Source organism: Apium graveolens, chromosome 3 (assembly GCF_009905375.1).
Source record: "Apium graveolens cultivar Ventura chromosome 3, ASM990537v1, whole genome shotgun sequence".
Lineage (NCBI taxonomy): Eukaryota > Viridiplantae > Streptophyta > Magnoliopsida > Apiales > Apiaceae > Apium > Apium graveolens.
The window spans coordinates 290,132,969-290,205,057 of NC_133649.1; positions in this window are offsets into that span (position 1 = coordinate 290,132,969).

A 72,089-nucleotide genomic window follows, 5' to 3' on the forward strand; every position below is an offset into this window, starting at 1 on the left:
CTCGAAGATATCCTTGATGAAGGGATGAAGGGGAGAGGATATTCCTAGCCTTAGAAGGAAGGTAGACTAGACCATGTGAGGCACCCTGCCTCCATTCTCCGGATGATTAAATCTGTAGCATCTCATGTGAGGCAGGGGCAAGACAACATGGCCCTCAAGCTGGAATTGCTCAATATGCTCGGCCAGATGTTTCTAATTAAGCGAGGTGGGTAGATCGCGGCAAGCGAGCACCTTAACCTCCTCGGTTACAGTTGAGCCTTCCTCCCCATCAGGAATGATCTGCTTTCTAATAATTATTACACCCTCGAGCTCAGGCTGGGCAAGATGCACATAGGGTTCAGGAGAAGCCGCGGGGACGTAGTTGTAGTTACAAATATTAAATTGACTTGTAACATCTGCCACCTCCTCGCTGTGAGGGAATCATAGGACGAATGCGAGCCGTCATCTTCACCCTCGAGCCCCAAAATGGGGTACTCTGCGGGAACATGATCCTTCCCTTTTTTCATATCGTAATATGCACTCCCCAGATCGCTGTCAATAGACTCTGAGTCAACATGAATGGGGTCGAGGTTGTTGGTTGCAGCTTGCCTCAGGTGGGCCGCCCTCTATTCAACCATCTCCCTTAAAATCTCCTTGGCCCGTTCTTTGTCCAAAGAAGCGGGCTCGCGGTTTAACAACTCTTCCACTCTGAGGGAGGCTAGTATCTTGGAGAGGTCCACAAGTCTATTTCTCCAATCATAAATGTTCTTCTCCCTGGTGTAATCCTCAGGGTTTGGGTCGAGGTGGATATTAAGCAAGCTGGAGCCTCCTGCTAGCATCGAGTTCTCGACTCTGGTAATGTCCAGGGCCCCTTGCGGGGTGATATCAGAGCCACGGGAATGGGTTGGCTGAGACGGCCAGAGAGAGAGGTCAGCTCGTGTTGGAAGTCTTTTGAGCCTCGTTGCTCATGAGGATATTGGTTTAATGGAGATGGAGTAGCTGAAGAGCGAGCCGGGCTGGCAGAGGAATGAGATGGGCTCGAGGAGGAGCGAGATGATCCGTAAGAGCGGGCTGAAGACGCACTCGACATTTATAAAAGATGGTGAAAATTAGTGTGTGTGTGTCCCTAAAAGAAAGAAAAAACAAGTATGGGGTCGCACTTAAGTGTCCTTATATCTCACACGGAATCGCACCTAGGTATCTAAGTGACGGGCTCGCATCGCATGTCGTGATTGTGTGTGGGATCGCATCGATTACATGATTGTGTATGGGATCGCATCGAATTACATAATTGTGTGTGGGCTCGCATCGCATGCTGTGACTGTGTGTGGGCTCGCATCGAACAGGTGGTGTGTGCTCACATGATGCATATGAACAAACATGTATAAATGTGAATGAGTAGGGATCGAAGGGGTACTTGTAGGTGAAGTGTAAGATGATCCTGATGCAACTGTTCCCGGAGAATATCGCCGCCGGTAGATGGGTCTTGTGGAGATGATGATTCTTGCTGTGGTAGATCCTTGAGCAAATTGGGCAGAGTTTTGTTAAGTGTTCTTGAGATAGTGAAGAAATGAATTGAAATCCCACACATTTATAGGGGATAGGAGAGAGAAAGGGTTAGGGGCACGTGTCACCATCTCAGAGGATGGCACAAATCCCCATGCCAGCTGTCCAACGGCTGTCATGTGTTCAAAATGCGTGATATTTGAAAGGCATGTGAGGCGAGGCACGCGGGGCGGCTTGGTGTGGCCTCGTGGGCTCACACCTTCGAGGCCATAAAAAAGATAATGTTGGAAAATTCCTAGCCTCAAGATGCGACCAGGAATTTTAGGGGGTAGTTGTTATGCCCGCTTTTGGTCATGGGCCCTAAACAGGTCCCCATAAGTATATTGAAGAGCTGAGGATCCATGTGATTTGAGCTAGTACATGCGAGCTGGGCTCGTGATGTGTGAGCTAGGCTCATGATATGCAAGCTAGGCTCATACCTACAATTTGGGTTCTCTCATATGAGCTAGGGTCTTGGATTGAGGTGACTTGGGCCAGCGCATGCGAGCTGGACTCAAGATGTGTGAGCTGGGCTCACAAGTGTAATATGGGCTCACACTAGTCATTTGGATGCCCACATGTGGGCTGGGTTCTGGTGCCCACACGCGGGCTGGGCTCAGGTGCCTACATTCGGGCTGGGCCCATGAGCCCATATCTTATGAAAATAAAAGGTAACATTGTATTTATTAATTAAAAAGAAAGGCGGTGCGGGCTGAGGTGACCAGGCCGGCCCGCATTAAAGGACTTTATGTGCAAGATGGAAAGTAACTCATAGATGACTGAGGTGCCCGTAAATTTCGGGGCCGACACGGGCTATTCCTATAATTACGGGAAGAAATACGGAGATGTCATGAGATTATAGGAAGTGTGTGGAGCCGGTCGAGATTTACGTGATTAATTGGCTGAAGGCCTGACTTTATCATGGGTTGGGATGAAGAGTCCTAACCCTAGCCTATGTGACTTGTTCCCCAAGAACTACGTGAGGCTTGATCCCTATAAATAGGGTACGTAGGCACTTGTATGAGACATGAGTCGACACTTGATAGAGCATAATAAAACCCTATCCTTTCTTGAGGAGTCAACATACAAGCTCAGCCACCGCCACAAAACAACCTTCCTCCACCTCCAAACACCATCTTCGATCTTTATTCCACCCATCAACCTCCACAACACTGTTATACGAAATTCTCTTTATAACAATTAGTAACAATGAATGGCCCGAACCATTCATATTTGAGCTTTCCAGGAAGAGTCGAAGCCTCAAATTAAATAACAAAACTTTGTCACCAACTTGAAAGTCTCGTCGCTGGATCACCTTGTCATACATTCTTTTTGTTCTTTCCTTGTACAGCCGAGAATTTTCATAAGCATCAAAATGAAGCTCATCTAACTCATTAATACGAAGAAGTCTTACTTCACCCATAGCCTTCAAATCCATGTTGAGCTCTTTGATAGCCCAAAAAGCACGATGTTCAAGCTTAACTGGCAAGTGACAAGCCTTTCCATAAATAAGTCGATACAGAGTAGTACAATTAGGGGTCGTATAAGTTTTCCTGTAAGCCAGTTATGCATCATCTAACTTCAAATACCAATCCTTTAGAGACTTGGTAACCACCTTCTCTAGGATGCTTTTGATTTGATGATTTGATACCTCAACTTGGCCACTTGTCTGAGGATGATAGACTAGGCCAACCTTATGAGTAACACCATACTTCTTGAGAAGAGTTTCAAATTGTTAATGGTGAAAATGAGAACCACCATCACTTATCACTGTTCTTGGAACTCCAAAGCATGGGAAAATAAAAATTTTAAAGAGTTTCATCATAACTTTTGAATCATTAGTTGGTGATCCAATAGCTTCAACCCACTTGGTTACATAGTCAACAACAACCAAGATGTACTTCATCCCGCAGGAAGTGGGGAAAGGTCCCATAAAATCAATACCCTATACATAAAAAATTTCAACTTCTAGAATACAAGTTTGTGGCACCTAATGGCGTTTAAAAATATTACCCGTTCTTTGACATGCATCACAGGACAGACAGAAAACACGAGCATCCTTAAATAAAGAAGGAAAAAAAACCAAATTAGAGTACCTTAGCAGCGGTCTTAGATGGACCATGGTGTCCTCCACATGCTAGATAATGACAATGCCTAAGAATGTCATTTACTTCAAACTCGGGAATGCATTTACGAAAGATACCATCAGCGCACTTTTAATACAAGAAAGGGTCATCCCAAAAATATTGTTTAGCATCATGATATAACCGTTTTTGTTGTTGGTAGGTCAATTCTGGAAGATGAGTTCCACTAACACAAAAATTTGGAAAATCTGCATACCAAGGACTTTGAGTAGCAACCATAAATAAGTGATCATCTGGAAAAGAATCGTCAATAGGAGTGTCTGATTCAATATCTGATTTGAAACGCAAGCGTGAGAGATAATCTACAACTACGTTCTCAACACCTTTCTTGTCCTTAATTTCCAAGTCAAATTTTTGGAGTAACAGAATCCATCGAATAAGCCTCGGTTTTGCTTCCTTCTTGGCCAACAGGTATTTAAGAGCAGAATGATTTGTATGAACAATGATTTTGGGACCAATGAGATATGTTTGAAACTTGTGAAAAGCATGGACAACAGCTAGAAGCTCCTTTTCTGTAGTAGCATAGTCGACCTGAGTTTCATCCAATGTTTTACTTGCATAATGGATTGTGTGCAAGACCTTGTCTTTCCTCTGACCCAGAACTACTCCAACAACATAATAACTTACATCACATATGATTTCGAATGGAAGATTCCAATCTGGAGGTTGTATGATCGGTGAACTTATCAAAGATTCCTTAATCTTGTAAAAGGACTCCAAACAAGCATCAGTAAAGACAAAAGTGGCATTCTTAAGCAACAATTGAGTGAGGGGTCTTACAGTTTTTGAAAAATATTTGATAAAAAGACGATAAAACCCCGCATGACCTAGAAACTCCTAACTCCCTTGACATTAATAGGAGGAGGAAGTTTTTCAATCACCTCAAATTTTGCTTTATCAACTTGGATGCCATATTCAGAAATAAGATGACCAAGTACCACTCCTTGATTGACCATGAAGTGGCACTTTTCCCAATTCAAAACCAAGTTAACCTCTTCACTCCTTTTAAGCACTTTAGAAAGATTATGCAGACATAAGTTAGGACAAAAACATGCGCTAATAATACACGCAAGTATACACGTTCGCAAGTAATATATAATTCTTTCTAGTTCGTTCCCACAGAGACTCTTTTAGTTAACTTAAGATTTATGCGCTTATGCAACAATGATATGGGTATTATTCAATGTTAAGACGAATAACAAATTGGTTTTGTTTATAACTAAAATATTATCTAACATGCCATTAACTAAGATAATAAAGGTTGATTTATTATATGAGAAAATATGAGATTCTAACTTCATTAAATACTTCATTCAAAGTCATTGTTCTTAACTTTAGCATGCAATGGTGATGACAACTAATCAGATAACACGAAACTGATAAATGCCAACTTTTATTGCATGAATACCATACTACTAGACATCCACAAAAGAGATAGAAGCTGAATAGACACCAAGTATGTTGAGACCCTATATGTCTATAGAATTTGACAACATAAAGGTTTTAAGCGCAAGTTATCTATCATGATTACATAGGGCAAGTAAGATGGTTAAAATTACCTATGAATCATGCATAACAAGTACATGAACCTATGTTAGCATGGCAAGTTCTAAACCTCTAAATTCACTGTCGCTTCATTAGAGATTAACACACTATCTTATATGTTCGTGACACACATAAGAAGAATAAGCACAACCAATACTCGGATATCATACATGTTATTGCCTAACAATACAACAAGAATTACAGAAGGGGGTTGAATGTAATTTTGGCTACTTTTTCAAATTTAACTATGTTCTAACTTGATAAAATATGACAGTAATAAAAACACAAGCTTTTAAAACTTTCTGGTGGATTTGAAAGTATCCACCAGATATATATATATATATGCTCACAGCTGCTTTACAAGTTGAACAAACAAACTATAAGGAAATGCTTACAGAATACAGCTTGATATGTTTCTCTAAAAATAGGCTTGCTTAGTTAATTGTTCTACTTGCTACACTTGGTTTATATATTACCAAGTTACATGACCAATAAGACAAGACAATAAAACAAAGTTTATCTAGTCTAAAATCATGCTGCTTCATTACTCTTTCCAATATCATTGACTATCTTCACAATTGCATGGAAATGGTAATGCTTCTTTGTTCTTTAACACCTGCAATTAGGCTTCCACATTCCATTTGCAAACACCCAACACATGTGATTGTGTTGTCACTATCAACAGCTATTTGAATTAGAACATCCGTCGGGATATTGTTGATCATCTGTCGGGTCCTATTGTTGACCATCCGTCGGGAGCCTTTGTGAACCATCCGTCGGGAGCCTTTTATGTCACTTGACACCATTTCATTTATACAGAATTACAAGACATCTTATATTTACAATTAGTCACCCTATTCTGTACATCAACTAGTAGTCAACATGACTTAAATACTCCTACATGATCTACACATTGTTGTTTGCAGAAATGTGCTGCAATTCTTATTATTACATAAGCTACACTCTCGATGGATGTTCAGTTACCATCCGTCGGGACTATAAAGATCATTCGTCGGGATAGTAATGAAGTATCAGTCGATAGCTACAAATACACTAAGTCAAATCTATTAAGGTGTTTTATTAATTTAATCATCAAGTACACAACATATTCCTAACAATCTCCCCCAATTTATGTCTACTAGAATTGTAGCCATAAATTAAGAGAAACTTTATGATAACAAAACACCTTAAATGTACAATATGAGATATAGTAGATAAAACTAACAAGTGCTACAATATTTATTTGAAAATTGAACAAAGTAAAGTGTAGAAAGAATTCTCACAATCATTTTCAAGGTGCTCTGTGGCGCCCTCTAAACTCGGGTCAGAAGTTTGGGGTCCATAACATAAACATAACATATAAACCTGTATATAAGATATTATTTGTAATGACCCTTCTTTACATAACCACGGATCGCAACAGGTTAAAGTATAAAAACAAGCCACAACCTTAACTTTTATTACATCGTACCAAATTCCGACTAATTTAAATTACAACTAATAATAAAATTATTCTTACAATCTTACTATCTCACTACCGTAATAAGCTCGTGCTAGCTCGATCCACCTCAATTTGGAATCCTAGCTCGTACATTGAACTGGGAAACCTCGCTATCAACCATATCCTTCTTAACTGTAGAATACAATAAATGATTCGCAAGAGTGAGCTAACTAGCTCAGCAAGTCACAATGACAATCATTGAGATTAATCAATGATCAAACGAGATGATTCAGAGAAATCAAGTTTATTGCTAAACAATCATTAGAATTGGATATTCATTTAAAGTTTTTAAAACCAAGGTTAGGCGGCTGATCAGTCACGCACTAACCCCGAGCAAAGCACACAGCACTGCTCTAACTACTGGATCCAAGGCACACATTGGCCTAAATTGACCATAGATATGGTCTGACCATGAATCTGGTCCACATATATATAAAAACTATCCAATTCTAAAGTAGTTCAATATGATAAACAAAATAATTCGACAAACAAGATCATAATCAATGATGGTTAAACACTTGAATAAAAACATAAAGAAACTCATGGATATCTCAAGTTTATATCAAGGTATGTATAAGAAACGGTTTTCAGTCTGTAAAATGATCAGGTATTGGACGAATACTGATTTTTCAAGGTATAGTTCTTTGATGTTATAAAGAATGGTTGGAGTATAAAAGTTTCTGTGTTTTCAAACAATTTTTGCTCCAGTGTTTGGTAGTTATACATTTAGGGAATGGTATCGTATTGGTGTGATTTGGTATCTGAGGATCAACAAAGGATGGTTTACAAGGAACAAGGCTTACGGCTCAAGATCAAGAAAAATCAGGGTTCAAGGGTAAATAGTTTAAAGCACTTGCAATATAAACAAGAGTTATTTTGAATAAGAGCGACATGTTATGAAACAGTTTGAAAATAATTGCGATATATCTTGAAGAAATGTTCGGAAGTACTTGCCTCACAGGGCTTTACAACCATTACTGACCGACTCTGAGCCGACTCAGCCGCTCAGGCTTTATCGTCCCATCACTAGTCCATATTAGATTCGACTTCGACACTCAGTTTTTTCTGTTGAAATTCTACTGAGCTCGTCGACTGACTACTAGGTAATCTCTAGTCCATCGTCCACTTTCAGGTTCTCGATTATAACCTACAGGGTCGAAATGCCCTACATTAGATGTATAGGTATGCTTGACATATCCTCGATACCAATTCTACCCAACAATATTCAAACCCGACTCGTAATTATGTATATTATAATAACACACGCAACAATTAGGGTTCACAATCTCAAAAATTGGTTTGGTGTTCGTTTTTAAAAAAAATATGTATACTCGTTATTGTACGAAATCAGGGTTATTGGATTTTAACAGAACATTCACCACAACCGACAATTAAGTATATATATATATATATATTCCTTCGACGTCCCGATGATTACTGGATACACTCCCGTGTTTCCGTAATTCGATTTCCCGGAAATCGGACAGCACTTCCTTTATTTATCGGACTAACCCGTCAAATACTCTCGACGTCAATCACAACAATCAACCCGTCAAACCAGCAATCAATCCAATAATCAATCCCATAATTACAATTCATCAACCAAATTATGTGCTCGACATTGATATATAATAATTAATTTTTGTACCGAATTTTTTTTTACGTACTAATTATTATTTACATCATTTTAGGACTCAGAATGATTCATCACGGTCCACCGTCCGCTCGTAAAAATTCATCGCGGACGGCGGCAAAATTTGTGGGTACCCGATGAAATCCCGGGTTTCCAACGCAAAACTCCACCGATTATTTTAAAAATTTCCGCTCGCAATTATTCATATCACGAAATTTATTCAAAATAATTTCTTGCAGAAATAATAATAAACTTAAATCAGAAAGTAACTGAACCAATACAGGAAGCAACATCACAGGAAACAACGTCACAGGAAACAACAACACAAACACGCGGCCACGCGCCGCCTCGCACACCAGCATACACAAACTCACGCACACACAGTACATACACAAACGAATCACACACACAATACACGGACATATACATACGGGCACATTTATATACACGCACCAACGACAGAAACAAACCGGAGAAAATACCGGAAACGGAACCGCGACGGCAAAGCTTGGAACAGGGTAGAAAAGGGACGGAGGAAAAGGGAAATAGCGGGGGAAATTGAAAGAGAAAAGAAAGAGAGTGATTGAGAGGGAGAGAGAATCGAGACAGAGAGATTGAGAGAGTTCTGGAGAGATTAAGTCAAAGAGAGACCGATGGTAGAGGCTGAACACAGGCTCCATTGAGGGTCTGTGTTTGTGCTTTGCTTTTATTTTATTCCCAGCAACAAATTAACAATAGCCACGTATCAATTGAAGTGCTAAATACCTGACACGTGTAGTGCTTCTCTGTATATCCCCATTTTCGTAACGATTTATTTGATATAACGAAATAAAGTGTGATTTAATAGTAACCAATACAATTTCAAATTAATTTTAAAATGATAGAAATATACCGAAGTTAATAAAAATGTAAATTTCATAATTTTTAAATAAATTTTGAAATGCAACTTATACCCGCATTTAAAGTTAACGAACCGAGCTGCATTTAAAATAAATTCAGAAAATCACGGAAACATTCTTAAAATGTTAGAAATATCCCGAAATTTATAAAAACGTAATTTTCAAAATTTTAAAACAATTCCTAAAACGTACTTTATACCCGCTTTTATCAATTAAACGAATCAATGCGCAGGTGAAACTAACTCCGAAAAATCCCGAAATAATTTTAAAATTCTCGGAATATTTCAAACTTAAATAAATATGATTTTCATAATTTTAAAGAATTCTAGAATTAAATACAGATTTTTACAAATAAATACAATCAGAAAGTCATAAAGGGCTAAATAATTAATGAAATATTGATTTCTAAATTTTATAAAATCCCAAAAATAATTATTGTAATTATGAAACCATAAAAACAATTTTAGAGACATTCCAAATATTTATGCAAATAAATTTGCACTAAATTCACTTTTAAAAGTGAAAACGATTCGATACAACTCAATAGTTAATTACACAAACAACCCGGTACACCTTTATTCACATAGGGATCATAATGAAACAACACATAGCGATCGGAACCAATACACATATTTTATTTAACTATTTATTTATTAATTACACTTTTAAATAATATAAAAGTATACGAGTCGTTATATCCTTCCCCCCTTAAAAAGATTCTGTCCTCAGAATCTGGTTTAACTAAATAAGTGAGGATATTTGTCAAGCATATCTGACTTTAGTTTCCAGGTAGACTATTCTACTCGAGGATTTCAAACGTACTTATTATTGATATATCCTCATTTTCAAGGATTTGCCCTTAACGATCAAAAATTTGGATCGATCACTATATGCTTTACAGACATGGACCAGAGCCCATTGGCTCCTGATCAATCACTTGGTTCGAATCAGACACTTATCACTTTAACATTGACACGCAGAACACACTATATGTACACACTGTTGTGACAGTCACATCAACCCATGGTTCACTAATTTTAGGATTTATAATATTCATCAACACCTCAAATGGTTCACTAATTTTAGGATTTAACCTGTCCCTTTTTACTCAAACTTATCCAGTCTCTTTCAAGAAGAAACTTGTGCTAGCACTACTGGTCCTATTTCTATACTCATATTCTCTCTCGATAAAATCTCGCCTTCTTTCTTTGTCTACTCCGAGCTGCTTCCATTAGTATTACTACGCTGTTGGTGTGCTGAATTAACTTACAATTTGACAACTTCGTTTCTCCCACTTTATTCCAATAACAATGGGGACCTACACTTGCGTTCTCATGAAGCTTGGTAAAGTGGCATTCCAAAGCTGACGTCGCTGTTAAATGATCATTCAGGTGTTTCCTTAAAACTCAACCTCTTCACATATCTTGTTTTTCCTAAATCGCTTCCTCACTTTGACTCTTCGCTTAAGGATGGTGAGCAGTGCGCATTTTCAAATTGGTTTCCAAATATTTACACATTTCCTATTTATTTTCATCAGTTAAGGCTAAAAAGTAATCTCATATATATAAACTTTAGATTCCACTATTTCCAATTCGTTTATTAACACCTCAGTGATCTTAATTACAGCCAATCCCTTCCTTCTGTACAGGGCATCTGTTACCATTCGGCTTTATTTAGGTAGTTGTTAATGGATCAATCAAAATCTTTTGTTAAACTCGGTCAAAATTTATACTTGAGAGCTCAATGTATAGTTGCTCTCCTTCTCATATTTGGGGAAAAATCTTTGGGCATTCCACACAAACTTTCTTATTCTTTTAATAGCTGAGGATGTTATCAATAAATACAATTTTCTTATCCAAGTAATCCTTATACACCATGTCCCTTAATTCCTTATAGACAATTAATATACTTGTTATTTCACATAATATCGCCAGAGTTTGCAATGCTCTTAACTCACTTTAATCGTAATTTCTGATATGTTCTCAGGTTGGATCTTAAGTTAATCCTCGAGACATAACACACTTCTTGGATTAGGTTTCATAGGTAATCAATCTTTATAGGGGTCACTTATTCTTATTCATTGTTTTATTGAACTCCAGATAATCAGTACATAATCTCATAATTTCATTCCTTTTCTCTAACAACATCATTGATATACTTTACGATTCGCTTCTTGTAAAACCACTCTTTGGTCTGCCTTGTTCACTAGGCCTCCGATACTTCACCTTAATTCTTTGACATGTCCAACACTTCCCAATCTATTTTGAAATTTCCTTCTTATACCTGGTTATCACTATTTTTCTTTAAATTTCCGTATATCTTGGAATTTCTTCAATAAATTTAATACTTTATATTGTGAATTTCCCGTGGAATCTCATTTCTTATTCCTTCTACCTATAGCATCCAGGTGCTGGAAGAAAACCTAGGAATATCGTGATCATTCTCCTGGGCACATAAATTTCCTTTTTCTAACCGCTAACATCGCGATCCATTATCTTCTCTTGACATCTTCTTATCTCTCCCTTAACAACTTCGTCTGAAAGGTCATACTATCTATCTTTGCTCCTTTTTGGATTATAAACTCTGACTCCCAATTCCAACTTCTAAAATTCCATAGAAAATTCTTCTGGTACAGTTTCTATGTTCGTTTTCTCCTTTTTGCTTATCGCTTTCCTCTATCTTTGTTTTTCCTCGTGAATACATACTTCAACCTCTTATAGTCCGTATAGATCTTACACCTTTCTCCATACATCTCATGTTTCCCAATCTTTCAAAGAAAATATTATTACTGTTAATCTCACATTATGAGTAGGATACATCTGCTCACAAGGTTTTGGTTGTCCGAATGCATATACAATAGCTTTATTGTGTTGCATCAACACACATCCTATTTCCTAATAAAAAGCATCACTATAAACTACCAAACCTCCTTGCTACTTTTAAATTGATAAAATAGGTGCTGTAACCATTCTTTCATTTAACTTCACAAAATTTTCCTTCAACCTTCTCCATTTCACAAAACTTCTTGCTTTTCTATCATCAAAACTTTTACCTTGCAAGCTTTATATACAACTTATTTCATCTCCGACTCCTCAGTTGTCATTAAATGCTTCACGAGGTCCTCCATTGACTTTAAGTAACATAATTACAACTCATCCAGATATTCCTTAAAAATTATGTCCATAGGTTCAATCTCCAATTGGTAACGCCCAAATCTTAAATCAATTTTAGAAAATACTTTGCTTCTTCTGTTTAATCATCAAATCAGTAGTTCGAGGTAACATATACTTACTCTTGATAGTAAATTTGTTGAGCTTTCTTTAGTCGACGCATAATCTCATACTTCCATTTTCTTATTAACAATTAGTACCGGTGCACCTCATGGGATCCATTGGGTTTAATCGCTACTCCTTCTAGCATCTCTTGCATCTGCTTTGCTAACTCCCTTATTCTAACTGGTGCCATTTTATGTAAGACCTTGGTTACTGGCTTCGTCTCAGGTGCTAAGTCAATCACGAACTTCATTTTCTCTATCTGGAGGAATATCGATAACTCATCTGGAAAGATATCTTGAAACTCCTTAATTGCTATAAAATCTTCAAGTTTTCTTTGCTTCTGACTTTTATTTATCTCATAATCATCATAATGCTCATATCTTGATCACTGTAATCATCATTAACAAATTATTTACCTTCTTTCATCTTCTGAACCTCATCATCTTCTCATTTGGCGTCCTCAGAATTATCTTTTCATCATGACGGTTTGCCTGGACATCACGCTTTAAAAGTTAATCCATTCCCTAGAATAATGTCAAATCCTCTTATCTTCCATGATATCAATTCTTCACAACTTATTGCCAGAAATCTCAATTCCACTATTTGTACTCACTTATTTAACAACTATACGTTCTTGACTTACTAGTCCTTTAATCACAATCTTATCAATTCAACAGGGTAATTCATCTTAACAAAACCTTGGGAGCTAAACAATTAAGTTGCTCTTACATCTTTCAATACTTTAACGTATAAAGTAACCACGATAATCATCCACATCACCACATCCGTACTCTGAATAACATATTTTACAGGAAAATCGCAATTTCTCGTTCTTGGAGACGTATTCCTCATTGGAGTAGATTCCCTTGACTCTTAGTGCATCCTTGACTGGGACTAGTGATTTGCAATACTCTTCATATGTCCTTGTTTGCTTTCCATGCGTGAGAAGTAGATGGAACATTTCCCGCTTGGTCCATAATACGTTAATTCTTGTTGAAAAACTCTTGCAAAGAACGACAGTATAACGAAACAACTAGAAGGATTCACAATTCAACAAAAATTAGAGTTGAAAAGAAAGAAGAAGTAAGGATTTGAATATGAATGAGACAACCACATTGGTACTTAAGATGGCCAGTCTTTCATACCATATGGCATACAGCATATGATTAGGTGGCGTCCCACCCGACTCTTCTTCATTCCGACAAAGTGTCTTACCATAACACTGTTTGTCCCAATCAGAAAGCAAAACTTGAGGGAAACAATTAAATTTGAAAGGAATGCAATACCCTCCTTTTTGATATCCTAGCAAAGAGTTTATTTAAGAAAAGAGGTTTATACTTATTTAAGAATCAAAAAGGAATATACGGTGTAATATTGAAGACAAGAACGATACCATTGGTCACCATCCACGTTCCACTTGTGTTCATCATTCAAGCTTGTTCAATCATATCCCAATTGTGTCATATAACAACTTCAGAGGGTACGCTAAAATACCTTCGCTCATTAAGCATTATGATAGATTCTTACTTGTTAAGTCTTGCGTCTCTAACATCGCACCTACACGTATAATACTTTAATAATTCGATCATAATGGCGTTCCCACCAGATAACTTCGAGTTTCCTCTTTTTAATTTAGATTAACCGTGAATCATTCAACATAACAATCCTTTTTTAATAATATTCTTCTTTTGGAAAGATTTGGAACTCTTCCCAATCTTTTTCGGTCATGCTCCGGCTTCTGTTAAATCAATGAATTCTTCGAACTCTGATAGTCCAAAAAATCAAATGTATAGTTACTCCGTACATTGATTCCTTTATAAATTTTGTCAAACAATATGTGCATCTTATTGTTAGGAATAATCAACTCCTTCATAATCATGGGTTACTTGGTTCTCTGAATTAACTAAGTCGGAAATAAGTATCCTTCCAGGCAATCCGGGTCTTTTAACAAACAAGAAACTCAAGTAGTAACTTGACAACCAAGGTTTAAAACTTATTTTATTCAAAAAGGCTTTTAGAAATTTTTTAAGGAAAATCTTTTTCGAAAACTTGTTAAAAATTTTAAAAATCACAAATCTGGTTGTCCTTACTATATGAGTTGGTTGTTGTCCTTCCGACCTATAACAAGGTACCAAATTAAAGAAACAATCACATAAAGGTCCGTTCACTTTGATCTACCTTTTCTCCTTTATCAAGTCCATTTGCCTTTCTTAATCGATGAAAACCTCAGTTGTCGTTGCATGTTACCTTATTCGTAGCGTCACATCAAAGCTCCCATACTGGTAATACTTCCATCATCAACTTTGCAATCGTTAAGGGGAACAGACTATCCAATAGTCAACAAGTCTATTTTATAGAACCAAAATTTGCTCATATCACATCACATCACTACTTTACATATCGCATTTTATCATAGCACCATCATTTAATTCTACGAAAATTCCAGATCTATACTTTTCTCTCTAACTCCTTTAAAACTCCTCTAGTCCATCCCCAAACTAATCACGGGTGGTATATTCACTAGTGGCCTCGTTTAATCTGGTAACAGCTATCTTTCAGAACACTTAAATCTTCTTCTAAACTTCTTCTCACCTTTATTTATATCTCAAATACTCACCATTTACTATAACACCCGAATCTGCCCTCGTAGGTACAATTTCTTCATAGGTCAAGTTCTAAACTGGTGATATAGAACATGGTGTAAGGTAAACTGAAGAGATACACTCATAACCGAATGTCCAGTAAAATAAGAATAAATGAATTGAGGTTCTTAAATAGGTAGTCTCATAACAAGAGGTGGTAGAATAGCGTGGAATAGCTTAAAGAGGTGCAACTATCATAACTGAAGGTAATATCATTAATACTGATGGAGGAACAAGGTGCAAACCAAATCCGAGAGAAGATGAAGACCCTTGAACAGAAAGTTCCAAACGATCAGATGATATAGGGAAATCAGGATCTACCATTGCCGTTGTCTGGAAATCACATCGCAGGCTAAGAATCCCAAATCGCAACACGAACCGTGCCGGAGACCTACTATATAGTCACACTCATCCTCATGACATCTTATCTTTCTATTTTCTATTCCTAATCCTAACCCTCCACCCAATCCCGACAATCTAGGCTTGTTTCAGTGACTTATAACATGTAGCTCTGATACCAACCTGTGGCACCCTCCAAACCCGGGTCAGAAGTTTGGGGTCCATAACATAAACACAACATATAAACCTGTATATAAGATATTATTTGCAATGACCCTTCTTTACATAACCACAGATCGCAACAGGTTAAAGTATGAAAACAAGCCACAACCTTAACTTTTATTACATCGTACCAAATCCCGACTAATTTAAATTACAACTAATAATAAAATTATTCTTAAAATCTTACTATCTCACTACCGCAATAAGCTCCTGCTAGCTCGATCTACCTCAATCTGGAATCCTAGCTCGTACATTGAACTGGGAAACCTCGCTATCAACCGTATCCTTCTTAAGTATAGAATACAATAAAAGATTCGCAAGAGTGAGCTAACTAGCTCAGCAAGTCATAATGACAATCATTGAGATTAATCAATGATCAAACGAGATGATTCAGAGGAATCAAGTTTATTGCTAAACAATCATTAGAATTGGACATTCATTTTAAGGTTTTAAAACCAAGGTTAGGCTGTTGTTCAGTCACGCACTAACCCCGAGCAAAGCACACAACACTGCTCTAACTACTGGATCCAAGGCACACATTGGCCTAAATTGACCATAGATATGGTCTGACCACGAATCTGGTCCACATATATATAAAAACTATCCATGTCTAAAGTAGTTCAATATGATAAACAATATAATTCGACAAACAAGATCATAATCAATGATGGTTAAACACTTGAATAAAAACATAAAGAAACTCATGGATATCTCAAGGGAATATCAAGGTATGTATAAGAAATGGTTTTCAGTTTGTAAAATGATCAAGTATCGGACGAATACTGATTTTTCAAGGTATAGTTCTTTGATGTTATAAAGAATGGTTGGAGTAAAAAAGTTTCCGTGTTTTCAAACAATTTTTGCTCCAGTGTTTGGTGTTTGGTAGTTATACATTTGGGGAATGGTATCATATTGGTGTGATTTGGTATTTGAGGATCAACAAAGGATGGTTTACAAGGAACAAGGCTTACGACTCAAGATCAAGAAAAATCAGGGTTCAAGGGTAAATAGTTTAAAGCACTTGCAAGATAAACAAGGGTTATTTTGAATAAGAACGACATGTTATAAAACAGTTCGAAAATAATTGCGATATATCTTGAAGAAAAGTTCGGAAGTACTTGCCTCACAGGGCTTTACAACCATTACTGACCGACTCTGAGCCGACTCTGCCGCTCAGGCTTTATCGTCCCATCACTAGTCCATATTAGATTCGACTTCGACACTCAGGTTTTTTTGTTGAAATTCTACTGAGCTCGTCGACTGACTACTAGGTCATCTCTAGTCCATCGTCCACTTTTAGGTTCTCGATTATAAACTACAGGGTCGAAATGCCCTACGTTAGATGTATAGGTATGCTTGACATATCTTCGATACCAATTCTACCCAACGATATTCAAACCCGACTCGTAATTATGTATATTATAATAACACACGCAACAATTAGGGTTCACAATCTTGAAAATTGGTTTGGTGTTCGTTTTAAAAAAAATACGTATACTCGTCATTTTACGAAATAAGGGTTATTGGATTTTAACAGAACATTCACCACAACCGACAATTAAGTATATATATATATTCCTTCGACATCCCGATAATTACTGGATACGCTCCCGTGCTTTTGTAATTCAGTTTCCCGGAAATCGGACAACACTTCCTTTATTTATCGGACTAACTCGTCGAATACTATCGACGTCAATCACAACAATCAACCCGTCAAACCAGCAATCAATCCAATAATTAATCCCATAATTATAATTCATCAACCAAATTACGTGCTCGACTTTGATATATAATAATTAATTTTTGAACTAATTTTTTTTTAAGTACTAATTAATATTTATATCATTTTAGGACTCAGAATGATTCATCACGGTCCACTCGTAAAAATTCATCACGGACGGCGGCAAAATTTGCGGGTACCCGATGAAATCCCGGGTTTCCAACGCAAAACTCCACCGAGTATTTTAAAAATTTCCGCTCGCAATTATTCATATCACGAAATTTATTCAAAATAATTTCCTGCAGAAATAATAATAAACTTAAATCAGAAAGTAACTGAACCAATACAGGAAGCAACAACACAGGAAACAACAACACAAACACCCGGCCACGCGCCGCCTCGCACACCAGCATACATAAACTCACGCACACACACACAGTACATACACAAACGAATCACACACACAATACACGGCCATATACATACGGCCACATGTATATACACGCACCAACGACAGAAACAAACCGGAGAAAATACCGGAAACGGAACCGCGGAGGCAAAGCTTGGAACAGGGAAGAAAAGGGACGGAGGAAAAGGGAAATAGTGGGGGAAATTGAGAGAGAAAAGAAAGAGAGTGATTGAGAGGGAGAGAGAGAATCGAGACAGAGAGATTGAGAGAGTTCTGGGGAGATTAAGTCAAAGAGAGACCGAGGGTAGAGGCTGAGCACAGGCTCCATTGAGGGTCTGTGTTTGTGTTTTGCTTTTATTTTATTCCCAGCAACAAATTAACAGTAGCCACGTATCAATTGAAGTGCTAAAAACCTGACACATGCAGTGCTTCTCTGTATATCCCCATTTTCGTAATGATTTATTTGATATAACAAAATAAAGTGTGATTTAATAGTAACCAAAACAATTTCAAATTAATTTTAAAATGATAGAAATATCCCAAAGTTAATAAAAATGTAAATTTCTTAATTTTTAAATAAATTTTAAAACGCAACTTATACCCGCATTTACAGTTAACGAACCGAGCTGCATTTAAAATAAATTCAGAAAATCACGGAAACAGTCTTAAAATGTTAAAAATATCCCGAAATTTATAAAAACGTAATTTTCAAAATTTTAAAACAATTCCTAAAATGCACTTTATACCCGCTTTTATTAATTAAACGAATCAATGCGCGGGTGAAACTAACTCGGAAAATTCCCGAAATAATTTTAAAATTCTCTGAATATTTCAAACTTAAATAAATATGAATTTCATAATTTTTAAAGAATTCTAGAATTAAATATAGATTTTTACAAATAAATACAATCAGAAAGTCATACAGGGCTAAATAATTAATGAAATATTGATTTCTAAATTTTATAAAATCCCAAAAATAATTATTGTAATTATGAAACCATAAAAACAATTTTAGAGACATTCCAAATATTTATGTAAATAAATTTGCACTAAATTCACTTTTAAAAGTGAAAACGATTTGATACAACTCAATAGTTAATTACACAAACAACCCGGTACACCTTTATTCACACAGGGATCATAATAAAATAACACATAGCGATCGAAACTAATAGACATATTTTATTTAACTATTTATTTATTAATTACACTTTAAAATAATATAAAAGTATACGAGTCGTTATATGCTCCTCTAGTCTGAGCAAATGATTTATATTTCCCTGACTTTCCGGATTTCTTTCCAAGCTTTCTGTCATTTTCTTCTATTTAATTCTGGAGTTGTCTGTGGAATTCAAGTTCATCAGCTTCAGATAGAACCAGTTTTTCTTGCATTTCCAATAGAGTCTCATTGCTAGAGATACTTAATTGGTCATCCAATTTGAAGAATCTTCTTACACCTTTGTCATCCATGAATTCCATCAGCCAATTAGGCCTCAGATGCACTCTACTTCCTGTGAAGGGAATTGATAGGGTCTTTGGGAGTGCATCTTTGGCTTTATTACTCCTTAGCTCTTCAATCTTCTTTAGAACTAGTCTTCTTGCAGTCACATTGAATCCAAAGTTCTTTTTGAAAGATGAGTAGATCTTTATCAGTGCAGAACAACTTTCTTCAAGAATCCTGTGAAGAGGCCATGTGATTTCTCTCCCTGCCTTATATTTTAACACCAGCCTTTCAGGAAGATGTCTGTGAGCATCAATTCTTCTTACTTCTTCTAGTTCATCCAAGTAGAGGTTTATATCAGAAAACTCCTTGATATCATAAATATACAAAAGATCTCCCTTGTTGACTGTGGGTTGAGATGTTGCTAAGATCTTGGTTTTGAGAGTCATAGGCTTGCTCTTCTTGGTTGCTCTTATCTTTGTTTTCTTTGGCTTGTTGAAGATTGGTAGATTCATTTTAGGGATTGGTAGACTATCCCAGTCTATTGGCTCATCCTTTGAAGAATAGGCTCACCATGGAAGTTTCTCAATGAATCCACCTTGAATTCCTCATATACTACTGAGGGCTTGGATGTCTGAGTTGTAGTAGTAGACTGTTTGGGAGTGTAGTCTTCCATTTCATCATCACTAAAGTCCAATTTTCTTTTTGAATGGAGCTTGTATCTAAATCTTCTTTTCTGTTTTGGTTCTGTTGCATTTTCTGATTCTTAGCTTTAGTGATCATAAGTGGTTTTTCAAATATTTCAGTTGCAGCTTTCACATCTTGAAGCTTGGCCAAGATACCATCTTGCTTTTTTCTGTTTGAGCTTTTTAGCATCTGAAGCAGCCTGCTTCTTTTCTTGCTTGATTTTTTCTTTTTCTTCTTTATTAGCTGCTGCAAACTGAGGGTGCCCAGCCACCACACATATCTCTTTACCATTCCTATAGATTTTGGCAATTCTTCTTTTAAGTGCTAAATCAGCTGGATCCTTGTAAAATGCAATTGACCTTGCCAATAGCTTCTTTTCATCTGGCCTATGTATCTCAAACATAAGATGCACAGGGTTTTTGTCTGAGAACTTTGAATAGTTCCTTTTAGGCTTCAGAATTAGATTGGCTTTTGGAGATATGATGCATGAGGTTTGGCCTTTTTCCAAGCTACCAAGACTCATTTCATTCACTGAAATTTGTGTGACTTGAGAGTGGTGATGAAAAGTCTTGTCTTGTTTATGTATTTGACCAAATTTCTTTTGGATATCTTCATCAATCTTCTTCCAATTTATTGTGCTTACTGGATCCTTCTCAGCTACTACTACATCAATCTTTATCATCAATTGCTTTCAGTTTGGCTGCTGCTAGATTGATGAGATCAATGCTATCTATAGCTGGTGGCTTAGTGAAAGCAATTGCTGGAACAATTACTTTGTTGACTTGAATGTTGAGCATTTTCTGCTCCCCCTCACTTCTTGACCCTTCTAGACTAACTGGGACAAGAGAATCTTCTTTCTCCCCCTTTTTGTTATCATCAAGTAGAGTGGAGTTTGAAGTCTATGCTGCCACCAGCTTTTGAAGCAAGTTGGTTTACTGTGCTTGATATAGCTGGATAGCTATGAGAGAGGCCTCTACAACTTTGAGTCTTGTATCTAAGGCATTAACTTTGGTTACAAGACTAGCATTCTTCCTTAACTGTCTGTTGATGTCAAGCACTGTTGTGTCTAGATATTTAGCATCCAATCTGTCAGAGACATCCTTCTTGACTTGAGTAATCTCTGTTTTGATTGAAGTAACATCTAGATTATATTGAAGAGCCTGTATTTGATATAACTATAGAGAATTGAGGTGTTCCTGTAGGAGCTTCTTGGTGCTTGCATTGGTTGTGGATTGAAGAGTAGTTTGTGTCTGTTTAATGAGTTGGATGAGAGTGGTCTTAAAGTGATGTTCATCACATTCCTTCGAAAATGCCCAAGATGGCATACCAGATCTGGAGCTAGGGCCTACTTCTCCCCCTAGGTCCATTGGCTCCTCTTCATCATCATCCTCATCTCCAAAGAATTCTTTAGACTCACCAGCTTCATAGTCAATGTCATCAACAACTTTAGGTGGCATGTCTGTGATGGCATCCTTGCTCTTTGCATTGATTGAGTAGTATGCACCAAGTTCAGCATCTTTTCTGCATATTCATTGCCATGTCCAGCCAAAAGTTGATATGCTGGAATAGGATGAGTAAATGTCTCAGCATCCAAAGAGATGGAATCTATGAAAGCTTGACTATGCTGAGATAGTTTCTCTCTATCTGCATCATTGATATTCATTGACTCACTAACAATGATGTCCATCCTTATTTCTCCTATACCTGCATTTCTCTCATTTTCTCTCTGTTCTTGTATCAAGGGCCCCCCTTGGCTAACCACCCTCACACCCTCACCTTCACCTACTAAGGTGGATCTCCCCTCACTTACTTTTTCCAGACCTGAAGAAGTGGTCTGCATTGGATCACTTATTTCCTCTCCTTTTTCCTGGGAGCAACCCAGCCTCTCACTCAATTCATTCCCTACCCTCAGTCCTAAGAGTAATTGTACTACTACTAGGTCATCTGCACTTGTGATAATTGTTGGGATTTGAAGTTGTGTAGAGAGTACCGACGGATGAGGAACATCCATCGAGATAGTAGTTTGGCTAGCCGACGGATGACTGCTGTTAAGCACATCCGTCGGGATACAATCACTACTCGACGGATGAACAATATCCACCAGATTAGAAGAAATGAATGAGTTTGGAGTGGAGACTATTGTAGACTTTGTGCATATTGATGAAAATTTGGGCACATATGCCTCAATAGACTCAGAAAGAATTGACAAGTGAGCCAACAAATCATCTAAAAGATGATGCTCACTTGCTTGGATTTTTGGTTGCTCCAATAGAATTAAAGATGGAGAATTTTGATGGGATGTATGAATCATGTCTACATCCAGTTAGTGTGTGGGTGAATTTGGTGTTTCAGGTGCTTCATTTATCAATGATTTTGGTTGTGATTCCACATTTATTGGAGCCACATCAAGCTGACTTTGAGATGGTGCAGTGACTGAGTCTTTAGTTCCAGGTTGCACTGTGTGTGTTCCCTGTGCATCCCCTGGGGTTTTAGATATTTTCTTTCTGGCATAAGTCTGTGGTGAACTTGTGTCCCTAACCCTCATGGTCTGTGCTCCTGGGTGGGAGCTTGTTTCAATAGTAACATCCTTTTGGAAGGATGAAACTAGAATTGAGCTGATTTCCTTATTAACAACCATAGTTTGTTGGGAAACTGTGGTGTGGCTAGGCTTGGCTACACTAATCTCACCAGCCTTATCCTTAGGGTTTCTTTGATTTTCACCCTTTCCCTCATCTCACTCACTCTCCTTCACACTCCCCTCTTTGTGTTTGGTAGTTTTTGCAACTGGTTTCTTTTGAGACAAACCAGAGGGGGCTTTCTTAGTTTTGGATTTTGAAATTGTTGTTTTGGTAGCTTGGGTAGGCATATGTTGGGTCATTAACACAGATGTCATAGCTACATTTGAAGGCAAAGAAATTTGTGAGGTTGGAAGAGCAGAGACAGTGGTGCTTACCTCACTTACCTGAGGCCCTCTCATGATTGGAAAGTAGAAGAGGGGCATCTCTTTGTGGTGACTTGTTCTATTGAGATCTTCAATGATTATCCTTTCTTGAACCCAACAATTCATTTTGTTGGTTGGGTTCTCAACAACAATATTCTTAATAAGATAGTTAGCAAGCATCATAAAAAATCTAGCATAATAGACACTTTTACCTCTCTTATTAAGTTCCCCTAACTTATAACCTAACTCAAACATGATCATGTCACTGAGATTAAAGTACTTATCAGTAACTAGCATATAAAGCATGTTAAGCATGGCAATGTTAACAGAATCAAAATTACTCACTTTACCAGAATATACTTTGGTAACTACATCACACACATTACTCCACTCTTTTCTAAGACCTAGTCTCCTAATCTCACTTAATTTAGAGGCAGGGAGAGCATAGCCAATAGAATTAAGCATGTTAACTAAATCAGTATCTGTGTGTGGAAAAGTAGTAGTGTTTTCAGGAATTTTAAAGCAAGCTTGAACAGTATCACTGTTAATGCAGAACTGCTTACCTTTAAAGTGAAAGTTATGGTCTTGTCATAAGATTGGTACACAGCAGTTGTCCATATCTCTTCCACAACTTCACAGTAAATTGTGGGTGATTCCAGCATAGCATAACTGAGTTTACAGCCCTTCACAAAGTCCATCATTTTGTGAAAATCTCCAGATTGTAGAATCTCCTTGTTTACAAGAGCTACAAAGTTGTTCTTTTCATAGATGAATCCAGACTGGGACATGATTTTGACTACTGGTGCCATTGTTAAAGTATGGAAATTTGCAGAGAGAGTGTTTACTTTGGAGAAGAAAGGAGTTAGAGCAATAGATTTGAGAATGATAAAAGAATAGAATAAAAATGAATTCTGCTATTATACTAGCTTAGAAATAAACTGTCAAAAATAATAGAGTGAAATAAAGTAATCAATCAAAATAGCCCAAAATATCCATTTAAATTAAAATAAACTGTCAAAATTCTATCAATTATCCGTCGTGATATACTTACAGCCCGTAAGTAAACTCGATGCATAATGTTCAGAAAATTAACGGCTATGATTTGGACAATTCAACGGATGAGAATAAAAATAATTTATCCGTCGGGTTTTAAAATATTCCAGAAAGGTAATTAATTTTAATTAAAATATTCTATTCCGACGGATGATCAATCTCGATGGATAATGAGCATTCACTGAAAAAATTAATTAAGTTTCTGGCTGTATTATAACTTGCAAAAATATCTGAAATGATTTAAGAATAATTAAGCATACCTAACTCACTTACCAACCTTGAAAAAGTGGATTCATCAAGTGGCTTGGTAAAGATATCTGCAAGCTGCTTTTCACTTGGAACAAAATGAATTTCCACAGTACCATTCATCACATGTTCCCTAATGAAATGGTACTTGATGTCTATGTGCTTTGTTCTTGAATGATGTACTGGATTTTTAGTGATGGCAATTGCACTTGTGTTATCACAGAAAATGGGAATTCTGTCTACTTGTAGACCATAGTCCAACAATTGGTTTTTCATCCACAAAATATGTGCACAACAACTACCAGCAATAATATATTCAGCTTCAGCTATAAAGGTAGAAACTGAATTTTGCTTTTACTGAACCAGGACACAAGCTTGTTCCCTAGAAATTGACAGGTTCCTGTTGTACTTTTCCTGTCTATTTTACAACCTGCATAATCTACATCTGAATAACCAGTTAGATCAAAACCAGAATCTCTAGGGTACCAAATGCCAAGTTTTGGTGTACTCTTGAGATATCTGAAAATTCTCTTTATAGCTACTAAGTGAGATTCTCTAGGATCAGCCTGAAATCTAGCACAAAGACAAGTAGCAAACATTATATCTAGCCTACTAGCTGATAAGTACAGAAGTGAGCCAACAATGCCTCTGTAACTTGAAATATCCACAGACTTTTCAGTAGTGTTTAATTCAAATTTAGTAGCAATGGCCATGGGAATGTATTTGGTTTCACTAATGAATATTCCATCACTTTTTTGCAGATGAGCAATCCATTAGTTCAAATTTCTTTAAAAGATCATAAATGTATTTTGTTTCACTAATAAATATTCCATCACTAACTTGCTTAAATTGTAAACCAAGAAAGTAAGTTAGTTCTCCCATCATGCTCATTTCATACTTACTTTGCATTAATTTGGTAAACTATTTTTAAAGTTTTTCATCTGTAGAGCTAAATATAATATCATCTACATAAATTTGAACAAGTATGCTAGAGCCATTAACATTTCTAAAGAATAAAGTTTTATCAACAGTACCTCTAGTGAAGTGATTCTCTAAGAGAAACTTTGACAAAGTGTCATACCGGGCTCTAGGTGCTTGCTTCAATCCTTAAAGTCCTTTCAGAAGATAGTATACATGTTCAGAAAAATTTGGATCCTTAAAACCAGGAGGCTGACTGACCTAGACTTCCTCCTCCAAATCTCCATTCAGAAAGGCACTTTTGACATCCATTTGATAGACTTTGAAATTGACATGGGCTGCATAGGCTAGGAAAATTCTGATGGCTTCAAGTCTTGTAACAGGAGCAAAAGTTTCATCAAAATCTATTCCTTCCTATTGACAATAGCCCTTAGCAACCAATCTTGCTTTGTTCCTGATGACTATGCCATTTTCATCCATCTTGTTTCTGAATACCCACTTGGTGTCAATTGAATTCTTCCATTTAGGCTTGGGTACCAGCTTCCATACATTATTCCATTCAAATTGTTTTAGCTCTTCCTGCATAGCTAAAATCCAATCAGGATCCAACAAAGCTTCTTCTACCTTCTTTGGTTCCTCCTTAGATAAGAAGCTGATATACATACATTCGTCTTGAGTTTCTTTCCTTGTCTGAACTCTAGAAGATGCATCACCAATAATGAGTTCATAAGGGTGATCTCTTGTCCATTTTCTCTGTTGTGGTAGATTAGCTCTTGATGAAGAGGCCTCATTGTTGTCTTGATGTGTGACTGTGTTTTGATTAGAAGAAACTCCCCCTGAGTTTATGGATCTTTGACTTAAAGATGAAGTTCTTTCTGTAAGTGACCTGTCTTGACTCCCAACTTATCTCATTGTTCCGACGGATGATGCACTTTGTATCTCGATGGATGAAGCTGATTGTCTACCGACGGATGAAGCATTTTATAACTCGACAAATGTTGAGGTTTGTGCTTCATTAGTTGTAGATTTTTCCATATTATCCTTAGTCACTGTTTCTTGATTACTTTCATCATCACTTTCATCAGTAACCATTTCAACGTTCTCAAATTTGAGATTCTCATGGAAATCTTCATCTTGCAGTCCTTCAATCTTTTTATCATCAAACACAACATGTATAGATTCCATTACAATGTTGGTTCTTAGATTGTAGACTCTAAATTTGATGAACTTATGTAATTGATTATGATTTCACTAGCTTCATCTTTGGATTTTAGAAAATATGTCCAAGAGAACTTTGAGAAATCATCCATAATTACTAGGCAATATATTTTCCTTGAGATAGACAATACATTGACTGGTTCAAATAAATCCATGTGTAACAGTTGAAAAGGTTCTTCAATTGTTGATTTAAGCTTCCTTTTGAATGATGCTTTAATCTTCTTTCCATTTTGGCAGGCATCACACAATCTATCCTTTGAAAACTCCACTTGAGGAATACCTCTAACCAGTTCTTTCTTGACTAACTCATTCATGGTCTTGAAGTTTAGATGGGACAGCTTCTTGTGCCATAGCAAACTTTCATCTTGACTTGCTTTACTGAGAAAGCAAGTTACAGATTCTGTATTTGTTAAGTTGAAGTCAGCTAGATACACATTCTCTTTTCTTACTCTAGTAAGAACCACTTTGTTGCTTTTCTTGTTTGTCATAACACAGGCTTCAGAATTGAAGGTGACTGAGTTGCCTTTATCACAAAGCTGGTTGATACTTAACAGATTATGTTTGAGTTCATCCACTAGGGCAACCTCCTCAATGATGACATTATCCTTTGAAATCAAGCCATATCCCAGAGTATAACCCTTGTTGTCATCTCCAAAAGTAATACTTAGGCCAGCTCTTTCCTTGAACTCAGTGAGCAGGGTAGAATCTCCAGTCATGTGCCTTGAGCAACCACTATCCAGATACCAAAGATTCTTTATGTTTCCCTGCACACATCAAAATCAAATCAAGTTGATTTTGGTACCCAAGTTTCCTTGGATTCTACCTTATTAGCCTTTTTCTTTGGTTTCTTAGGTTTGATCTCATTTGACTTGGGAATCTCAGATTCATCCTTACTCATTTGAGTTGCACCTTTGAAGCCAGTCATTTAAACAGAATTATCATGAACATTTTGGTTTACATGAAAAGGCATGTTATTTGCAAACATGTTATTCTAGTAAAGCATGCTAAATGGCATTTATGGCATACTAAATACTGTTGGATTTTTAACGCAGCGGGGGCATGGCAAAACACTTTTACACATACAAAATCCAAATAAAAGCATATAAATCGTGAATAAAAATTCGAGGGATCGAATCTAACCTTTTAAAATAATTCGGAGACAACGATCAGAGATCCTTAGCAGTTGCTCCTCAAGTGTGAAGCACTCCACCGGTATCCACCAAGAAAACGATGTTAAGGAGGAGGAAGAAGGTGGAGAGAATTGGGTTTTCCAAACTTTTTCGGTTTTCGGGTTAGAATAAAATTAGGGTCTATAATAGTGTATTTATAGGCAAAATTTTCAGCTGAAATTTTCCCATAAATATTATTATTATTATCCCATTTATTATTCTCATTAATAATTAAAACACCTTTTAATCATTAATCCTTTTTCTAAACACTTTAGAAATAATTCTCTCTCTTGATTTAATTTCCAAAAATTAAATCCTTTAATTAATAATATTAAGAACTTTTCTTAATTAATTTATAATCAATTAAATCTCATTTAATCAATTATTAAATTTTCCAATTAATTATTAATTAATTCCTCCACCCTTAAATCATTCTCTTTTTATGGTGTGACCCTGTAGGTTCAATATTAAGCCGGTAGTAGAAATAAATAATAATAAAACTATTTTATCATTATTTATATAAATTCTCTAATTTATTAAATATGATTAATTAATTAATCACATTTATTCTACATCGTGAGGGATACTTCTCAGCATATCGCGACTATCCGGATAATATGAATTCACTGCTTAGAATACCAAGAACCTATTCAGTGAATAGTTACCGTACAATAAACTCCTTCTACCCTACAATGTTCCGATTAAATACAAGGCATGGATCTCGTGTCAAGCCTATCTAATTCAATCACTTGCTTACCATTTACTATGCGTAGTTCTATGCAAATTAGAAACTCCTTTCTAATTTCATTCACTCTGGCCAGAGATTCCTGAACTAGCATAAGTGGATCAGCCTTGAACATTCGCTTCCTTCACTGGAAGGGGTAGATCCTTTATTGATCATACACTATCTTCGTGTACAAATTCCTATACCCAGAAGAGCCCTAATAATTGTCCCTGGAGACTAAGAACTAAACCAAAGCATAGTTCAGTGTACACAAGATTACTATGATGACCTCAAGTCTAAGGATACTTGTACAACTATCACTCTGCAAACAACCGCTGACATGTGAGTGAACTCCATCAGTTGTTCAGCTATGCGAGTCATGTTCAGTGAACTTATTCAATAATAAGCACCTACATACTAGCTATAGTGTCACCACACAAATGTCTATGAGAACAGACATCCTTCATAATGAAGCAAGCATAGTATGTACCGATCTTTGCGGATTATTAATTACCAGTTAGTAATCCTATGACCAGGAACTATTTAAGTTTAGAGTTATCATCTTTTTAGGTCTCACTATTATGATCTCATCATAATCCATAAAAAGCTTTACTCTAAACTGTGGTATATCTTATTTAAACACTTAAATAGATAGCGCCCGTAATAAAAACAAAACAAGTCTTTTATTAATATCAATGAAATCAAAACAGATTACATAAAAGTTATTCCTAAATCCTAATACACGATTGGACTTAGGACATATTCCTTTCAATCTCCCATTTGTACTAAAGCCAATCACTCTGGTATCTAATACCCATTTTGATGATCAAAGTGACTTTCATAAAGTAGCTTTGTGAGTGGTTCTGCTATGTTATTATGTGTGTCAACTCTATTTCAATACAACACAAGAAATGTTATCACGCTCCCACTAACCCTTTTGTAGACGTATGGTTCATCTACGTTTTTGATAAAATCAAACTCTTTGATTATCTCATCAAAATGAATGTTCCATCTTTCGAGAAGCTTGCTTTAAACCACATATGGTTCACAGCTGCTTACACACTAGGTTTTCATTTCTCTTAGAAAGAAAACCATCTGGCTATTTACCAGATCTCATAGTCGTAGTAAGCAGCAATCGCAAGCAAAATCCGAACTGATTTTAACAGAGCTACAGGTAAAAGGTTTCATCAAAGTCAATCCATTGCCTTTGTTTGAATCCTTTTGCCACAAGCCTGGCCTTATAGGTCTGCACCTCACCATTTGCTCTAATCATTCTTTCGTATACCGTATACATAGATTCCATTCCGGATTTCATGGCACTATGCCATTTCTCCGAGTCAACACTACTCATAGCCTCATTATAGGTCACAGGGTCGTCATCTTCAATGATCGACAACTCATTGTCATTCTCAATGACAAGGCCATAATACCTCTCAGGTTGGAGAAACACTCTCCCTGATCTATGAATGGGCTGTTCCACAAAAGGTTGTTCAGTCAGAACAGGTGTTTCCACTTGATCCGTAGTAGTTTGTGCTTCTTGAACTTCATCAAGTTCAATTTTGCTCCCACTGTTTCCTTCAAGGATAAACTCCTTTTCCAAGAAGGTAGCATGTCTGGATACAAACACCCGATGATCGGTGTAAAATTAATACCCTAAAGTCTCTTTAGGATATCCCATAAAACTACATTTTACGGATCGATATTCCAGCTTATCTGGGTCAACTTACTTGACATAAGCTGGACATCCCCAAATCTTAACGTGTTTAAGACTCGGTTTCCTTTCTTTCCATATCTCATACGGAGTTTGAGGAACAGATTTGGAAAGCACCTTATTCAGTAAATATGCTGAGGTTTCCAATGCATAACCCCATAGGAATACTGGAAGATTTGCATAGCTCATCATGGACCGAACTATGTATAACAAAGTTCAATTTCTCCTTTCAGATACCAATCTGCAGGAGTCCACTGGGAGACTATACAATTTACTTTGAGATAATCTAGAAACACTCCATTAAAGTATTCACTACCTCGATCTTATCGAAGAATTATAATACTATGTTTGGTTTGTTTCTCCACTTCATACTTATATTCTTTGAACTTTTCAAAGGCCTCAGACTTGTGTTTCATCAAACACATATCCGAATCTAGATCTATCATCTATGAAAGTAATGAAGTATGAAAATCCACCCATGACTTGCTTAGACATTGGTCCACATACATCTGTGTGTACCATTTCTAGCAAATTTGCAGTCATCTCTCCATGTCTACTAAATGGAGACTGCAGTGCCACTATGATGTGAGATTTTCATCATCCCTTTTCTTTTATTAGTTTGTTCAATCTGAAGTGAATTATGTCACATATATACAGACCATTATTTAAAGCACCACATCCATAAAGAATATTATCTCTAAGAATAGAACATTCATTATTCTCAATAATAAATGAAAATCCAGCCAAGTCTAACATGGGAATAATATTCCTCACAATCGAGGGAACAAAATAACAATTATTTAAAACAATAGTCTTGCCCGTAGGCATATGTAAATGAAATGATTCTACATCTTCAGCAGCAACTCTTGCACCATTTCCCATCAGTAGAATCACCTCCTCTTCCTCAAGAGTCCTACTTCTCCTTGCTCCCTGCAACAAATTGCAGATTTGAGAACCACAGGCGGTATCTAATACCCAAGTAGAAATTTAATTTAATGACATATTCACTTCTATCATGAACATACCTGAATCAGAAGCTGTAGTCTCACTACCCTTCTTCTTCTTCAATTATGCAAGATAAACCTTGCAGTTCCTCTTCCAGTGCCCCACCTTGTTACAGTGAAAGCAAACAACTTTGCTCTTGGGATCTTCAGCTTTTGGTGGAACCGGCTTTTCTTCACCTACTTTCTTCTTCTTGGAAGAGTTCCTCTTCCTTTTCTTAGGATTGGAACCTTCACCAATTAGAAGAACAGAACTCTTCTTAGGGGAAAATTCGATTCCGCAGTCTTCAACATGTTGTGGAGTTCAGCCAGGCTGACATCCAACTTATTCATGTGAAAGTTCACAACAAACTGTGAGAACAAACTCGGAAGTGATTGCAAGACCAAGTCTTGGCTCAGCTCCCCATCCATGGAAAAACCAACTTGTCCAAGACGTTCAATCAAATTGATCATCTTAAGTACATGGTCATTCACAGATGATCCCTCAGACATCCTACAACCGAATAGCTCCTTCGATATCTCATATCGAGCTGTCCTCCCTGCCACATCATACAACTCTTGTAGATGCATTAGGATAGTGTGAGCATCCATATGCTCATGTTGCTTCTGTAGCTCAATGTTCATGGAAGCTAGCATGATTCGTTGAGCAACATTTGCATCATCTATCCACCTACGATACACAACATGTTCATCATTATGTGCATCACTAGCAGGTTCAGTAGGCTTAGGTGAGTCAATCACGTATTCCAGCTTCTCAATCCTGAGAACAATTCTCAAGTTTCGAAGCTAATCAGCATAATTAGGACCAGTCAACTTGTGAGCATCTAGTATGCTCCTGAGTGATAGTGCAGAAGACATAATGTATATTGTAAATCTGTAAATGATAAACACATAACAACACTTAGCAAATATTCGGTTTCATTTTAAAACACTATATGAATCGGGTCTTTATTCATAAGTGGCTCCCACTAGTTTCATTAATTTATTCAACCCCCTACGTGAAAAATTAAGCATTCATAATGCTAGTGGGAATAGGGATCCTACATTCCATTACACAACCCCGGCTGTGGTACGAAACGCCATGTAATGTTCAGTAGGCAGACAACTCTTGTCAATTACATCTAATGTTATTCCCTAATCAAACTTTAGCCTCTTGAATAATTGAGTCACGGCTGTGGCACGACAAACTCAATATTCTAAGTCAAGTCTAACCCAACATTCCGTACAATTGAATCAGTCCCCAAAGGCCCACGGCTGTGGCACGTAACAACCTTTAGATTCTTATTCAGTGTACACATCTCTATGTAATAGACAAGTATTTCTTATTTCGAAATCAAAGCCCTCGGCTGTGGCACGAAACGACAATGATTTAAAAATAAGAACTACTTTCTATCATGTTGGAAGGCTATGATCGACACAAAGCCCGTTGCATCATTGGCCCATTACTACTTGATATTATTTAATTTTAGAGGGATTATATTAAGTTACAATCATAATCATATTATAAAGAAATTCTTCCTTTTAAATTAAATATTTCAAATCAATAATCAATAATCAGATGATTCCCAGATCGGGTGGAGCATTGTCAAGAGGAGTCACTTAATAACCCTTTCTTACAGATAGAAATCTGTTGTTGACAGAATCATCCTTTCTCTCATATCGAAAATTCATATTCAATTACGTGTTTCACAAACACAAGAATCTCATGATTGTATTCATAATATTGTTATTAAGGTTATGAAACAATTTCACTATACTAGGTTGTCTAACAAACGCCTTATGTTCATTTAAGTTCACCTAAATCTATCATCGCATGATAAACTAAGCATATATCACATATATCAACATGAATAAACATCAAGGTAGGCATGTTATATCATCTAGCACATTAGTCTAAGCATTATACATCTCTATGTATCATATGAAGCATTTAAAAGCAATTAAAACAGTCAAAAACAGCTTTAAAACACTTTATGGAAATATAAACAGTTCAAAACTTTTATATAAACTAAAGTTGATCACTCCATTAGATCCGTCTCGAAAAAACGAATCCAACGGTATATTGTACGCCTAAAACGGAGTTACGAAACTCCCAGAAAATCAATTTTAAAATTAACAGACGGGCTGTAACGCATTACAGGAACGCGTTACAAGCCCTGTAACGCATTCCGGTGATGCGTTACAAGCCTTTTAAGCCATTAAAAGGTGTAACGCATTCCGGAATGCGCGACACCCTTATTTTTTTTTCCTTTTTCAGCAGCCGCCGCCTGCTTTCTTCTCGATCAGTGTGCCGCACCTGTCAACTCTGCCATGTCTGTCTTCTTCCGTGCCATTCTTGTTTCAACAGCAGATGTAGCAGATGTATATACAAATATATATATATATATATATACTATATATACATATATTTATTATTTAATTACGAATTTTAATTACAAGAACTTCAAAAATTCATAATAAAAAATCTATACATCATAAAATTATGAAAAAAAATATCCAGACGATCTACAACACTTATAGAACCCAGATCAACATTCAAAATTATTCTGAGAAACGATTTCTCATCAGACATAATTAATCCATAATATAACTTGTAAAAATCATAATTAATTCATACAAGCACATAAAATTCTGAAATTTTTACCACAGATCTATATGCATACAAACTATGCTCTGATGCCGATGTTGGATTTTTAACGCAGCGGGGGCATGGCAAAACACTTTTACACATACAAAATCCAAATAAATGCATATAAATCGTGAATAAAAATTCGAGGGATCGAATCTAACCTTTTAAAATAATTCGGAGACAACGATCAGAGATCCTTAGCAGTTGCTCCTCAAGTGTGAAGCACTCCACCGGTATCCACCAAAAAACGATGTTAAGGAGGAGGAAGAAGGTGGAGAGAATTGGGTTTTCCAAACTTTTTGGGTTTTCGGGTTAGAATAAAATTAGGGTCTATAATAGTGTAGTTATAGGCAAAATTTTCAGCTGAAATTTTCCCATAAATATTATTATTATTATCCCATTTATTATTCTCATTAATAATTAAAACACCTTTTAATCATTAATCCTTTTTCTAAACACTTTAGAAATAATTCTCTCTCTTGATTTAATTTCCAAAAATTAAATCCTTTAATTAATAATATTAAGAACTTTTCTTAATTAATTTATAATCAATTAAATCTCATTTAATCAATTATTAAATTTACTAATTAATTATTTATTTCACAAATAAATAATTATTTAGCCATTATTAATTAATTCCTCCACCCTTAAATCATTCTCTTTTTATGGTGTGACCCTGTAGGTTCAATATTAAGCCGGTAGTAGAAATAAATAATAATAAAACTATTTTATCATTATTTATATAAATTCTCTAATTTATTAAATATGATTAATTAATTAATCACATTTATTCTACATCGTGAGGGATACTTCTCAGCATATCGCGACTATCCGGATAATATGAATTCACTGCTTAGAATACCAAGAACCTATTCAGTGAATAGTTACCGTACAATAAACTCCTTCTACCCTACAATGTTCCAATTAAATACAAGGCATGGATCTCGTGTCAAGCCTATCTAATTCAATCACTTGCTTACCATGTACTATGCGTAGTTCTATGCAAATTAGAAACTCCTTTCTAATTTCATTCACTCTGGCCAGAGATTCCTGAACTAGCATAAGTGGATCAGCCTTGAACATTCGCTTCCTTCACTGGAAGGGGTAGATCCTTTATTGATCATACACTATCTTCGTGTCCAAATTTCTATACCCAGAAGAGCCCTAATAATTGTCCCTGAAGACTAAGAACTAAACCAAAGCATAGTTCAGTGTACACAAGATTACTATGATGACCTCAAGTCTAAGGATACTTGTACAACTATCACTCTGCGAACAACCGCTGACACGTGAGTGAACTCCATCAGTTGTTCAGCTGTGCGAGTCATGTTCAGTGAACTTATTCTATAATAAGCACCTACATACTAGCTATAGTGTCACCACACAAATGTCTATGAGAACAAACATCCTTCATAATGAAGCAAGCATAGTATGTACCGATCTTTGCGGATTATTAATTACCAGTTAGTAATCCTATGACCAAGAACTATTTAAGTTTAGAGTTATCATCTTTTTAGGTCTCACTATTATGATCTCATCATAATCCATAAAAAGCTTTACTCTAAACTATGGTATATCTTATTTAAACACTTAAATAGATAGAGCCCGTAATAAAAACAAAACAAGTCTTTTATTAATATCAATGAAATCAAAACAGATTACATAAAAGTTATTCCTAAATCCTAATACACGATTGGACTTAGGACATATTCCTTTCAAATGCAGCATAATAAGGATTATGTGCAAATGGCATATTAGCAAATTATACATTCAAATTCTGAGTAAACATAGCATTCATAGGCATTGCAGACATGGCATTCATGTTGGGAAAAGAAGAAGGTATAGTCATTGAAGTGGGTATAACAATCTTGCAATTAACAGACAAGTAATTAACACTACCAAACGTAACACATATTTTTCTTGGAGCATATTTATCAGGTGTGTAGTTGTTATATTTGTTAATCCCTACCTCCCCATTTCTATTGTTTTTCCTTTTAGTTTCTGTTTTAACCTCAATCTTTTCAAGGCTGTCATTCAATTGCTTGATAGATATATGACCAACATTAGCTCTCTTTTCTTTTCTAACTTGACTTGATTCTCGTGAAACAAAGTTCTTAGGAACTGATCCATACTTGTCATTAAGCTTAATTAACTGAGATTTGCTAATTGACTTTGTTTGACTTGACGGATGATCATGTTTTTCATCCGACGGATATTCCTCATCATCCGTCGACTCAACATCAGTCAAGTACCATCTTTCAGATTGGATTCCAGTTTCTCCTTACTCTTTTTCCAGGCTGCATCACAAAAGGATTCCATACCTTGAACTTTAGTAATATGAGCATGAACATCTCTAGATGTTTTCAATGCTTTAATTACTTCATGTTCTCGTTCAAGCTGCTTTCTTAAAATCTCATCTTTCTTTAAGGACTCGGTTAGTTCATCTTTAGCAATCTTGTATTAAATCCTCAATATTTCAAATTCAATAAATTGAGACTCGAGCACATTATTCCTCTCACTTAAAAACAAATTGTTTTCTTTAATTTTATCATTTTCCTTAGTGAGGGACTTGAGTGTAACACACAGTTGGTATAATTCAGTAGACATGTCATTTATTGCATCATTACACTCATCATTAGTTAAATGTGCTAGGTTATTTGTGATTACCTGATTGCTTGATGAACTTGTCTATATTTTATCTGACTTGGCCATTAGGGCTAGATTGACATGGCTAGTTTCTTCATCTTCATCCAATCCATCTGCAATCCAGTCATTCTCCTGTGTAATGAAATCCCTTTCCTTTTGTTTGAGCAGCTCAAAGTATTTTAGCTTATAATAAACAGGCTCAAATGTCTTTTTGCTAGAATCAGACTTTCTACACTCATTAGCAAAATGGTCAGTTAGGCCACATTTAAAACACTTGAATTTGGATTTATCCACCATGTTTCTATTTGGCTTAGCAGCTCCAAAGTTCTTCTTGAACTTGAGCTTGGAAAATCTTCTGGATAAAAATGCTAAATGCTCATTTATATCATTCATGTCATCTTGACTCAACTGTTATTCATTTTCAGCTGCCAGCCCTTTACCCTTGCTTTCACAGACCTTTGATGTAGATTCAACAACTTCTACCTTCATCTCTTTCTCCTTCTCTAACTCAGCAACCAGTGCTATGGACCCTCCTTTCCTCCTTCCTTTCTGCATCCTTTCATCTTGCTCTATTTCAAGCTTATAAGTTTTCAGGATGCCAGTCTCTCCAAGGTGAACTCCTTATAATCCTGAGAATTTTTCAATGAGACTGTCATTGGCTTCCACTCTTTTGGGAGAGGTATAAGTAACTTGAGGTTAGAGTCTTTTGTTTGATAGAACCTTCCATGCAGTTTTAGAGCATTCAGTAATTCCTGAAATCTACTGAAAATATCAGTGAGTGATTCACTATCTTCACAATGGAAGTGCTCATATTACTGAATTAGGAGCTGCATCTTATTTTCCCTTACTTGTTCAATACCATCACAAATGATCTGTATTGTGTCCCAAACCTCTTTGGCTGTTTTACAGTTAATGATGTTATCAAACATATCACCATCAACACCATTGAATAATATGTTCATGGCCTTCTTATCTTTCCTGACTTGCTCAATATCAGGATCTGACCATTCATACATAGGATTTGGAACAGATGGTTCATTGCCAGTTGCATCTCTTATAGGTACATGAGGACCTCTTTCTATGCAGTCTACATAAGCCTCATCTTGAGAAAGATGATATAGATGCATCTTCACCTTCCAGTGGTGATAGTTATTTTAACGCCCCCAAATCCGGGGTCAAGGGATTTGGTCGTCACGATGAAACCTCAATCCAAAATAACCTGTTAAATCAATAAATAAATACCAGCAGAAGATATTTAACATCTATGACCCCAAACTAATCCAAGATCTTTTAAGGTTACAGTTCTAGAAACAAGATATCCAAATTCCACAAATAAATTTTTCTCTTTCTTTTAAAACTCTTTTCAACAATTCTCAAACTCAAACGTAACCCGCTAGTATAACTTCGAAAAGAAGTATACTAGGCCCAACTATAAAATACACAACTATAATATAATATAATATAAACAACTTTACATAATAAAACTTACACTAGTCCGCAAACCCTGGACCAACCACCTTCAAAATGCTTCTTCTTTGCTTCCTCGAATTACGCGGCTAAACAATGCAAGTTAATCATCACTGGAGGTTAAATTTGAAAACAGGCAAGTATGAGCGAAAGATATGCTCAGCAAGATCATTATGCCATTTATATAGGGTCTTTTTGATATAAATCGACGTCTGCAATAGAGAAGAACCTTTAAAAATCATAATTGCTGAATCATAAAATTTTAGTTGAGGAACCCCATAATTGGTTCCTTTATTGTATTCAAAGTCATTTTGATATGTTCAAACAAAATACTGCAGCAATACTTTGAATCTTGACGAGAATAAAACTCGTAAAACAATGTTTACGGAAATATCGTAAACAATAATAACAAGAAGTAATGACTATGGATTGAATCATAAACTTTATTCAAAACCAAACTCTTGATATTAAGACTCATTTTGTTGTCATATCAAATTAAATATCAATACGAACTTTGATGCTCACAACATCCCATACTAAAGTCAACATCAATCATCAATACCACCTTTGATATTTAACAACAAAGTAAGTATCCACAAAATCAGAAACTGAATCCAATCTGCATTTCATTGTTAATCCAAAAACAGAAACAGTTGATAAATCATTTATTCTATGAATATAAAAAATGATATGATTATTTAGATTGGGATCATTCTCCGACGGACGTACTATCACATGCTGATCAGCCCATGTGATAGCACTGGTTCATGCTTCATAGAAACATGTCCCCAAAAACATGAGTACTCAAATAAAAAGGCAATGTATCTGCCTGTGGCAAAACTTGTGTCATTATATTTCATATGACACGTAGAAATAGCCCTCCGCTGGACTTTCCGTCCCGGTCACTTACGCAATTATGATCCAATCTTAAAACCTTTTATTGAAAATGGGTCATATTAATTGACATCCAAAATAATTCTATTCCCCCATTTACTTGGGTAGGAATATTCGCAATCAAATCATCTTTCTCAAATCCAAAACATTTGTAAATCCAGTAATTTGATAAGTAAAGTCCCTTTGTTATTCTGAACATAGAATAGCAGAAAAGTACTTGTATGATAATTCAGCGATATGTAAAATATTTATCTATTCTGAACAGAGAGTAGGGAAAACAATACTTGCATAAGAAGATTTAATATAAATATCACTTGAACAATAAGTGGTGATATGGATACTTGCCTTAGTTTTTAGCAATTAGTCACACTCGTAGAAACACAATTATATCAGTCCGGCATCTCAAGGCATCACTGTCTTTCTTTTAAACACTTTACTGATATGCTGCTCCTGCGATTGCTAGAAACCAGTTATCCAATACTATTCCATCTCATTCTTTCCAATGTCTTGTCCCGATCAACTCGAGCGATGCACATCTATATTTAAAAGATACAATTTTAATCGCCTAAACGATAATTACTCGACGAACTGCGCGTCAAAACCCTATCGTCTACCCATACGATAGCCCGCACATAAAGAAAATAGCCAAACACAAGACTATTAACCCACATATGCACATAATTCACATAACATAATAATCCACGTATCACATATTTCATATAACACATGCCTCGGTTCATTAAAAGGTTCGACTCGGTACGTTTAAAAGTAAGATCAGGTCAAAATACGACTTTTCAGTTACTACGCGACTCAGAATCAATTTACAAAACAAGCGACCTTTCGAAACAAAAGGATTTGGGTCTCCAAAGTATTTTTGATAAAAGCGAAATATTTTTCTGAGTCTATACACGTTCGTTTCGTATTAAACGAACGAACGGTTTATTTATTACGAATAAAATAAGAATAAATCAATTAATAATAATATTAATTAATTTTTAAATACCCAAATATATATATATATATATATATATATCTTTTTAAGAACTCAAAATAAATTTTAATCATTATTTAGGAAAAATCAGAGTTAAAAATGATTTTTCCATAATTTTTGAAATTAAAATAAAATTAATACAAATTATATAAATAAACTGATTAATTATCAAAATAATTAATCAATTTAAATGAATAAATTTTTTGGATTTTTGAAAATAATAAAAGAAAATAATTTTTGAAATTTAAAATAATTTAGTTAATTATTTCAAATTGATTTTTAAAATAAAATAAAAAAATGATTTTTGAATTATATTTAAAAGAGAATCTGCAGAACAGATTTATGGAAAATGAATTGGGGGATATTAATTAAAAGAGGGTCAGAAATTAGATCCACCGGGTCAAAAGAGGGGTAATCGGGTCGCCAAGAAACTCAAGAACAAGCCGGAAAAATCTCAGATTCCGGCGAGTTCTTTGAGTTCAGGCGAACTCGACTTGCCGCCAACTCGATACTGTTCGACGGGTTTTTAAGGCCAGATCACACCTACAATCCTCCTGCAACTCGAATATCATCACAGAAAACAAAAACAAAGCCGAAATCATGATACTCGACCAATAACTCTATTAAAGCCGGCAAAGCCGAGCTTTTTCTGGCCAGCTAATCGGTTTGTTCATTCCTTAACCAAATCTACTGTTTTTTACATCAAATCAAAGCTTTAACCACGTATAATCCAACTACATAATCATAAACATCAACAAGAATCCACATAATTCCAGAAATCAAAAGATAAAAATACCAAAACTTACGAACTCAGTTTAATCATATCTGGACTAAAATAACTCAACCAAATACTCAAATCGATTCTAAAGATCATTTTAAAGCTATTCATAAACTCAGAATCAACCAACAATCCTTAAAAATCAAAAATCGAAATTCAAGAATAAGAATCAAAAATGGATTTTGCAATATACTTCACCTCAGATTCTGAAATTGGTATCAATAGAAAGGTCGTGAAGCAAGGATCAATTTGGTATATAGAGCGTTTGATTTGGTTTCCTGGTTAGCCCAAAATCATCAATCAAAGTTTGGTTGGAGAATTTTACCCCCAAATGTCTTGATTTTTTTGTTTTTAATAAAAAAATGAAATAAAATAATTAATGAGGCTATTTATACTTTCTGTAAAATAAATACCCCAAAATAAATTAAGGGTGTCTTTATCCCCTAATTAAAATAATTAGGCCCCAAACTAATAATTACGGGGAATAATTTTAAAACGATAAAATAAAAAATTAATGTCAAAATTTCCCAAAAATTGTGAATAATTCAAAAATGCAGAAATACTGGGTATTTGAAATACGAATGATTTTATAAAAATAAAAACATGGATTTTGTGGGCATTGACGTCCCGTGGGGTCCCGAACCGTTTATTTTTGAAAAACAGAAACGATTCTTAAATTAACAGATTGCTGATCGATTCATATAAAGACGCAAATGAACACGCGTCCAGATTGCTGATCCATTCATATAAATACAGTTTAAACGCGTAACGAATATTCTGTTGGATCATATCGGATTCAAAAATAGATTACTTAGCCACTAAGTAACTATAAAATGATACCATTTAATATCAGATTTGGATAATTATCAAAACCGAGCTTCTTATAAAACACCTTACATGAAAATAACGTAAAATATCCCGTCTCTTGAGAATACGGGTTTTACAGATTTATTAAAATGACTATCGTATCGAAAATTTTGCGCCAGGACTCGTACGGGTCAAACCGTAATCCGGATTGAAAAAGTCAAAACACGGAAAATGTTAGGAATTACCAGATTAGGTTAGGAAGGAATTTTCGAAAGAGTTTCGGGTTATAAAAACGCAAAAGCGGTTGATGTTGGACGATTCCCGGCTTTACAAAATATTTTTGTAATTACTCAGAAAATACTTAATAAATCCATAAATTATTATAAAATCATATAACAGTCCAAAAATTATCAGAAAAATATCACAATTATCTATATTTTATTCTAGACATATAGAAATTAGAATACTCAAAGAATATCACATATAAACATCCAAAACATCAACTCCAATTACAAGATAATTCAGTAAAATTCACATAAAAATCACACAAACAACTTCAAATAATAATAATAATAATATTTGAAAATATGGGATATTACATTGTCCTTGTCCAGAAATGGAATTTTAACTTCAGCATCATTCTTCTTCATCTTGTTGTTTGTTGTGATCTTTATACTCTTTGTTCTTCAAGAGCTTGCTCTGATACCAATTGTTATTCCCTAACAATACAACAAGAATTAAAGAAGGGGGGTTGAATGTAATTCTGGCTACTTTTTCAAATTTAAATATGTTTAAACTTGATAAAATATGACAGTAATAAAAACACAAGCTTTTTAAAACTTTCTGGTGGATTAAGTATCCACCAGATATATATATATATATATCAAATGAGAACTCTGTGAAGCTTTGAATAGCTCACAGCTGCTTTACAAGTTGAACAAACAAACTACAGAGAAATGCTTACAGAATACAGCTTGATATGTTTCTCTGAAAATAAGATTGCTTAGTTAATTGTTCTACTTGCTACACTTGGTTTATATATCACCAAGTTACATGACCAATAGGACAAGACAATATAACAAAGTTTATCTAGTCTAAAATCATGTTACTTCATTACTATTTCCAGTATCTTTGACTGTCTTCACAATTGCATGGAAATGGTAATACTTCTTTATTCTCTAACACCTGCAATTAGGATTCCACATTCCATTTCCAAACACCCAACGCATGTGACTGTGTTGTCACTATCAACAACTATTTGAATTAGAACATTCGTCGGGATATTGTTGATCATCCGTCGGGTGCTTTTGTTGACCATCCGTTGGGAGCCTTTGTGAACCATCCGTCGGGAGACTTTTATCTCACTTGAATCCATTTCATTTATACAGAATTACAAGACATCTTATATTTACAATTAGTCATCCTATTCTGTATATCAACTAGTAGTCAACATGACTTATATACTCCTATAGGATCTACACATTGTTGTTTGCAGAAATGTGCTACAATCTCATTGTTACATAAGCTACACCCTCAATGGATGTTCAGTTACCATCCATCGGGATTATAAAGATCATCCGTCGGGATAGTAATGAAGCATCCGTCGAGAGCTACATATACACTAAGTCAAATCTACTAAGCTGTTTTGTTAATTTAATCATCAAGTACACAACATATTCCTAACAATACAATCACCACACACTAAGATATCGAAACAAGATTAACTATTGAAATCCATAAATAAATCCGTTAGATCCCCACGATAACAATTAGTTCATAACCGAACTCATCATCACCGTGGGTTTCAATAAAAGCATGCTATAATAAACTAGGTCTTTATAAAATGAATAATAACAAAGTACGTCATCCAGAGTAATAGGTTCAATAAACAAGAAACGAGTATCCAAGATTACAACTTAAAATAAAGAATTACAAGAACAAACTAGATCTTCTTCGCCTTTGTTGAATTGTGTTATAGGTCTTCTCGTCGTCTTCTCCTTAAGCTCTGTTAAGAAAAACATCTTCAAGTTGTCTTTATATAGCAGCCCAATTAATCCAGAAGCCCAGAAAATCCCTCTTCTAACTGCAACAGGATTATGAAATCCCGACACGGCGCGGCCGCGCACTTCACCAGTGCAGGCGCGCTGTCCTTCTGGTATTCTGGCGCTGGCGCGTGCTAACACAGCGAGCTGACATTCTGGAAAAACTGAATTGCTTTCTTTTATTGTTGATTCTTGATGGCATTCAATGAGCACTTAATCACGACACCTTCCTAACACCATTTTAGCACCAAAACAATGCCAAATCTCCTTGATCCCATATTTATGTCTGAAATGCAAAACACTGCAAAAAGACATCAAAAACACAAATAACTTGAGTACAAAACATCAATTCGAAGCTTTACGAAGCGTTATAAGTGGATATAAATGCCACTTAACATACCCCCAAACTTGAATCGATGTTTGTCCTCAAGCATAAACAGACCAAAGAACAAGAAATAAGAATGCATGAATGCAAACTATATGAATGCAATGATCCCAATAGAATAACTTAACCAATCAACATGCAACATCTCAACAAATGCAGTTATTCGCATAAATTCAATCAAATCCCACAAATCAACCCACAACCTAGAAATGTGCGTGTGTTCAATTTCTTAACGGATGTACTATCCAAACTAGATCAATAACTATAACTCACCTCTCATCAAGGCAATCACAAGTTTATAAACAGAATTAATGCCAAAAACTCAAAATATCTTATAACACTACAATTTTATTTATCGGAGTTATACATGGATCCATGCTTTTATTGCAAACACACAACAACACATATATGCTTATTTGATCGTGCAATGAGTGAGGTCCACAAAAGACTTATGCAATAATACCCATGTAACGAGCGTTAGGTTAGTGGATCCCAGACTATAAAAGCCTTAGATCACTAGGCACAAATTCCCCTATGAACTTAATAACTCGAGTATTAAAGAGCCCACTCGTGATCAATTATACATAACATAATTTTTCTCTTTTTCTTCTTTTTTTCTTCAATTTCTGAATGAGTGCATTTCACTCTATCTAGCTCAACCCTAGACTACTCATAGAAAATGAGATGGCTACTAGCCATTTGACACCTAGCCACAACTAGCATTGAAATTTTATATTTTCTCCACTTTTTTAAATATCCATGGTATTTTACCATTAAGAAAATATCATACATTCCAATCATAAACAGGTGATTAAACCTCGACAAACAAGCAAACCATGATCATGATCTAGCACACAAGCAACCTATAAGACTTAGTGAAAAAATCTTGCTTCTAGCATGCAAATCAACTTGATAGGACTTAACATTCCTATATACGACATCACTACACTCGCATCAATATCACAAATTAATTGGCAAATTAAACTAAGGGATCATGCTATAATGCAAATGCATAAACTATATGTAACCTACTAATAATAAAATAAAATAAAAACTACATGACAAATATGCAACTATATGAACTAAATATCATGAATATGCAAACTATATGGACTCACACAAACATATTCCTTAAACTATCACCCCCAAACTTAAAATTTTCACTGTCCTCAGTGAAGGTAATTGTAAGGAATTAGGCATACCTACTCGGAATCAGGATCATCACACTCAACGGATGGAGTGTCAGGCGTGTCAGGAGGCGGGTACACAGAATCCTCACCAATGACTGGTCACTGGATGTGAATTCCTACGGCTCCAAGCGCCGTCCCCAATGCTTGGGCGAGATCATATGCAAACCTACTATGGATGTCATGCATCGCATCCATCCTCCTCGTCAAGCGCCTATACTATGCTAAACCCAAACCAGCACTATCATATGCTTCCTACTGCTGCTGCTGAGAAGAACTAGGCTCACCCAACTGAGCTCACCCAACTGAGCTCTCCAAGATGTTCTGCTCACCTGAGTCATCCCACTAGCATATTCCTGAGGTGCTGGCCCTCCACCTGGCAAGTGATCATATGAGTAACCGAGCCCCTTCAGATCAGTCTTCCCACTATACCACTCCTGCATACTCAAAAGTGTAGAACTGCTAATAGGAGCACTAGGAAGCTGAAGCTGCTCGTGTGCGGCCAATAAACTCCAACCACCACACACAGCTTCGTCACAATCGATGCATAGGGTATAGAACCCGTAGTGCTCCCACGAAGAAACCTCAAAATACCCTGATAAATCACAGACCCAAGATCCACAAAATCTCCCTGAAGAATCACCCACAATAAACGTGCATGTTCCACAGTAACATCATGCATGTGAGAAGATGGCATGATGTTTGCACAAATAAAAGAATTCCATGCACGTGCAAACCTTTTCATGTACGAGGCAAGGAAAGTGGCATACTCGGTCGTGCCCCTCTTGAACTTCCAGTGAGTCTCAGGCACATACAATGTAGCAACAATCAATGTAACATCCCCAAATCCGGGGTCAGGATTGGGTGTCACTAAACAACTTTAAATAATATAATCCTGTATATTAAAACAAATATACAGATAACCCTTCATTATTCCGGATCGCTTACAGGTTATGGTATGAAACAAGAATCAAACCTTATAAAATTACACTCTATAAATACAATTTCACTACCTCTTTACTAAATTCCTCGTACTGTTCACTCCGACATCTCCAACCTCTGTCAGCTGGAAACTCTCCACTTTTGCTATCTATTAAGAGTTTATCACTCTTGTCCTCATTTGATACAGAAAAAAATAAGAATTCACAAAGCAAGAGTGAGCCAAAAATGCCCAGCAAGTATCATATTGGATTCCAGGTATTAGATCAAAGAAACTTTTGGAAACAATCTTTAAAGGATATCAAAACACTTTTATTTATGTAAAATAGTTGAGCGAATAAAACATCGACCCTTATTGGCCTTTAATCATAAATCACATTTCTCTGTAAAAGAACAGTGAACGATTCACTGATTCATTTCTTGAATCAAATCTTTGTTTGTTTTTGCAATCATAAACTTTCCAAGAAGGAATGCTGTTAATGGCGATCAACAATAAATTAATCTGGACACTAGAAACCAACATATGCACTATAACCTGCTGATCAACCAGGATATAATGCGGATCTATACCCAACTGCATAGACCCACCAATATATTGGGTATCCAGGCACTATGGCCTAATAATAAAGTGTCCAGTCATCTCTGGCCCTTAGGGTCGAGCTCATTCCTGGCCCTCATTGTAACCATCCAGTCAGTGGAGTATTTTGATGTCAAATCACTTTGATTTCAAAATATCCTGATTCAGGGTTCGCAAATAACCCGAAATAATGGGTACTTGCTCAAGAGATCAATCGATAATCATTTAACTATTCTGAAATTAGAATAGGAAAGGAATATTTGCAGTATATTAGAAGAAAATTTAGGAATACTTGCTTCACTGATACCTCTCTTATCTTTAACTATCTGCCATATCACTCAGTCCTGATGTATCTGTATTTCCATTGACATGCCCTTTGACCTTTCTTGTCATTCACCATTTTAGGTTTATCTCTATTCTGAATCCACTCGTTTCATTACTACACGTAATCAGGCTTTACTTTTACAATCCATGTCTGACTTAAAATGCCTCAAACTATGTGTATCTATCATAAAGTATACCATTTAATTGCCTGACAGTATATAATTGTCTATTCTATATGTTTATCCTTATCGTCTACCCGCCCAATAATAACAGCTAAGGATCATGTTTTAATCAGATAACGTTTAAAAGATAAGTGGACTCATAATTCATATAACACGTAAATACATAAGGCACGTAATTATGTTATTCATATAACACGTAGTCACATAATTCGTGTATCACATTAGTTAAATAGTCAAAAGATAGGTCTCGATACTTTTAGAATTGAAATCGGGTCAAAAATAGGATTTATCGATCAATAACCGTCTCAGAATGACTCGTAAAGCAAACGACCTTCCGATATAAAAGAATTTAGGTCTTAAAAGTATTTTTAATAGAAGCAAAATAATTTTCCGAGTGTTAAAGTGTTCGTTTCGTATTAAACAGACGAATGGTGTATTTATTATGAATAAAATAAGAATAATTCAATTAATAATAATATTAATTGAATTTTAAATACCTTTATATAATTTTTAAACACTTAAAATGATTTTTATATAATTATTTGGCTTAATTATAAATAATTACATTTTATTTAACTATTTATAGAATTAATTAATTTTAGAATTAAAATAGTTTAATTAAATATTTAAAAAAATTAACGAAATTAAAGTTTGAATTTAAATGAATTTTTGGAAATAAAATCTGAATTTTTAATTAATAATGAAAAACATAATTCTAGAAACATTTTTCTAAAACAGCTTTGAAACCAGAAGGATCAAATGGTGATTTACTAGTCAAACTCGCCGAAAAGGTGAAGAACAGCGGCCGAAATCTGGAAAAAGACCAGAAACCGACCAGCGTTCGGCCATTTCCGGCTATCCCCGATAATGAACAAAACCGAACCATTTCTGCTGGTTTTTGTCTCGATTCATTTCCAAATCGTCTCACTAACACAGAAAACGCAACAACGAGTATTACCAATCTTGAGCTCGTCGATTCAGGCCAAAACGCGGCCAAAATCCGGCAATCTCGAACATAATCCAGCTAACCTCAAAACTTAATCAAATTCAACGATTGATATATGTAAACAAAGCCACTGACTTCTATATTCCAACCTCATAACTCATATAAACAAACAATTAACAAGTAAACCGGAAAAATGAATTAAAATTTTCAAAAACTCATGAATTCGACTTAGTATTTTCGGGAATCGTTTGACACAAATAAACATATGAATCAATTACAAATCACATCAGGAAGCTATCTCAATCATCCAAATCAATCAATAACCCTTAAATCAAAAAGTCCCAAATTCAATTAAGAACATTCAAAGCTATAAACCCTAATTTTTAATTTCGATAATCAAACTTAATTTTAAACATGTTATTGAACTCCAAATCAGTCATATAATATACCAAAATGATCAGGACGAAATTATCTATAAGATTCTAGAATCAAATCACACAAACAACATCAAGAACAAAAATTCAACTTTTAATTATCAAATAATTCGAATTAAAATAAATAAATAAGAAAAATACCTTAATTTCTGCACTAAAATGGTTGATTGATTCAGAAAGTACTTTTCGATAGCTTCGATTTGATATATGGCATGCCCGAATCGGAGTTCGATAACGCCTTCATTTGTGAGTTTGATTTTCAAGAAAACAGTGTTATTAGGGTTTTCTCTATAATTTCTATGTTTCTACTGATTGATTATGATTATACGAATAAAATGAATAAGAAAATGATATTTATATTTATGGAATTATTGGTTCGTGTTGGATCGTATTGGATCGATAAATTAGTTACTTAGCCGCTAAGTTACTGCAAAAACGATCCGATTTGATACCCGTATTGGATAATTATCCAAACTGGGCTCTTTATAAAACACTTTATACGAAAAGAATGTAATATTATCCCGTCTTACAAGAATACGGATTTTGTTGATTTATCGAAATGATTATCGTATCGAAAATTTTGCGCTGAGACGCGTACGGGTTAAACCATACTCCGGATCGAAAAAGTCAAAACATGGAAAATGTCCAGAATTATCAGATTAGGTTAGGAAGGAGTTTTCCGAAGAGTTTCGGGTTGCAAAAATGTAAAAACGGTTAAAGTTGGACAATTCCCGACTTTAAAAATAGTTTTGTAATTATTCAGAAAATAATTAATAAATTCATAAATCATTATAAAATCATATAACAATCCAAAAATCACCATAAAAATACCATAATCATCTATATTTAATTTTGGACATAATAAAATTAACATACCTATACTTTACCACATATAAACATCCACATATCAACACCAATCATTAGATAATTCACCAAAAATCACATAATAATCATTTAATAATTATTTATTGATAAAAATAATTGCACGATATTTCCCGGATATTACATCCTTCCCCTTTAAAAGGATTATGTCCTCAGAATCACACTAAGGATCAGATAATGATACATTCAAGTATCTCACTTCCATTTTCTCAGGTTGATCCCTCAACCTTACAACCTTTCATAAACTTTAACTCGCCACATCAATCATTACTCAACAGTCTCTTGCTGACATCCTATTCTATTAGTTGTTCATATAACTCCACTCAAGTCTCCATCTTATATATATATATATATATATATATATATATATATATATTGGAGCCAAATTACTCCCCCTGAGTATACACATATAAACACCCCATGAACCTGCTATATGGGTGGCGGTGAAGCCAACTCATTTCCACTTATCTTGCCTATTTTATTGTCTCAAAAGGACAATCATAACGCATATTAATTCCCTTTTCTTTTCTAATTCTAGTAATTTGCGCTCATTAACATTTCCAATAATTACTAGCGGTTGAACCTCATTCTCATATGTTATTTTGTTCAATTAACCTAGTTTGTAATCGCTTCCAATCACATTCGAGGCTCTTTAATCGTTCCCTTAATCTTCTTGTCCATCTGCGAATGATATATTGAAACCATGGCATATTCGATTTCTAACATTCTCGAAATTACTCCAGAATTAAGAATTAACGAGAAAATCTTGACTGGATATGATTGACGCACAAACTTATCATCATACCTTAATTTCTTTGAATCACAATCGAGTAAAGAAAATTTACTAACTTGGAGGTATCACCCGTATATTCTAACCCATATTATCATTTATTTTGATTCCAAGGAGTTCTCATACAAAATTAACTGTAATGCTCTCCCTTGACGTCTAGTCACATATAACGACTATTCTTTTCTTTATGTCATATTATCAGAAAGTCTTCTTTGACATCTATGTCTTGTATCATATTCTTGGAATAACTTGACTCCCTTGAGTTAATGATGTTTAGCCAAATTCCTCCTTTTTAGTTCTACCTTACTTAATGCTCGTTCATCTAGGTTTAGCATATACTATTCAGGTTTAACATAATTCACTGTATTCTAAATATTTATGTCAAATCTCCAATCAAATAGTATTGATCATTTGCAATCAATTCTTGGATCTGATGACATACCACCATTTCTTCAAGTAGCAACTAACCCACTTATCGGACAATTTGTTCATTAATAATAGAGAATGACTAGGTTTGGGATAACCTATCAATAATGATTCAATTAATGCTTTCCCCCATTTTCTCTACATGTCTGGTCACTAGATATTTCTTTTAGCCCTCGGTACTTAATCGTATTCCTGGGATGTATTCCCTATCTCAAGTTATAAATGTTTCATTAAATTCTTCACTTTACTTCTATCTAAAAATATTAGATTAAGTAATAATATCGATCAATTTCAATCCATACTTGAATCTGATAGCACACCACCATCTCCTTGTAACAATATCAACTTATTCTTCAGGTAGAGTACTCATTAACAAAATAATGGTTGGGTTTAGTTAACAAATCCTTAATAATTTAAATAATGGTTGCTTCATCTCTGGTTTTCAAGTGATTCTCTATATTGCTCCTTAATGAGCTATACTCATTTTTGAAACGGTTGCGGTAATAGGTTCACCCTCTGATGCTGGCTTTGATTCTTTCAATAAATCTGACATTTACTTATATGTCCATCTATTTCCATTCTTATGCCATGTCAATCAATACTTTCGCTTAAATTTCCATATTTGATCGTAATCTTAGAATCAATTTCCTATTTCCTAATATAGGCCTTTCATTCCATTCCTTACATTAGCTCTGGCACCCTGACGTTTACAACTTACTTATATCCTCGAAATCTTATAAAATTTCTTTATCATCCTTTTGTTTGCATTTCCCTTTCTAGTTAAGTTCTCCATTCTCATGACTCATTGTCTCTTTTTAACATAAGTGATTCCTTCTTTCTAATTATACTGATTTGGTTATTATTAGATAAGCCATTCTAAGGCTAATACTGGACCGAAAGCTTTCTATAAATATTTGAATTCTTGTCAACCAAATTATCAAAATCCATTGACAACTATTTCTTTAGTCTTACTCATATAATCACTAATTGCACAACTTTCACTTTTAATTCACTCCAACTATTCTCTGTCACATCTTTGACTTTTTCGCATTAAAAATATATTTCAGATTGTTGAGGTCTATGCCTGCAATACATCATCTTTCCTGCGTAATCACTACTTCCCTCTCTTTAGTTCACATGCTAACATTGTCAGCTTATATCATACTTCAAATACTTATATTCGCGAGTTCTCCGGTATTTTGGAATAATTCTTATTACATCATCGTTCTATATTGGTATAACTTCAAATCCTTTAATAAAACTTTATTGCAGATGATAAAATTTCTTTAATCATCTAACAACATCCATATTGGCATAGTTTCCAATCTCTTCTTGATTCTCTTCCTTCCTTCTCTTGGCTCTTATTTTGAACCTTCAATTCTTGCAAATGTTCTTCTCACTCGCATGTGCAAATAACTCTATAATTCTCTTATCTTTTGTAAAGGGCATATTTATCCAATTAAAGCCTATCACACTTGTAGTAACATCGCGCTAATTTCTCTAAACCTCTTAATTCTACTAGTGTCCTTACTTCCTCCAAATTTCTCATTGCTTTGACTTCGGATCTAAAAATCATATCAAAATTTGACTTAATCTAATTGGAATCGATTTCCATCTAACTGACCATAAGTTGGTAAAATTAACCAATTAACTCTTTTAATTGATCAATCGAACCAAGTGATGACTAGATAAATGAAATCAGAGACCAATTATATAAAGTCAGTTTGGCTACAGCCACTTCCTTCAAGAACTGAGATCGCAATCATTTGGACTATCAACAGGAATATTAATAACAAACGGAAGTATACTTTTTCCTTTAAAAGTAGAGTATTTCTAAAAATTTGGGCAGCATCTCCTCTATATTATGGACTACCAGTCGGACTCAAGCCGACACCAACCATCAAACAAACAACCAACCAACCAATCAATCTACCACCATGAACTCATCATTTTACCATACTTCAGAACATATCATACTGATACCTACATATATTACTAACTAACATAGCATACATCTTTTTATCAAACTAGGGACATAACCATACCTTTTATTTATTCCTTCAAAATATCTCGAAACTCCAGTAATGAATATAAAAGTATTCTGCTGTTTCTCAAAAACTTAATTCCAGGATTCTTCTAGTTCATCATTAAGCTCTCTGATTAACAATTCATATCACTTATACCTGTTCATAAATCCGTTCTAAAGAAAGATTTTAATCTTATTTGCCATGGCTCATACCTATATATGGATGCCTTTAAGAACCTATACTGCATCTTTTAACCGATCAACGAATCCTTTGCCCTTGAGAATATATGCTTCTTCTCATTAGTTACCTTGTCTAACTTCTGATTGCCAACACATGGTTTCAACCAATATTATCATAATATGCGAGAACTCATTTAGTTTCAAAGCGTTACTTCTTAAGAAATTTCACAATTGGATCCCCATTTCTTCATTTCTACTTATGTCTTTCTATACGGAACCTTCATTGCTGGCTCATCTATGCGCGTCAAATTTACCATAACTCACTTACTTGAGTTGAACATCCTAACAATTCCTTAAAAAAACACCCCCAAAATTTATTTATAACTAGAATTTCTTCGATCTTGAATAGTCATGGAAGGTATCTTCCACATGATTGAAGTACACTTCATCTTCACAATGTATTAATCGATTGTCTGGTTATTATTAAGAATTCCTTCATCTACTTCTATTGTCCCATCAATCATTTACTTCGTCTGATGTACGCAACTTTACTTTCTTATTTATATGGTTAATTTACCTTATACGGTTTGCTAACTACTCCAAATCACACCCAAAATCTCAGACTTGAAACGTATCACGTATACAGATTTTTGCTTCTGAATTGATGTTGTTGTGACAACCACATTATTGGCATAATGATTCGCATATGTCCACCATTTATTGGCTTGCAATCATCTTTATACTCAACAAGTAATTCCATCTACTATACGAGGTTATTTCACTTCTTTTAGAACGCTCAAAGAGTAGACTTTATACAAGAATAGAATTTGTGTATATAATTCTGATTGAAGACCTTTTGTAAAGAATAAAAGTACAAGGAAACAATCGGAAGGATCTATAAATTAATAAGTCATAATTGAAGAGGAAAGAATGAATGATGATTTAGATATTAATAAGACAACCATATTTGTACTCAAGATGGCCATTCTTTCCTACTACATGGCATACAACACATGATTAGGTGGCGTCCCACCAGACCCTTCGTCATTTTGACAAAGCATCACATTATAATACTGCTTGTCTCGATCAGAAAGCAATATTCTGAGAAGAAAAATAATTTAAAAGGAATACAATAAATTTTCTTTCCTTCTTGTGTCATATATTTATTATTGAGAGAAGTCCGCACGTATTCAAGAATCAAGAAGATTATACGCAGTCAAGGAAAAGAATGACACCGTTGGTTGTCATCTACGTTTCGCTTATGCATACTTTCAGGGCTCGTTCAAGTAACAGATTCGAGATCCACGTCAGATGATAGATTCGGAATATCTTCTGAAAATACCTTTAATGTTTTAACAATCTGAGCATAATTGTCTTCTCATTGGATTTGTCGTCATCACTTCTTGCTTTATTTATGCCATGTAGGTTTTGTATTTTCAGCGTCATTCTTCCATGTTTGATACTTTAGTAATTCGATCATAATTGCGTTTTTACAGAATTTATAATCATAATTTCTAATTTCTTCTATGTCGCGTAGCGTAATCATTGATCATGCAAAACCCTGACTCCGTTGACAGGAATATTATTCTTCTTAAATCGTCTGGAAGATTCCTCCATTTTCTTTAATCATCCTCGGCTTATTTTGGGTCAACGAACTCATTTTTAACTTTAATAATTCCATAAATTGGATAAATAATGTTTCCGCATGTTGATTTGATTGTTGATACTATGAAACAAGGTTTGCACTCTTTTTTCGAGAAAATTTTAAACTTCTCCGTAGTAGCGGGTCTATTTGACCCTCTGAACTAAAAATATTGAGTTCGATCAAGTATTGTTTTAGGTAATCTCATACTTATAATAACAAGAACTCAAATAGTAATTTGACAACCAAATTTTAAAACTCATTTGGTGTAAAGATCTTTTAGAAATTCTGTTAAGAAAATCTTTTTCGAAAACTTAGTTTAGAATTTTGAAAATCGAACATCTGGTCGTCCTTACTATATGAGTTGGTTGTTGTTTTCTTCAACCATAACAAAGTACCTAATTGAACAAATGACCACCTACGGGTCCATACACTTTAGTATATCTTCAACCCTTTATTGGGTTCATTTCGTCTTCATTAGTCGGCAAAAACTTCATTTACCGTCGCATACTATTTTATTCGTAACTCTAACTCCAGTGCTAGCATCTGGTATTATCTTTGATATTTTCATCCTCGTCCTTAATGTCATGCTTACCACTAATTAATGCAATTCGACTGTGTTAGTCCCTAACAATGCAACAAGAATTACAGAAGGGGGGTTGAATAAAATTCTTGAAACTTTTTCTGAATTCTAAAATGTTCTAACTCAAAATATATATGTGAGTGTTTTGATTTGCAAAGTGCGGAATGATAAGTTAAAATGAATCAAAACACAGAGTAATAAAAACACAAGTCTTTAAAACTTTCTGGTGGATTTGAATGTATCCACCAGATATATATATATATATATATATATATATATATATATATCGAGAGAACCCTGTGAAGCTTGAATAGCTCACAATTGCTTACAAATAAGAACAACTAAACTTACAGAGAAATGCTAAAGGATACAGCTTACAAATGTTTGTCTGAGAAAATGTATTGCCTAGTCTCCTTAGTTGTTCTACTTACTAATCTTGGTTTATATATCACCAAGATTACACAGTAATAAGACAAGATAATAAAACAAAACCTATCAAGTCTAATACTATGGTGCTTCATTTCTCTATTCCAGCATCTTTGAATATCTTCATAATACTATGAAAATGGCAATGCTTCTTTGTTCTCAAAAACCCAGTTGAATAGGCTGCCACATTCCTTTTGCAAACACTCGACGCATGTGACTGTGTTGTAACTGTCAACAGATGTTTGAATTGATCATCCGTCGGGTACATGATCAACCGTCGGGTTGCCTTGTTGATCATCCGTCGGGTAGCTTTGTTGATCATCCGTCGGGTAGCTATTTGGCACTTGACTTCATTTCATTTATGCAGAATTACAAGACATCATCTATTTACAATTAATCAACCTATTCTTCATATCTAATTAAAGTCAACATGACTTATATGCTACAACAGAATCTATACAAAGGTGTTTGTAGAAATGTGCTACATGACTTATTGTTACATAAGCTACTCACTCGATGGATGTCAAATCATCATCCATCGGGACTATATTGAGTCATCCGTCGGGACTCTATTTGATCATCCATCGAGTGCTATATTTTACACTAAGTTAAATCTACTAAGGTGTTTTGTTAATGAAATTATCAAGTTCATAACATATTCCCAACAATCTCCCCCAATTTATGTCTACTAGAATTATAGCCATAAATTAAGAGGAACTTGATGATAACAAAGCACCCTAAAAATACAAATTTAAATGAAAGTAGATAAAACTGTAAAGTGCTGCAAAATTTACTGAAAAGTTTACAAGGCAAAGTGTACAAAGATTTGCTCACAGTCTTTTTCAAGTTGCTCCTCTAGTCTGAGCAGATTGATCTATTTCCTTGATGATTTGGATCTCTTTCCAAGCTTTTGGTTGTTTTCATCAATCTAATTTTGGAGCTGTCTGTGGAATTCAAGTTCATCAGATTCTGAGAGATTTAGCATTCCTTGCATTTCCAAAAGAGTCTCATTGTTAGAGATGCTCAACTGGTCTTCTAATCTGAAGAATCTTCTAACTCCCTTATCATCCATGAATTCCATCAGCCAGTAGGGCCTTAGATGCACTCTACTCCCTGTATAAGGAATAGTTAAAGTCTTTGGGAGTGCATTTTTTGCTCTAACACTCCTCAGTTCTTTAATCTTCTTTAGAATCAGTCTTCTAGCTGTCACATTGAATCCAAAGTTCTTCTTGAATGATGAATAAACCTTTATCAGCACATATTGACTTTCTTGAAGGATCCTGTGAAGTGGCCATTGTATCTCTTTTCCTCCCTTATACTTGAATACTAACCTTTCAGGTAGATTCCTGTAAGCATCAATCCCTCTAACTTCTTCCAGTTCATCTAGATAGAGGTTTAGATCTGAGAATTCCTTGATGTCACACATGTACATGATGTCTCCCTTGTTGACTTTGGTTTGAGCTTTGGTTATGGACTTGGATCTGAGAGTTAAGGGCTTCACTTTCTTGAATGCTCTGGTCTTTGTCTTCTTTGGCTTCATGAAGTGAGGTAGATTGAGTTCAGGTATTGGTAGACTATCTCATTCTATTGGCTCATCCTTTGGAATGATAGGTTCACCATGAAAATTCTTGGATGGATCTATCTTGAATTTTCCATGTGCCACAGAGGGCATGTATGTTTGAGTTGTTGCAGATGTAGACTTTTTGGTAAACTGATCTTCCAAATCCTTTTCATCAAAGTTCACTTTCCTCTTTGCATGAAGTTTGTATCTAAACCTTTTTCTCTACTGTGATTCTTCTTGCATTTTCAGCTCCTTAGATTCAGTGGTTTCAGATGATTGTTCAGGAATTTGTTGTGTAGGTTTCGCAGCTTGCAGCTTGGCAAAGATAGCAGCTTGCTCCTTTTTTGTTTGACCTTTTTAGCATCTAGAGCAGCTTGCTTCTTTTTTTACTTCAATCTTGCCTTTTCTTCTCTTTTTGCTTCAACAAATTGAGGGTGTCCATCCACCACACAAATTTCCTTACCATTTCTGAAAACCTTGGCAATTCTTCTTTTCAATGTTGAATCAGCTGGATCCTTGTAGAATGCAATAGATCTTGACAGTAGTTTCTTCTCATCAGGCTTTGGTGTCTCATACACTGTGTCCAAAGGGTTATTTAGTGAGGATTTTGGATAGTTCACCTTTGGCTTCAAAATTAGTTCAGCCTTTGGAGTTTTGATGCTGGATGGCTGGCCTCTTTCCAGATTATTCATGCTCCTTTCATTCACAGAGATTTGCCTGACTTGAGAGTGATGAATTGCTGATTTTTCTGGCTTCTTTGCTAGACCAAACCTCTTTTGAATATCTTCATCAATCTTATCCCAGTTGATTGGACTCAACTGCTTCATTTCAACTGCTCTCAATGTGGCTGCTGCTTCATTAATCAGATCAATGTTGTCTTTAGTTGGTGGCTTAGTGAAAGCAATTGCAGGCACAATTACTTTGCTATCTTGAATATTAAGTTGTTTTTCCCCTCACTTGAGTCTTTCTCCCCCTTTTTGTTATCATCAAGTTATGTGGGAGGGAGTTGAGCAGCCACCAACTGTTGGAGTAGTGCAGTCTGAGTTTCTTGATTGTTAAGCATCTTGGCCATTGACTTCTCTACATCAGATAATCCTGAGTCCATGGCCTCATCTTTCCAATTGAGATCAGCCTCCTTCCTTAATTTTTGAACTATTTCAATCATGGTGGTAGCAGGTTGTCTAGCATCCAACCTTTCTATGACATATTGCTTTACTTCAGAAAATTCTTGCTTGATTACATCCAGACTCTGACTGTGTTGGAGGGCTTGAATTTTATGCAGCTGGAGTGCTTCAATATGTGCTATGAGTAGCTTCTTTGTGCTATAATTATAGATGCCTGAATGGCTTCTTGGGTGTCATGAATTAGCTTGAATAGTGTTCATTGGAGATGTGAGTAGGAGCATTCTTTTGTTAGCATCCAGGCACGAACATCTGCATCTCCCCCTATGCTCATGCTATCTTCCTCATCATCCCCACCAGCATCCCCAAAAGAGTTTTCATCCAGTTCAAAATCACTGCCAATATTGGAAGGCATAGCAGTGATTGCATCCTTTGCTCTCTGTAAAGATTGTGTAGTATGTACCAAGTTCAGCAATCTTTCAGCCTCCTCATTTCCCTGTACAGCTAAAGTTTGGTAAGCTGTCACAGGGTGAGTAAATGTATCAGCATCCAGGGAAATAGAATCTATAACAGCTTGATATTCTTGCTGAAATTGCCTTTCCATTTCTGCATCATTGACATTCATTGACTCACTTGCAATAGTTTCCATCCTTATCACTCATGTACCTGCATTTCTCTCATGATCTCTCTTTTGTTGCATCAAGGTCCCACCTTGGCTCCCCACCCTCACCTTCACCATCTAAGGTGGGACTCCTCACACTCACTTTTTCCAGTCCTGAAGAAATGGAGTGCATAGGTTCACTCATTTCCTCTCCTTTTTCCTGGGAGCAACCCAGAATCTCACTCATTTCACTCCATTCCCTCAGTCCTAGGAGTGATTGCACTACTACTAAGTCTTCTGTACTTGTAATAATTGATGAAATTTGAAGCTGTGCAGAGACACTCGACGGATAAGGAATATTCGTCGGGTAAGCAGTTTGACTATCCGACGGATAACTGCTGTTAAGCTTATCCGTCGGGATACAATCACTACTCGACGGATGAACAATATCCATCGAGAGAGTAGAACTAAATGAGTTTGGAGTGGAGACTATTGTGGACTCTGTGCAGATTGATAAAAAATTTGGCACAAATCTCTCAACAGTCTCAGAAAGATATGGCAAGTGAGCCAACAAATCATCTAGAAGATGATGCTCACTTGCTTGGATTTTTGGCTTCTCCATGAGAGTTAATGATGGAGAATTTGGAAGTGATGTGTTTATCATGTCAACATCCAAAGAGCGTGTGAGAGAATTTGGTGTTTCAGGTGCTTCTATTGTTAGAGATTTTGGCTGTGACTCCATATTTATTGGAGCCACATCAACCTGACTTTGAGAAGGTGCAGTGACTGTGTCTTTAGCACCAGTTTGCACAGTGTGTGAACCCTGTGCATCCCCAATGGTCTTGGATTTCTTCTTTCTAGTGTAATTTTGGGGTGAGCTTGTGTCCCTTACCCTTTTCGCCTGTGCTCTTGGCTGAGAGCTTGTTTCAATGGTAACATCCTTTTGGGAGGATGAAACTAGTAATGAGCTAATGTCCTTATTAATCACTGCAGTTTGTTGGGAAACTGCAGTGTGGCTAGGCTAAGAAACACTCACCTCTCCAACCTTATCCTTAGGGTTTCTTTGATGTTCACCCTGTCCCTCACCTTTCTTACCTACCTTCACATTCCCCTCTTTAGGTTTTGTGGATTTTACAACTGGCATCTTTTGAGAGACACCAGAGGGGGCTTTCTTTGTCTTTGTTTTTGAAATTTTGGATTTGGTAGCTTGGATAGGCAACTGTTGGGTCAATGACACAGTTTCCATAGCTACACTAGAATGCAAAGAAGTTTCTGAGGTTGGAAGAGTAGAGACAGTTGAAATTACCTCACTTACCTGAGGTGCCTCCATAACTGGAAAATAGAAGAGTGGCACCTCTTTGTGATGGTTTGCCATGTTCAAATCTGCAATGATTCTCCTTTCTTGAACCTAACAATCTAATTTGTTTATTGGGTTCTCAAGCACAATATCCTCAGAGAGGTGGTTAGCAAGCATCATTAAACATAGTAAACATTTTTACCCCTCTTATTTAGCTCCCCTAACTTAAACCCCAACTTAAATATGACAAGATCACTAAAGTTGAAAAATTTATCAGTTACTAGCATGTAAATCATGTTGAGCATAGAGATATTAACTGAATCAAAATTGCTAATTATACCTGAAAATACCTTAATAACTACATCACACAGATAACTCCATTCCTTCCTAAGACTCAACCTCCTAATTTCACTTAATTTATAAGTAGAGAGTGCATAGCCCATGGAATTAAGCATATTAACAATGTCAGTGTCTGTATGTGGAGAAGTTACAATATTATCAGGAATTTTGAAACATGCTTTAACAATATCACTATTAACACATAATTCCTTACCTTTAATAGTGAAAGTGATAGTCTTATCAGTTGAGTTGTACACTGCAGTCGTCCACATTTCTTCAACAACCTCACAGTAAATGGTGGGTGATTCCAGCATGGCATAGTTGAGTTTGTAGTTCTTCACAAAATCCATCATTTTGTGGTAGTCGCCAGACTGTTGAATCCCCTTATTCACTGAAGCCGTGAAATTGTTCTTCTCATAGATAAGCCAGTTTGAGACATGATTTTGACGACTGGTGCCATTGTTAGAGAGTGAAAATTGCAGAGAGAGAGAGACGATAATTGCTTTTGAGAAAGAGAGAAGTTAGAGAAGATGATTTGAGAATGATAAAAGAAAAGCAATGAAAATGAATTATGCCTTTATACTATCTCAAAAATAACTGGCAAAAATAATAAAGTAAAATAAAGTAACCAATAAGAATTGCCCAAAATAACCGTTTAAAAATAAACTGTAAAAATTCCATCAATTATCCGTCGTGTTATGCTTACAAACTGTAAGTATACTCGATGGATAATGTTCAGAAAATTAACGGCTAGGATTTAGACAATTCGACGGATGAGGATAAACAGTTATTCGTCGAGTTATAAAATATTCTAGAAAAATAATTGATTTTATTAACAAGTAGTATTCTAACAAAAGATCAAACTCGATGGATAATGATCATCCGTCGGGATGTAAATTTTGACTTAGCCAAAATTTCATCCAACACTGAAAAATCAATTAAATTTCTGGCTACATTACAACTTGCAAATTATCTGAAAAGATTCAAGAGTAATTAAGCATACCTAACTCACTTACCAACCTTGAAAAGGTGGATTCATCCAGTGGCTTGGTAAATATATCTGCAAGCTATTTTTCACTTGGAACAAAATGTAATTCCACAGTACCATTCATTACATGTTCCCTTATGAATTGATACTTGATGTCTATGTGCTTTATTCTTGAATGCTGTACTGGATTTTCAGTGATGGCAATTGCACTTGTGTTATCACAGAAAATATGAATCCTTTGCACTTGCAGACCATAGTCTAGCAATTGGTTTTTTATCCACAAAATATGTGCACAGCAACAGCCAGCAGCAATATATTCAGCTTCAGCTATAGAAGTAGAAACTGAATTTTGCTTTTTACTGAACCAGGACACAAGCTTGTTTCCTAAAAATTGACAGGTTCCTGTTGTACTTTTTCTATCAATTCTGCAACATGCATAATCTGCATCTGAATAACCAGTTCGATCAAATCCAGAATCTCTAGGGTACCAAATGCCAAGTTTTGGTGTTCCCTTGAGATATCTGAAAATTCTCTTAATAGCTACTAAGTGAGATTCTCTAGGATCAGCCTGAAATCTAGCACAAAGACATGTAGCAAACATTATATATGGCCTACTAGCTGTTAAGTACAGAAGTGAGCCAGCCATGCCCCTATAACTTGAAATATCCACAGACTTTTCAGTAGTGTTTAATCCAAGCTTAGTTGTTGTGGCAATGGGAGTTTTTGCAGATGTGCAATCCATTAGATCAAACTTCTTTAAAAGATCATAAATGTATTTAGTTTGACTAATGAATATTCCATCACTAACTTGCTTAACTTGCAAACCAAAAAAGTAAGTTAGTTCTCCCATCATGCTCATTTCATACTTACTTTGCATCAATTTGGAAAACTTTTTACAAAGTTTCTCATCTGTAGAGCCAAAAATAATGTCATCTACATAAATTTGAACAAGTATGCTAGAGTCATTAACATTTCTAAAGAATAAAGTTTTGTCTAAGGTACCACTAGTGAAGTGATTCTCTAAAAGAAACTTTGACAAAGTGTCATACCAGGCTCTAGGTGCTTGCTTTAGTCCATAAAGTGCTTTCAAAAGATAGTAGACATATTCTGGAAAATTTGGATCTTCAAAATCAGGAGGCTGACTGACATAGACTTCCTCCTCCAAATCTCCATTCAAAAAGGCACTTTTGACATCCATTTGATAGACCTTGAAATTGGCATGGGCTGCATAGGCTAAGAAGATTCTGATGGCTTCAATTCTTGCAACAGGAGCAAATGTTTCATCAAAATCTATTCCTTCTTGTTGACAATATCCCTTAGTAACCAATTTAGCTTTGTTCCTGACTACTATGCCATTTTCATCCATCTTGTTTCTGAATACCCATTTAGTGTCTATTAGATTCTTTCCTTTAGGCTTGGGTACCAGCTTCCATACCTTATTCTTTTCAAATTGGTTTAGCTCCTCCTGCATAGCTAAAATCCAATCAGGATCCAACAAAGCTTCTTCTACCTTCTTTGGTTCTTCCTTAGATAGGAAACTGCTATATAGACATTCTTCTTGAGTTGCTCTCCTTGTTTGAACTCTAGAAGATACATCAGCAATGATAAGCTCAAAGGGGTGATCCTTTGTCCATTTCCTTTATTGAGGTAGGTTAGCTCTAGATGAAGAGGCCTCATGATTGTCTTGATGCGTGGTTGAGTTTTGATTATTAGAAACTCCCCCTGAGTTTATGGATCTTTGATTTGTGAAAGGAGAACTTTTGGTAAGTGATCTATTCTGACTTTCAGCTTCTTTTGATGACCCGACGGATGGTGAATTTTGAGTACCGACGGATGAACCTGGTTGTCTCCCGACGTATAAAGTAGATTGTCTCCCGACGGATGAAGCATTTTACAACTTGACAGATGTTGAATTTTGTGCTTCATTGGTAGTAGATTTTTCTGCATTATCCTTTGATACTGTTTCTTGATCACTTTCATCATCAATGTCATCACTAACCATCTCCACATTGTCAAATTTGAGGCTCTCATGGTAATCTCCATCTTGTAGTCCTTTGGTCTTTTTATCATCAAACACAATATGTATTGATTCCACAACAATGTTGGTTCTCAGATTGTAGACTCTGTATGTTTTACCAATAACATATCCAACAAAAATTCCTTCATCTGCTTTAGCATCAAACTTCCCATTCTGATCAGTTTGATTTCTCAAGATATAACATTTGCAGCCAAAGATATGAAGAAAATTTAGAGTTGGATTCTTGTTCTTGAACAATTGGTAGGGAGTCATACACTTTGCTTGATTAACCAAAGAAATATTCTGGGTGTAACAAGCAGTATTTACAGCTTCAGCCCAGAAATATATTGGTAACTTAGATTCTTCAAGCATTGTCCTTGCAGCTTTAATAAGTGATCTGTTCTTTTTTTCTACTACTCCATTTTGTTGTGGAGTTCTTGCTGCTGAAAACTCATGCAAAATCCCATTTTCTTCACATAATACTCTCATAACAGAATTCTTGAACTCAGTTCCATTGTCACTCCCGATTCTTCTAACTTTGAAATCAGGATGATTGTTGACTTGACTTATGTGATTGATGATGATTTCACTAGCCTCATCTTTAGACTTAAGGAAATATGTCCAAGAGAACTTTGAGAAATCATCTACAATTACTATGAAAAATCTTTTCCTTGAGATGGACAACACATTGACTGGTCCAAACAAATCCATGTGTAGCATTTGCAAAGGTTCTTCAATTGTTGAATCAAGCTTCTTTCTGAATGATGCTTTAATTTGTTTACCTTTTTGGAAAGCATCACACAGTCCATCCTTAGAAAACTCCACTTGAGGAATGCCTCTAACCAGTTCTTTCTTTATAAGTTCATTCATGGTCTTGAAGTTTAGATGGGATAGCTTCTTATGCCATATCCAGCTTGCATCTTGACTTGCTTTACTGAGAAGACAAGTAACAGATTCTGTATTTGATGAGTTAAAGTCAGCTAGGTACACATTTCCTTTTCTCACTCCAGTGAGAACCACTTTGTTGCTCCTTTTATTTGTCACAATACAGGCTTCTGAGTTGAAGGTTACTGAATTACCTTTATCACAAAGCTGGCTGATACTCAAAATATTGTGCTTGAGACCATCCACTAAGGCGACCTCCTCAATGATGACATTGTCTTTTGAAATCAAGCCATATCCCACAGTATAACCCTTGTTGTCATCTCCAAAAGTAATACTTGTGCCAGCTCTCTCCTTGAACTTTGTGAGCAGGGTAGAATCACCAGTCATGTGTCTTGAACAATCACTATCCAAGTACCACAGATTCTTTTTATTTCCCTGCACACATTAAAATCAAATCAAGTTGATTTTGGTACCAAAGTTTCCTTGGGTCCTGCCTTGTTATCTTTCTTATTCTGTTTCTTTGGTTTGATCTCATTTGACTTGGGGATATCAGATTCATCCTTAGTCATTTGAGTTGAACCTTTGCAACCATTCATTAAAACAGAATTATCATGCATATTTTGATTAACAGGAAATGGCATGCTATTTGTAAACATGTTATTCCAGTAGGGCATGCTAAATGGCATTTGAGGCATACTAAATGCAGCATAATAGAGATTAGGTGCAAATGGCATATTAGCAAATTGTGCATTCATATTCTGTGTAGACATAACATTTATAGGCATAGAAGGCATGACATTTATGTTGGGAAAAGGAGGTGGCACAGATATGGAAGTGGGCATGGCAGTTTTGCAATTAACAGACAGATGATTTACACTACCACACTTAACATAGATTTTTCTTGGAGCATACTTGTCAGGTGTGTAGTTGTTATGTTTGTTAATCCCTACTTTACCATTTCTATTGTTTTTCTTTTTAGCCTCTATTTTAACCTCAATCTTTTCTAGTCTATCATTCAACTGCTTGATGGACAGATACCAACATTCACTTTCTTCTCCTTCTTCACTTGACTAGTTTCTCCTGAAATGAAGTTTTTGAAAACTGATCTATATTTTTCATTTAACTTAGCAAGTTTGGCTTTACTCACAGGTTTGCTTACAGTCGACGGATAAGGATTTATGTCACTCGACGGATAATCCTTTTGGTTATCCGACGGATGGCACTCATCATCCATCAAGTCCACATTGGTTACCAATCCTTCAACCAAATTGGATTCCGGCTTCTCCTTATTCTTCTTCCAGGCTGCATCACAAAAGGACTTAATACCTTGAAATTTGGTGATTTGAGCATGAACATCTCTAGATGTTTTCCATGCCTTAATCACCTCCTGTTCTCGTTCAAGCTGCTTCTTCAAAATCTCTTCTTTCTTCAAGGACTTAATTAATTCATCTTTAGCAATCTTACACTCAATTCTCAGTTTTTCAAATTCAATAAACTGAGACTCTAGCACATTATTTCTCTCACTTAAAAACAAATTATTTTTTTTGATTTTAGCATTCTCCTTAGTGAGGGACTTAAATGTAACACGCAAATGATATAATTCTGTAGACATGTTATTTATTGCATCATTACACTCAGCTTTAGATAAATGTGCAAGGTTGGTGGTGATTACCTGATTACTTGAAGAACTTGTCTCTGTTTTATCAGACTTGGCCATTAGGGCTAGATTGACATAGCTAACATCCTTATCCTCATCCAGAACATCTGCTGTCCAGTCATTTTCTTGTGTAATGAAAGCCCTTTCCTTTTGTTTGAGCAACTCAAAATATTTCTGTTTATAATCCACAGACTCAAACTTCTTCTTGCTGGAATCTGACTTTCTACACTCACTGAAAAAGTGCCCTGCCAAGGCACATTTGAAATATTTGAATTTTGATTTATCCACCATGTTTCTATTTGGCTTATCTGCTCCAAAGTTCTTCTTGAACTTGAGCTTGGCAAATCTTCTAGAAAGAAATGTTAGATGTCCATCAATGTCATCTCATCTTGGCTCAAAGAATCTTCATTTTCTGCTACCAGCCCCTTGCCCTTTTTTTCACAGACCTTTGAAGTAGACTCAACAGCTTCTATCTTCATCTCCTTCTCTTTCTCTAACTCAGAAACCAGTGCAATGGACCCTCCTTTCTTTCTCCATTTCTCCATTCTTTCATCTTGCTCTATTTCAAGCTCATAAGTCTTTAGAATGCCATACAGTCTCTCTAGTGTAAACTCCTTGTATTCTTGTGAATTACTCAAGGAGACTGTTATTGGTTTCCATTATTTTGGAAGGGATCTCATAAATTTGAGGTCAGAATCCTTGGTTTGGTAGACTCTTCCATGTAGCTTCAGAGCATTTAGTAGCTTTTGAAATCTACTAAAGATATCAGTGAGAGTTTCACTTTCTTCAAAGTAGAAATGCTCATATTGCTGAATTAGGAACTGCATTTTGCTTTTTCTAACTTGCTCAGTGCCATCACAAATTATTTGAATGGTGTCCCAAACCTCTTTGGCTGTCTTGCAATTGATGATGTTTTCAAACATGTCACCATCAACTCCATTGAACAGAATATCCATGGCCTTCTTATCTTTCCTGACTTGTTCAATATCAAAATCCGACCATTCATGCCTTGGCTAGGGAACTGATGGCTCATTTCCAGTTGCAGCTCTCATTGGTACATAAGGACCTCTCTCTATGCAATCCACATAGGCCTCATCTTGAGAAAGTAAATAAAGATGCATCTTTACCTTCCAGTGATGGTAATTATCTTTGTCCAGAAAAGGAATCTTGACTCCAATATCCTTCTTGTTCATCTTGTTATTTGTTGTGATTTTTAAACTCTATGTCCTTCAAGAGCTTGCTATGATACCAATTGTTAGTCCCTAACAATGCAACATGAATTACAGAAGGGGGGTTGAATAGAATTCTTGAAACTTTTTCTGAATTCTAAAATGTTCTAACTCAAAATATATATGTGAGTATTTTGATTTATAAAGTGCGGAATGATAAGTTAAAATGAATCAAAATACAGAGTAATAAAAACACAAGTCTTTAAAACTTTCTGGTGGATTTGAATGTATCCACCAGATATATATATATATATATATATATATATTCTTGAATAGCTCACAGCTTCTTACAAATAAGAACAACTAAACTTACAGAGAAATACTAAAGGATACAGCTTATAAATATTTCTCTGAGAAAATGTATTGCTTAGTCTCCTTAGTTGTTCTACTTGCTACTCTTGGTTTATATATCACCAAGATTAGATAGTAATAAGACAAGATAATAAAACAAAACCTATCAAGTCTAATACTATGCTGTTTCATTATTCTATTCCAGCATCTTTGAATATCTTCATAATAGCATGAAAATGGCAATGCTTCTTTGTTCTCAAAAACCTAGTTGAATAGGATGCCACATTCCTTTTGCAAACACTCGACACATGTGACTGTGTTGTCACTGTCAACACATGTTTGAATTCATCATCCGTCGGGTACATGATCATCCGTCGGGTTGCCTTGTTGATCATCCATCGGGTAGCTTTCTTGATCATCTGTCGGGTAGCTATTTCGCACTTGACTTCATTTTATTTATGCATAATTACAAGACATCATCTATTTATAATTAATCAACCTATTTTGCATATCTAATTAAAGTCAACATGACTTATATGCTACTACAGAATCTATACAAAGGTATTTGAAGAAATGTGCTACATGAATTATTGTTACGTAAGCTACTCACTCGATGGGTCAAATCATCATCCGTCGGGACTATATTGAGTCATCCATCGGGACTATATTTGATCATCCGTCGAGTGCTACATTTTTCACTAAGTTAAATATACTAAGGTATTTTGTTAATGAAATCATTAAGTTCACAACATATTCCCAACAGACTGTCTATCGGTAGATAAGGTTGCATCTTCTTTAAATATATCTAATATAATAGATGTTATTTTCTTGCACGACGCTCGAAAAGTGACAATAAGCTTTTCTCTATAGTGGTGCCTTTAAACTTGTGACGTTGGCTCTTTGTCAGCTTTAATCAACTCGTTACCTCTAGTCTGAAGCTTGTCCTATTACAAAATTCAAAGTTGGATCGTACTAAAACTCATCCATCTTTTCTTATACGAAATTCTCACGCGAATCAATCCCCCTTTTCTTTAAAACCACATAAAAGTAGGGTAATTTACCTATTCTCCGTCGAGCTGTCGACTCTTCGTAACTATAGTATCTAGGAACTCAATATATCTATAGTGTCAATATATTCGTCTTCCATTTATCTTAACAACATCCTATCTTACTAATCTGTATTGGATCTATTAATTTTAATTCACACCCAACTCGAACTTAAAATGAGTATACCTAGGATCTTTCTTATCTTATATGACTTGTCAATCCTATCTTACTTCTATCTATTCTTATTTCAGGGACCAATAACCTGTAGCTCTGATACCAACTATAACATCCCCAAATCCAGGGTCAGGATTAGGTGTCACTAAACAACTTTAAACAATATAATCCTGTATATTAAAACAAATATACAGATAACCCCTCATTATTTCGGATCGCGTACAGGTTATGGTATGAAACAAGAATCTAACTTTCTAAAATTACACTATCTAAATACAATTTCATTACCTCTTTACTAGATTCCTCGTATTGTTCACTCCGACATCTCCAACCTCTTTCAGCTGAGAACTCTCCACTTTTGCTGTCTATTAAGAGTTTATTTCTCTTTTCCTCATTTGATACTGAAAAAATTAAGAATTCACAAAGCCAAAGTGAGCCAAAAATGCCCAGCAAGTATCATAATTGGTTTCCAGGTATTAGATCAAAGAAACTTTTGGAAACAATCTTTAAAGGATATCAAAACACTTTTATTTATGTAAAACAGTTAAGCGAATAAAACATCGGCCCTTATTGACCTTTAATCATAAATCACGTTTTTCTGTAAAAGAACAGTAAATGATTCACTGGTTCATTTCTTGAATCAAATCTTTGTTTGTTTTTGCAATCATAAACTTTCCAAGAAAGAATGTCGTTAATGGTGATCAACAATAAATTAGACTGGACATTAGAAACCAACATATGCACTATAACCTGCTGATCAGTCAGGATATAGTGCATATCTATACCTAACCGCATAGACCCACCAACATATAGGGTACCCAGGCACTATGGCCTAATAATAAAGGGTCCAGCCATCTCTGGCCCTTAGAGTCGAGCTCATTCCTAGCCCTCATTGCAACCATCCAGTTCGTGGAGTATTTTGATGTGAAATCACTTTGATTTCAAAATATCCCGATTCAGGGTTTGCAAATAACCCGAAATAATGGGTATTTGCTCAAGAGATCAATTGATAATCAAGGAACAAGATCAAAAAGGTACTTTCATAAATAAGAGTAATTGCAGCGAAATATAAAAAAATTTAACTATTCTGAACTTAGAAGAGGAAAGGAATATTTGCAGTATATTAAAAGAAAGTTTAGGAATACTTGCCTCAATTGATACCCCTCTTATCTTTAACTATCTGCCATATCACTCAGTCCTGATGTATCTATATTTCCATTGACAGACCCTTTGACCTTTCTTATCATTAACCATTTTAGGTTTATCTCTATTCTGAATCCACTCGTTTCATTACTACACGTAATCAAGCTTTACTTTTACAATCCCTGTCTGTATTTAAATGCCTCGAACTATGTGTATCTATCATAAAAGATACCATTCAATTAACTAACAATATATAATTGTCTATTATATACGTTTATCCTTATCGTCTTCCCGCCCGATAATAACAGCTAAGGATCATGTTTTAATCAGATAACGTATAAAAGACATGTGGACTCATAATTCACATAACACATAAAAACATAAGGCACATAATTATGTTATTCATATAACACGTTGTCACATAATTCGTGTATCACATAAGTTAAATAGTCAAAAGATAGGTCTCGATACTTTTAGAATTGAAATTGGGTCAAAAATAGGATTTATCGATCAATAACAGTCTCAGAATGACTCGTAAAGCAAACGCCCTTCCGATATAAAAAAATTTAGGTCTTAAAAGTATTTTTAATAGAAGCGAAATAATTTTCCGAGTCTTGACGCGTTCGTTTCGTATTAAACGGACGAACGGTCTATTTATTATGAATAAAATAAGAATAATTCAATTAATAATAATATTAATTAAATTTTAAATACCTTTACATAATTTTTAAACACTCAAAATGATTTTTAAATCATTATTTGGCTTAATTGTAAATAATTATATTTTATTTAACTATTTATAGAATTAATTATTTAATTAAATTAATTAATTAAATCCATAAATAATTAACTAAAATAAATTATAAATAATTAAATCAAATTTAGATTTTAGAAAATAATAAAGAAAATAATATTTTTGGAATTAAAATAATTCAATTAATTATTTAAAATAATTAACTGAATTAACGTTTGAATTAAAATGAATTTTTAGAAATAAAATCTGAATTTTGAATTAATCATTAAAAACATAATTCCAGAAACACTTTTCTGAAACAGCTTTGAAACCAGAAGGACCAAAAGGCGGTTGACCAGTCAAACTCGCCGGAAAGCTGAAGAACAGCTGTCGGAATCTGGAAAAAGACGAGAAACCGGTCAGCGTCCGGCCATTTCCGGCTATCCTCGATAAATGACCAAAACTGAATCATTTCGGTTGGTTTTTGTCTCGATTCGTTTCCAAATCGTCTCACCAACACAGAAAACGCAACATCGAGTATTACCAATCCTGAGCTCGTCGATTCCGGCCAAAACGCGGCCAAAATCCGGCGAGCTCGAACATAATCCAGCCAACCTCAAAACTTAATCAAATTCAATTATTGATATATGTAAACAAAGCCACTGACTTCTATATTCCAATCCCATAACTCATATCAACAAACAATTAACAAGTAAACCGGAAAAACAAATTAAAATTTTCAAAAACTCATGAATTCGACTTAGTATTTTCGGGAATCGTTTGACACAAATAAACATATGAATCAATTGCAAATCACATCAGGAAGTTATCTCAATCATCCAAATCAATCAATAACCCTTAAATCAAAAAGTCCCAAATTCAATTAAGAACATTCAAAGCTATAAACCCTAATTTTTAATTTCGAGAATCAAACTTAATTTTAAACATGTTATTGAACTCCAAATTAGTCATATAATATACCAAAATGATCAGGACGAAATTATCTACAAGATTCTAGAATCAAATCACACAAATAACATCAAAAACAAAAATTTATATTTTAATTATCAAATAATTTGAATTAAAATAAATAAATAAGAAAAATACCTTTATTTCTGCACTAAAATGGTGATTGATTCAGAAAGTACTTTTCGATAGCTGCGATTTGATATATTGCACGCCCGAATCGTAGTTCGATAACGCCTTCATTTGTGAGTTTGATTTTCAAGAATGCAGTGTTTTTAGGGTTTTCTCTATAATTTCTATATTTTTACTGATTGATTATGATTATACGAATAAAATGAAATGAAATAATAAAAGGCTATTTATATTTATGGAATTATTGGTTCATGTTGGATTGTATTGGATTGATAAATTAGTTACTTAGCCGCTATGTAACTACAAAAACGATCCGATTTGATACCCGTATTGGATAATTATCCAAACCGGGCTCTTTATAAAACACTTTATACGAAAATAATGTAATATTATCCGGTCTTACAAAAATACAGGTTTTGTTGATTTATTGAAATGATTATCGTATAGAAAATTTTGCGTCGGGACGCGTACGGGTCAAACCGTACTCCGGATCGAAAAAGTCAAAACACGGAAAATGTTCGGAATTATCAGATTAGGTTAGGAAGGAGTTTTTCGAAGAGTTTCGGGTTGTAAAAACATAAAAACGGTTAAAATTGGACGATTCCCGACTTTAAAACTAGTTTTGTAATTATTCAGAAAATAATTAATAAATTCATAAATCATTATAAAATCATATAACACTCCAAAAATCACCAGAAAAATACCATAATCATTTATATTTAATTTTGGACAATAAAATTAACATAACACCCTCCAAATCCGG